The sequence below is a fragment of the Rousettus aegyptiacus genome, unplaced genomic scaffold (genome assembly GCF_014176215.1).
Source record: "Rousettus aegyptiacus isolate mRouAeg1 unplaced genomic scaffold, mRouAeg1.p scaffold_m13_p_7, whole genome shotgun sequence".
In the NCBI taxonomy this organism is placed as follows: Eukaryota; Metazoa; Chordata; class Mammalia; order Chiroptera; family Pteropodidae; genus Rousettus; species Rousettus aegyptiacus.
Window position 1 is genome coordinate 109,485,747 of NW_023416310.1, and position 68,164 is coordinate 109,553,910.

The window sequence follows — 68,164 nt, forward strand, 5'->3', positions numbered from 1 at the left end:
ATTATCTCACACTTATTAGAATAGCTGTTATCAAAGAAATGGCAAGTGTTTGTGACTATATAGAGAAAATGAAGCCCTTGTGCTTGTTACTGAGATTGTAATCTGATGCACATACAATGGAAAACAGTATGAACATTTCTCAAAAAATTAAAAATAGAACTACCATATGATTAAGCATTTCTACCTCTAGGTATTTAGTTAAAGAAAATGAAAACACTAACTCAAAGAAATAAATTCACTCTCATGTTCAATTCATTATTATTTACAATATCCAAGACATGGAAGCACCCTAAGTGTCCATCGACGGTTGACTAGATAAAGAATAATGCATGTAATATAAATCTGCCATAAAAAGAAGGAAATCCTTGGGTGAATTTTGAGGGCATTATGATAAATGAAATAAGTTAGACAGAGAAAGACAAATACCGTATATTTTCACTTATATGTACAATCTTAAAAAACCCTCAGCTACAGAGAAGAGATTAGAAATTGTCAGAGCAGAGGTAGAGGATGGCAAAATGGGTGAAGATAGTCAAAAGTTATCAAATAAACAAGTCATGAGGATGTAATGTACAGTATGAAAACTGTAGTTAATAATAGTGTAATATATGTTTTAAAGGTGCTAAGACAGTAGATCTTAAAATTTTTTATCACAAAAAAAGTGTAAGTGTAGTGATGGACATTTACTAGATATATTGTGATTATTTCATAATATATACTTACATATTATAATTATATTATATACATGACACTACTATAATGTTACATGTCACTTATATGTCAATAAAATTAACTTTTTCTATTTGACTAAATTCACTTAGCACAATAATTCATGTTGTCGTAAATGGCAATATTTCATCTTTTTTATGGCTAAATATTATTTCACTGTATATATGTACCACATCTTCTTTATCCAATCATCTATTGAAGGATACTTCAGTTATTTTCATGTCTTGCCTACTGTGAATAAGGCTATAATGAACATTGAAGCAAAATAAGTCGGTCAGAAAAAGTTAAGAACCATGTGATTTTACTTATATGTGGAATATAAACCTGAAAACAATAAACGAACAAAAAACAAAAAGTCATAAATACAGACAACAGTTTAATGGTTACTAGAGAGAAAGGTGGGGAGGGAGAGATAGGTAAGAGTAGGTAAAGGGGGTCAAATATATGGTGATGAAAGGAAATTTGACTTGGGGTCAGATAATATATTATCGAATTGTATACTTGAAACCTATATAATTTTATTAACCAATGTCACTTCGATAAATTTAATAAAAAACACTATTCATTGTACAAAAGTACATAAAATATAAAAAAACTACAATTATACTATCAATAAACACTATTCACATTTTGAAAAATAAATGAAATTTAAAAAGGAAGAAAGAATCCTAACATGTTACTGAGTCCTAATAGATACAGAAGAACTGACTCTGGAGCATCAAGTGACATTGCATCTGGAACTGCCCATTATGACCTGGGTTCTGTCATGCCCACTAAGTCATACAGGTCCAGCAGCAGTTTCTCTTCTGATGGAAATGGTCATTGGGATGGGGCCAGAGATGGACCAGAATGACCTAAGGGAATACAGTCCCCAGACTTTAATTAACTTTTGTCTCAAACCATAATAGTGAGCCTTAGAAATTAGGTAAAATTGTAGAGCGCTTTCTTACACTATGTACAAGAATAAACTCAAAATGGATTGAAGACTTAAATGTGAGTTCCAAATTCATAAAATTCCTGGAAGAAAACAGCTAGTAAAGCCTCTGACATTGTTTTAGTAATTTTTTTTTTCTGATATATTTCTTTGGGCAAGCAAAATAAAAGAAAAAAAAATAAGCAAATGGGACTACATCAAACTGAAAAAGTTTTGTACAGCAAAGGAAACCATCAATAAAACAAAAAGACGACCTATTAACAAGAAGATACTTGCCAATGCTACATTGCTAAGGAGTTAATATCCAAAATTTATAAAAACTCATTCAACTCAATATTAAAAAAACATAAAAAAATGAAATAATTAAAAATGGGCAAACAATGTGAATAGTGTTTTCTCCAAAGAGGACATATAGATGGCTATGTACAATAGCCAAGACATAGAAACAATCAAAGTGTCCTTCAGTGGGTGACTGGATGAAGAAGATGTGGTACATGTAAATAATGGAATATTACTGAGCCATAAAAGGATGAAATACTGCCATTTGCAACAACATGAGTGGATCTTTTTTTTCTATTGATTGATTGATTGGCATTGGTTAACGAAATCCAGTAAGTTTCAGTACAATTTAACAGTAAGGCATATATGTATATTGCAGTGTGTTCACCTTCCATAGTTAGATTTCTTTCTGTCCCACATATTTGACCCTTTTACTCCATCTATTACCCTCCTCCTCCTACTCCCTACCCTCTGATAACCACTAATTTATTGTCTATGTCCATGAGTCTCTGTTTGTTTGTCATGTTCATTTGTTGCTTTTAGGTTTATATTCCACATATAAGCAATATCATGTGGTTTTCAGCTTTTCCTGTCTGGCTTATTTTGCTTAGCATGATTATCTCAATGTCCATGGCAATATTTCATCTCTTTTTATGGCTGAGTAATATTCCATTGTATATATGAACCACAGCTTCTTTATCCAATCATTTATCATAGGACGCTTCTATTGTTTCCATGTCCTGGCCACTGTGTATAATGCTGCCATGAACATTGGTGTGCAAATATCTTTTCAAATATGAGTTTTCAAGTCTTTGAGGTAAATACCCAGTAGAAGGATTGCTGGATCATATGGTAGATCAACTCTCAGTTGTTTTAGGAACCTCCATATGGTTTTTCATAGCGGCTGTACCAATTTGCAGCCCCACCAGCAATGTATGAGGGTACCTTTTTCTCCCCATCCTCTCCAACAATTGCAATTACTTGTCCTGTTGATAACAGCTATTCTAACAGGTATGAGATGGTATCTCATTATGGTTTTGATTTGCATTTCCCTAATAGCTAGCAATGTTGAATACCTTTTCAAATATTTGTTGGCCATTTGTATGTCCTCTAGGAAGAAGTGTATGTTCAAGTCCACTGCCCATTTTTTGATTGGATTATTTGATTTTTTGTTGTTATTGAGTTGTGTGAGTTCTTTGTATATTTTGGATATTAAGCCCTTATCCGAGGCATTGCTTGCAAATATATTTTCTCATTCAGATGGTCGTTTCTTTACCTTGTTGACAGTTTCTTTTGCTGTGCAGAAGCTTTTACTTTGATGTAGTTTCATTCATTTATTTTTGCTTTTACTCTCTTTGCTTTTGAGGTCAAATTCATAAAATCCTCTTTAAGTCCAAGGTCCTTGAGTTTAGTTCCTATGTTTTCTTCTACGTATTTTATTGTTTCAGGTCTTATAATCAGGTCCTTAATCCATTTTGAGTTAATTTTGGTGTGTGGTGATAGACAATAGTCTAGTTTCATTCTTTTGTAGGTGGCTTTCCAGTTTTTCCAGCACCGTTTATTGAAGAGGCATTCCTTTCTCCACTGTATGTTTTGGGATTTTTTGTTGAAATTTATTTGTCCATATAAATATGGGTTTACTTCCGGACTCTCAATTCTGTTCCACTGGCCCATGTATTTGTTTTGCTGCCAATACCATGCCATTTTGATTACTGTCACTTTGTATTATAATTTGAAGTTGGGCAGAGCGATGCCTAAAGCCTTGTTCTTTTTTCTCAGGATGGCTTTGGCAATTCAGGTTCTTTGTGCTTCCATACAAATCTGATGATTTTTGGTTCTATTTCTTTAAAAAGTGACAATGGGATTCTGATGGGGATTGCATTAAATCTGTATAATGACTTAGGTAATATGGTCATTTTAACTATGTAGATTTTTCCAGTCCAAGAGCACAGAATATCTTTCCATTTCTTTGTATCGTCTTAGATTTCTTTTAATAGGATCTTGTAGTTTTCATTATATAGGTCCTTCATATGTTTTGTTAGATTTATTCCTAGGTATTTTATTCTTTCTGTTGCAATTGCAAAAGGAATTATTTTTTTTTCACTTCTTTTTTTGATACTTTATGAATAGAGTATAGGAAAGCTATGGATTTTTGAACATTGATTTTGTATCCAGAAACTTTACTGTATTTGCTTATTGTTTCTAGTAGTGTTCTTGTGGCCTTTTTAGAGTTTTCTATATAGAGAATCATGTCATCTGCAAATAGGACAGTTTGATTTCTTTGATTCCTATTTGGATGCCTTTTATATCTTTCTCTTGTCTTATTGCACTTGCGATGACCTCTAATGTTATATTGAATAACAGTAGCGATAGTGGACAGCCTTGCCTTGTTCCTGATCTTAGAGGGAAGGATTTTAGTTTTTCGCCATTAAGTATGATGTTGGCTGAGGGTTTGTCAAATATGGCCTTTATTATGTTAAGGTACTTTTCTTCTGTACTGATTTTGTTAAGTGTTTTGATCATAAATGGATGAAGGCTTTTTCTGCATCTATTGATATGATCATGATTCTTATTTTTTAATTTGTTTATGCGGTATATCACATTAACCGATTTGTGTATGTTGAACATCCCTGTGCCCCGGGAATGAAGCCCACATAATCATGGTATATAATCTTCTTTATATGTTTCTGTATTCAGTTCACTAGTATCTTATTTAGGAGGATTTTTGCATCTATGTGCAGGAGAGATATTGGTCTGTAGTTTTCTTTTTTTCATGTTATCTTTACCAGGTTTTGGCATCAGGGAAATATATTGGCTTCATAAAATGAGTTCGGAAGTCTTGACTCCTCTTCGATTTTTTGGAAGAGTGTGAGGAGAATAGGTATTAAATCTTCTTTGAATGTTTGGTAGAATTTAGTGGTGAATCCATCTGGTCCTGGACTTTTACTTTTTGGTAGGTTTTTGATGATTGTTTCAATTTCCATTACTGCTGATTGGTCTGTTTAGATTTTCTAGTTCTTCTTGATTCAGTCTAGGAAGGTTATATTTTTCTAAGTACTGGTCCATTTTTTCTACGTTATTAATTTTGGTGTTATATATTTTTTTGTAGTATTCTGTATGATCCTTTGTATTTCTGTGGTGTCTCTTTTATTTTCCCCTTTCATCCCTGATTTTGTTTATTTGTGTCCTTTCTCTTTTTTCTTTAGTGAGTCTTCCAGGGGGTTGTCAAATTTATTAACCTTTTCAAAGAACCAGATCTTTGTTGCATTTATTTTTTCTATTTTTTTTGTTTTGTTTTCAATTTCATTTATTTCTGCTGTAATTTGGATTATTTCTTTCCTTCTGCTGACTTTAGGTCTTATTTGTTCTTTCTTTTCTAGTTTTTTTTTTTTTGAGACGAAGTGTTAGGTTGTTTATTTGGGCTTGTTCTTGTTTTTGGATGTAGGTCTGTAATGATATGAAGTTTCCTCTTATTACCGCTTTTGCTGTGTCTCAAAAGTTTTGATATGTTACAATTATCATTTGTTTCTATGAGTCTCTTGATCTCTCTTTTTGTTTCTTCTCTGACGCAGTAGTATGTTGTTTAATCTCTATGTATTTGTGGTTCTTCCCACTTTCTTTTTACAATTGATCTCTAGCTTCAAAATATTATGATCAGATAATATGGTTGGTATGATTTTAACCTTCTTATGTTTTTGAGCCTATCTCTGTGTCCCAGTATTATCATGGTGTACACTCTTTTTAATGTGATGTTGTATTCATTTTGCTAGGATCTTATTTAGAATTTTTGCATCTGTGTTCATGAGTGATGTTGGTCTGTAATTTTCTTATTTTGTGTTATCTTTACCAGGTTATAGTATCAGGGTGATGTTAGCCTCATAAAATGAGTTAGGAAGTATTGCTTCCTTTTTGATTTTTTTTGAAGAATTTGAAAAGGATAGGTATTAAATCTTTGAATATTTGGTAGATCTCCCTGGTGGAGTCATCTGGTCCTGGAATTTTACTTTTAGGGTGGCTTTTGATGATTATTTCAATTTCCATGCTGCTGATCGGTCCAGTTAGATTTTCTAGTTCTTCATAATTCAGTCTATGAAGGTTGTATATTTCTAAGAACTTGTCTATTTCTTCTAGGTTATTAAATTTGACTGCATATAAGTTTTTATAATATTTTTCTATAATTGGTGGTATCTGTTGTAACTTCTCTTTCATTTCTGATTTTGTTTGTGTTTTTTTCTCTTTTTACCTTAGTGAGTCTACCCAGGGGTTCATCAATTTTATTAATCTTCTCAAAGAACCAGCTCTTGTTGCATATATTTTTTCTATTGTCTTTTAGTTCTGAATTTCTTTAATTCTGCTCTAATTTTGATTATTTCTTTCTTTCTGCTTCATTTCTTCTTTTTCTAGTTTTTTAAGATCAAGCATTAGGTTGTTTATTTGGGCTTATTTTTTTTTTTGTGATAGGCCTGTAATAATATGAACTTTCCTGTTAATACTGCTTTTGCTGTGTCCCAAAAGTTTTGATATGTTGTACTGTCATTATCATTCATTTCTATGTATGTCTTGATCTATCTTTTTATTTCTTCTATAATTCAGTCATTCTTTAGTAGTATGTTGTTTAGTCTCTATGTATTTGTGGTTCTTCCCGTTTTCTCTTCACAGTTGATCTCCAGCTTCAAAGCATTATGATCAGAGAATATCCTTAGTATGATATCAATCTTCTTATATTTGTTGAGGCTAGTTTTATGTCTCAGCATGTGGTTTATCCTTGAGAATATTCCATGTGCACTAGAGAGGAATGTATAAACAGCTGTTTTTGGATAAAATGCTCTGTAAATGTCGATCACATCCAATTGGTCTAATGTGTTGTTTAAAGATGTTATTTCCTTACTGATTTCCTGTTTGAATGATCTATCAATATCCAACATTGGAGTATTTAGGTCCCCTACTATGTAATGTTTTGGTCAATTTCTCCCTTTTGTTCTGTTAGTAATTGCTTTACATATTTTGGGGTTCCCTGATTGGGAGCATAGATATTAATAAGTGTTATGTCTTCTTGGTGCATGATTCCCTTTATCATTATGAAGTGACCCTCAATATCTCTCTTAACTTTTTTTTATCTCGAAGTCTAATTCATCAGATACAAGTACAGCTACACCCACTTTTCTCTGTATGCCATTTGATGGAATATCATTTTCTACCCTTTCACTTTGAGTCTATATTTGCAGCTGAGATCTGTTTCTTGAAGGCAGTATACAATAGGGTTTTGTTTTTTGATCCAATCTGCAACTCTGTGTCTTTTTATTGGTGAGTTTAGTCCATTTACATGTAAGGTGATTATTGAAATATGAGGTTTTTCTATAGCCATTTTATCTTTTGTTTTCTGGCAGCTCAGTGTTTCCATGGTTTCTTTGTCCTTGTGTTTCTGTTTATTTTAGTTTAGTGTAGTTTTGTGGATTTCTCTCTGATCCCTTTGTTTTATGTTATGTATGTCAGTTCTGGATTTTGGGTGTGTGGTTACCATTAAGATTATGTAAAGGATAGTTATATATATTCATATATATATGTGTGTATATACATGTATACAGTAGTTCATTGTTTCTGCATGTAGCTTTTCTCAATTCCTCTTTGTGAATTTGGATCTTTACTCCCTCCACTTTTCTGTTTTTGTTGTCTCTAATTGTCCCTATGTATGCTGAACATTCATTTCTAACATGCAGTAGCAATTATCTTCTTAATGTTTAAGTTTATAATACCCTTTTCTTAATAAGGATTCACTATCCTGCTTCTGTCTGCCTGTTAGTAGTCTTACTCATAGTTATGTTTTCTTTTTGTCCTTTTGTTTCAGGTGGAATGACCCCCTTCAGTATTTCCTGTAATGTAGGCATTATAGCAGAGAATTCTCTCAACTTTTGTATGTCTGTAAGGACTTTTTTTCTCTTTCACATCTAAAGGAGATCTTTGCTGGATACATTGTTTTTGATTGGTAATTCCTTTCACTTAATAGTTTGAATATTTGGTTCCACTCCTTTCTTGCTTGTAAGGTTTGTGCTGAGAAGTCCAAAGATAGCCTGATTTTTTTTTTATTCGTTACTGTCATCCCTGGCTGCCTTGAGAATTCTTTCTTTGCCATTAATTTTTGATAATTTTAATGTAATGTGTCTTGGAGAAGGCTTCTTTGGATTGAGAAAATTGGATGTTCTATTTGCATCTTGAATTTGAAGATCCAGCTCATTCCTTAGATTTGGGAAATTCTTGTCAACTGTTTGAATATGCTCTCCATTCCCTTTCCTTTCTCTTCCCCTTCTGGTATACCCATTATTATGTTGCTTTTCCTGAGGGTGTCAGATAGTTCTTGTATAGTTCTTTCTTTCTTTCTTTCTTTCTTTCTTTCTTTCTTTCTTTCTTTCTTTCTTTCTTTCTTTCTTTCTTTCTTTCCTTCCTTCCTTCCTTCCTTTCCTTCCTTCCTTCCTTCCTTCCTTCTTCTTCTTCTTCTTCTTTTCTCTTCTTCTTTCTTTTCTTTCTTTCTTTCTTTCTTTCTTTCTTTCTTTCTTTCTTTCTTTCTTTCTTTCTTTCTTTCTTCTTTCTTCTTTTCAGAAAAGGTGTCTCTCCACTTCCTTCTTAGTCATTTCCAGATTTCAAGTCTTTGATATCACTGATTCTTTTCTCCATCTGGTCAGTTCTGATCCCTAAACTTATTATTTCATTCTTCATTTCTTTTAATGTGTCCTTAATCTCCAGAAGTTAAGTTAGTTAGTTAGCTAGTTAGTTAGCTAGTTAGTTAGTTTGCTTATATTTATCTATCTATCTATCTATCTATCTATCTATCTATCTATTTCTTTATTTATTTTTAGGGTTTCTTTATCCTTGTTAAAAAAACAAGCTTATTTTGTTAGTCTATTTTGATCCTAAGTTCTTAGAATTGTTGATCACATTTTTCTTACCGCTCATTGAGTTCTTTTCTAGAAAAATTCTCTGTCATTTAAATCGCATATTTCTATGTCTTTAAGCTTATTTCCTAGAGATTTTTCTCTTTCTTTTTGAGCTGCCTTATCACCTTAGTTGTTCATGATGTCTGATAAACTATATCTCTGCCTGGGCATTATTGGCAGCGTACTACCATTTCTTTTTCAAAAAGAAAACTTACATGGGAGTCTCTCTTTAGTTGGTTGGTAAGAAGGCGTTTTTCTTTTGATTTCCAGTAGGTGGCATCCATGCCTTTTGGCTTGCTTTTTTTTCTCTTTGTCTGACATGCTGTATATTCAGTCCTTGATCAGGTCCCCTTGGTCCCAGTGCCAGCTATGGTTTACGTTTCAGTACTGACTGCACGAATTTCCCTGGGGCTCTGTGGTGCTAGGTATGGAAGAATATGGGGTTGGGAGGGCATGCTCTGGGTTGGTGGCGGGGGAGTACTGCCAAGCTCCATGTCTCAGCCTTTCACCTAGCAATGGTGGCTGCTAAGATGGACTGTTTCCTCTCTACATTTAGTTCCCATTCTGTTCTCTGCCCCAATCTCTGGGCTCCACTGTGTGCACTTCTGGCAGGGCTGTTTGGGGGAAACTGGCTGCTAATTCTCCCCTCCCCTTCTTTCTGCAGGGAGCTCTGTCTGCAAATGGCAGTTACTTTTTGTTTCCCAATTACCTAGACTTGTGCAGTTCCAACCTTTTGAAGCTCTGATGCACAGATCTCTCAGATGTGCTCGTGTGTAGGTTGGGTGTTATTTGTTGAGTTTTAGATGTTCATCTTATTGTTATTTCAAGGGGAGAGATCTGGGGAGATTCCTCACTCTGCCATGCTTCTTCAGTCATAATATTCTTAACGTGTTCTTCATTTTTGTTATTGTATTCATCATCTCTGATCGGTTCTTTATTTTAATTTCTAAATCTTTGTAGAAACTCTCAGAGTCTTCATGTTTGTTGAACATCCTATAGCTATTTCTTTAAATTCTTAATCAGACAAATTACTTATGGCTATTTTATTAAAATGTTTCTCTTTCTTCTGGGGCTTCTTCATATTCCTTCATTTGGGGCACATTCTTCTTTCTCTCTATTTTGTTTAACTTTGTTTGTGCCTGTAGTTTAGAAGAAATGTCTATCTCTCCCAGTCTTGAAAAAGGGTCTCTATATAGACTGAGTGTGAATGGTTTTTGCAGTCCTGTTGTAGTCAGGGCGGGTGCTTCTTGGTGTGCTGCCTGGCTAGAAGGAGTGGATTCCGGGCTGGGGAGCCTGTTGTATGCATGGTTCCTTTCCTTTTTGATATGAGTGGTGCTTCTTGGTATGTGCACAACACATCCTGTTACATTAGTTGTTTGTTTCTTGAGCCAGGTCTGGGAAGGATTGTTCTGAGTGCACATGTCACATTGTCCTACAAATTCCACACTTTATCCAGACAGAACATCCCTGTGTGTGTGTGTGTGCACTGCAGTATTTTGCTAGTTCTACACTTTCTCCAGGAGGGGCAGCCCTATGCACAAGCAGAATAGTGTCTCACTATCTCTGCACTTTCTCTGGGCATCCCTGTGTGGTCTGACTTGTGTATGTAGAACCCAGTGAGTGCACATAGCAATGCTCTGCTGTACCCACTAGATCAATCTCTGAGTGGAGAGTCCTATGTATACATGTTATGGTGTTATCCTGTTCCTGCTAGATCTATCTTTGAGAGGAGTGGCTGGGGACATGCTATAGTGGGACTGCAGCTTGGCCAGAGAACTTGGATACAGCTCTTGTTCACTATACAAGTGCAGGAGAAATGTAAAAAATGGTGCTCTCCAGATATTCTTATCCTGGAGCATTCTCTCTGCCTCTGGAATACTCTCAAAATGCCCCAGGCTTCTCTATGCAATGCCTCTTGTTTGTTGTGCAAAAGCTGTTCAATTGCTCCTCAGGTAGAATTGCTCTAAATATAGGTGTACATTTGATGTGTTCTCAAGAGGAGGCAAGCTCAGCTTTCTACTAAGCTGTCATCTTTGAGATAACATATATTTAATGTTATTCTCCCTTTCACAGATAAGTGGACAAGATATCCAAATGTGATATCTTTTGTTGAAAGAACCACAACATTGAGTATTGATGTGTAGCCATTAATCTGTTAAAACTGTTCTTTTTAATCCCCATCAATAAAAAAGATTAAAAACTAACTATTATATGGGAAATGCATAGAAGTGCATATTCACATTCTTGCTGCAAAGCAATGTAACAATCCAACAAATTAAGTGATGCTATAATTGAGAGATTAATATATAAACAGATAAAAGCTAGATTATATATAAAACAGAGCTCAGCCATAACTTGCAGTAACCAGTCCGAGAAATCAGCCTACTGTCTGTACTAACCTACACAGGAAATTAATCAATAACCCTATAGCTATTGGCCCAAATAGCAAAGACTTGATTAATATATCAATTTCCTTAATTTTGTCCCTACTTCCAACCTCGAACTAACTAGAGAAATCCAAATATCCTCTCCTAGTCAATTACATAGGACATCTTGTTTTTAGTTACCTGCCTGTAGCTTCCCCAAGTCAATAGACTCCAATAGAGCATACCTGAAGCTTTCTCTTTTTTTCACTATAAATCTTTCCCATTCTCTGCCTGCCTTTGTGTCACAGCCAATATACTTGTGGGGAAGGGTCTCTGCCAAACACATGATGGTAGGTGGTGCCTTTGCTATATAAACTCTGAATAAATATTCTTTGCTTTCTCTCATTTGTAGTATCTTTATTTCCATCGAGGTAAATGAAAATGCTGTGCAGACTTTCAGAAAATGTATAAGGGAGAGTCACAATTTAGACCACTAAGTTTTTAAAGCTGTTGAAGCCTTCTACAGAAAGGAATGGTTTATTATTTGAAAAAAAAAAAACAGCCCCTGGTAGAAACTAAATACCTGGTTATAGGATATCAAGTGTCACGCAACTGGAGTTGCCTATTATAAAATATATATTTTTATATTGATCAAATAATGTGGCCAATCAGGTGCAATGACAGTCTAACATGATGAAAATAATAGATTTGGAATTGACTTAAGCAGATTCAGAGGTCATAAGTACTGTCTATGAACAGTAGCCCAGTTAGTGTTGAATGACATGTACTTTTCTTGAGCCAATTCCTCTTCCTAAGTTCAGATCTTTCTTTTCATATAAGATCAAATTATGGAAGAGGCAAAAATGTGAACCTAGTTCACTGATGCATTGGTTGAGTATGTTGGTTTAAGGCCAAAAAGGGGGGATTGTTGCTGTACTTTGACCTCAGTTTTAGAAGACCCTGAAAGAAAGTAGTACAGGAAAATCTTTCCACAGGACAGAGGTTTAACTATTTACTCTGTATAGAGGGAGAAGCGGACTGAGGTAAAGACATACGTGGACTAATAATTGTGTTTAATGGTTTGGATATTTAGTGGCCTGGAGAAGCATATTTGGAAGAACAGAAACAAGAAAATCTATGCAAGGGGTACAGAGCATAGATGGACTAATAGGGATAGGAATAAAGTGAGCAGAACTTTATACCTCATATCAGCGCCACCATAGAATGCCCACCATTGAATGAATGCTGAACAAAATGGTAGACAGAATGACCAATCTAGTAGAGGTCAGGTATCCTTTGTTAGTGGCCAACTCAGTGCTTCTGAAACAAGACCATGAATGGAGAGATTACAAATGCAAGGAAGCAAGTTATGCATAGGCCTGATAGCATGGGTACCTTTGAATCAAACTTATCTATTACTGATTATTTAAGCTCATAACAGTATATACCAATGATGAACTTTCAAATGACCAATCAAATACTTTGTGGCAAATTGATACATCAGATGATACTTCTCTAGAGTGGCAAACAATGTCTCTTTTTATTTTATTTTAATTTTTTATATTAGTTTCAAATATACAGTACAATGCCTAGACATTTATATAATTTATGAAGTGAAACCCTGATTACTCTGTCACCCATCTGGCACTACATACAGCCATTATAATAATATTGACTATATTCCTCTACATCTCCATGACTATTTTGTAACTACTAATTTGTTCTTCTTCGTCCCTTCACATTTTTCACTGAGCCCCTAAACCCCCTTCCCCTCTGGCAGTCACCAGTTTGTTCTCTGTATCTGTGAGTGTTTTTGTTTAATTTGTTCATTTCTTTTGTTCCTTAGATCCTTCATAGAAGTGAAATCATACAGTATTTATCTTTCTCTGTCTGATTTATTTCACTCAGCATAATATCTCTAAGTCCATCCATGTCATTGCAAATGGTAAGATTTCATTTTTTAATGAGTGAGTAATATTCCATTGTATGTATGCACTATAACTTCTTCATCCAATCAGATACTGATAGGGACTTAGATTGCTTCCATATCCTGGCTATTGTGAATAGTGTTTCCATGAATAAAAGAGTAAATAGATCTTTACAAACTAGTTTTTTTTTTTTTTTTAAAAATAAATACCCAGAAGTGCAATTGCTTGGTCAAAAGGTAGTTCTATTTTTAATTTTTTGAGGAACCTTCAAACTGTTTTCCATAGTGGCTGTACCAATTTGTAATCCCACCAACAAAGGTTCTCTTTTCTCCACATCCTCACCAACACTCGTTTTTTGATTTATTGATGATAGCCAATCTGACAGCTGTGAGGTGATATTTCATCGTGATTTTGATTTGCATTTCTCTGATGATTAGTGACCTTTTCCTATGTCTATCGATCATTTGTATTTCCTCTTTGGAGTAATACCTATTTAGGTCTTCTCATTTTTTTAATTGGATTTTTTATTGTTGTTGTTGAGTTGTATGAGTTCTTTATAAATTTTGGTTATTAACCGCTTGTCAGATGTATCATAGGCAAATATCTTATTCGGTAGGTTGTCTTTTTGTTTCATTGATGGTTTCCTCTCTTGTGCAAAAACCTTTGATATGGTTCCATTTGTTTATTTTGTTGTTTCCCTTGTCCGAGTTGCTATATCAGAAAAAAAAAAACCCAAAAGCAATATCAGAGAGTTTACTGCCTATGTTTTCTTCTAGAAATATTATGGTCTCTGGTCTTACATTTAAGTCTTTAATCCATTTTGAGATTATTCTTGTATATGGTGTAAGAAGGTGGTCCAGTTTTATTTTTTTTTTATGTATCTGTCCAGTTTTCTCAATGCCATTTGTTGAAGAAACTATCTTTTCCCATTGTGTTTATTTCTGGGCTCTCTATTCTGTTTCATTGATCTACGTGTCTGTTTTTTTTTCTTTCTTCTTCTTTTTTTTAATGCCAGCACCATGCTGTTTTAATTACTCTAGTCTTGTAGTCTAGTTTGATATCAGGTAGTATGATACTTCCAACTTTGCTCTTCCTTCTCAAGATTGCTGTGGCTATTTGGGATCTTTTATTGTTCCATATAAATTTTTGGATTATTTGTTTTAGTTCCCTGAAAAATGCCATTGGTATTTTGATAGAGATTGCATTGAATTTATAGATTGCTTTGGGTAGTATGGACATTTTAACAATGTTAATTCTTCCTACCCATGAGCACAGTATATGCTTCCATTTATTTATATCTTCTTCAATTTCTTTTTTCAATGACTTATAATTTTCCAAAGACAAGTCTTCTACCTCCTCGGTTAATTTTATTTCTAGGTATTTTGTTGTTCTTGATGCAATTGTAAATGGGATTGTTTTCTTAATTTCTCTTTCTGATAGTTCATCATTAGTGTATAAAAATGCAACTGACTCCTGAATGTTAATTTTGTATTCTGCTGCTTGACAGAATTCATTTATTAGTTTAAAAAGTTTTGGGGCAGAATCTTTAGGGTTCTCTCTATATAATATCATGTCATCTGAAAATAATGACAGTTCTACTTCTTCCTTTCCAATGTGAATGCCTTTTATTTGTCTTTCTTGTCTGATTTCTGTAGCTGGAACTTCCAATGCTATGTTGAATAGAAGTAGTGAAAGTGAGCATCCTTGTTTTGTTCTTGATCTTAAGAAAACACTTTCAGCCTTCCCTCATTGAGGATAATGTTAGCTGTAGGTTTGTCATATGTGGACTTTATTATGTTGAGGTATGTTCCCTCTATTCCCACTTTGCTGAGAGTTTTTTTTTAAATCATAAATGGATGCTGGATTTTGTTAAATGTTTTTTTCTGTATCTCTTGATATATTCATATATTTTTTAATTTAAATTATGGAGGTAATGTTGATTAAAAAAATCAAATAAGTTTCAAGTGCACAATTCAACAATGTTCTTTATATATTTCATTGTGCATTCATCACCCAAAGTTAGATTTCCTTCTGTCACTGAACATTTGACCTCTTTTGTCCCTATCTACCTCTCCCTCCCCTTTCCCTCTGGTAACCACTAATCCACAGCCTGTTTCCATGAGTTTCTGTTTGTTTATCATATTTGTTTGTTGCTTTCAGTTTTATATTCCACATATGAGTGAAATCATATTGTTTTCAACTTTTTCTCTCTGACTTATTTTCCTTAGCATGATTATTCAAGATCCATCCATGCTGTTGCAAATATCCATATTTCATCTTTTCTTATGACTGGGTAATATTCCATTGTATTTTTAATTTCAATTTGTTTATGTGGTATATTGCATTAATGGATTTGCAGATATTAAACCAAATTTGAATCCTAAAAATAAATCCAACTTGATCATGGTGTATGATATTTTTAACGTATTGCCAAACTCAGTTTGCTAATATTTTTTTGAGGATTTTTGCATCAATGTTCATCAGGGATATCGGCCTATAGTTTTTTTTTTTCTTACTATCTTTGTCTGATTTTTGAATCAGAGATATGGTGGCCTTATGAAAAGTTAGAAAGCCTTCCTTTTTAAAAAAAATTTTTTTTTGGACTAGTTTGAGGATAGGTGTTAGTTCTTGTTTGAATATTTGGTAAAATTCACCCATGAAGCCATCCAGTCCAGGAATTTTCTTTTTTGAAGTTTTTTGATTACTGATTTGATTTTGTTGGTGGTAATTGGTAAGTTCAGATTTTCCGTTTCTTCTTGACTTGAACTTGGGAGATTGTATGTTTCTAGGAATGTGTTTATTTCTTCCAGATTGTCCAATCTGTTGGCATATAATTGCTCACAGTATTTTCTTATAATCCTTTGTAGAATCTGTAGTTACTTCTTCTCTTTCATTTCTAATTTTATTTGAGTCCTTTTTTTTTTCTGGTTAAAGGATTATAATTTCTTTTTATCTTTTCAAAGAACCAGCTCTTGGTTTCATTGATCCTTTGTGTTGTTTTTCTAGACTCTATTTATTTCCAATCTGATCTTTATTATTTTCTTCCTTCTACTCACTGTAGGTTTTGTTTGATGTTCTTTTTGCAGTTTTTTTTTAAAGTCTAAGGTTAAATTGTTTATTTGAGATTTTTCTTGTTTCTTGAGGTAGGCCTATATTGCTATGAATTTCCATCCTACAACCACTTTCACTATGTACCATAGATTATGAGTCATGCTTTCATTTTTATTTGTCTCTAGGTATTTTTTTCCTTCTTTGACCTCGTTATTAACCCATTTGTTGTTAGTCACATGTTGTTTAACCTCCATGTATTTGTGAATGTTCTAGTTTTTTTCTTGTGGTTGATTTGTAGTTTCATCCTATTGTGGTTTGATTTGATATGATTTCAATCTTTTAAAATTTACTGAGACTTATTTTCTGGTCTAACATGTGGTCTATTTTGAAAAATGTCACATGTGTACTAGAGAAGAATGTATATTATGCTGCTTTGGGGTGACACACTCTGAAAATATCTATTAAATCCATCGGGTCTAGTGTGTCATTTAAAGTTATTGTTTTCTTGTTGATTTTCTGTCTGGATGATCTGCCCATTGTGTCAATGGGGTGTTAAAGTCTCCTACTAGGAGTGCATTACTAACAATGCCTCTTTTATGGAATCGACATCTATAGCTATATATTTCATATTTTTTTTCTTCAGTGCCTCTTCTAAGTGCCTGCACTTGAGACCTTGTTCAGTAATTGACTTAGACATTCTGAATCTTACATTAATGTTGTCTCAGGCAAGGGTACCTATTATATGTTGATGGACATGTGGCAATAGGCACATATCAACATGATCCACTCATCTTATAATATGAGATTTCACCTTGAAGTTGATGACATGATAGGACAGCATAATGCTATTTAAATTTGTATCTAAGATATCAGCTCATGAGAAATGTGGTGGGGTGTTGGACTCAAGGATGTGATATATGTGCTGAATCAGGGGTTGCTGCATGGTGCTATGACACATTAGATGAAATATATCAGTCCAGAGTCCAAAGAGGTAATGGTTCCCTGCTCCCATCACTCCATTACTTGTGGAATTTATGCTTTCTATATCCTCAAAATTAGGTTCTATTGGATTATGAGTCCTGAATTTGGGTTGTAACTTTGAAAGTTACTCCTAGGAATAATCATTGATCAAAGGCAGTTGGGACTAGTAGGAAAGCTATTATTTTTACTGACTTTTGGTTAGAGAATTTGGGGGTGGGGGGCACATTTTGTATGTTTATTGGCATACCAGAAACAGAACCCCTGTTACATACTGCAACAACCTTGATATAAAAATTCTATTTTGGCTCTTCTCCATTATCTACATCATTCTCCTTACTCCACTACTCTTGTTTCCTGAAACCATCTTCCAAGTCACTGTATCAGGCTCTGCTTTCAGAAGTACTGAAGGCAATAAATTCTTCAAACCTATTTCCCACCACTTACTTTCTCACCTACAAGTTGCAATTACAAAGGCCTTTATTGAAGTCTGTAATACTCTAAACCTCTTCCAACTTTTAGAATCCTCTGTATTTTAATTTCTATACTGATATATACTTTTCCTCAAACTCGATTTGGCTACTCTCTATTTTTCAGGTTCAAGCATAAATAAAACTTCCTCACAGAAGTATTCAATGACTCTAATATATATTAAACTTGTAAGTCTTCACATCCTAACATAAAAAATATATATCATATGTCTTTTAATGGATTTTTGGTTATAAAACTTTAGCACAGTTCCTGGTACATAACATGAAATGATATAAAATAGTCAATCTGAGTGAATGGTTCTGATGTCAGTAGTGTAGAGTCATGAGAGGTGCCCCTGGTCTCTCTTCTTGAAGTTACAAGTTGAATAGCTATAACTCAGAAAATTTCCTGCTAAACGCACAAACATTTCTGAATGATCTGTGCATTGAAACATCTGAAAGTGGGTGAATTGGAGGGAAAAAGGAAGGAGGAAAGGGAGAAGAGCTGAGAAAGGTGCCACAGACACAACCTGGAACTCAGAGGGTCTCAGGAGATGGGAAGAATCAGAATGCAGCATGCACTCTCCGCAGCCCTGAGTAACAGAGAGGAAGACTAACCACTTCTGACTGAGTTGTTGGGACATACCGTAGCTGAATCCAGTGACTGGGGCAGAGATAAAACACAAATTTGTGGCAGCTATGATATAGCAGCTGCCATTGCCAGGCAGAAAACAAAGCCATAAAACTTGGCTACTTCCCTCCACCCTCCTAGAGCTAGCAGTGGGCCCCAGGAAAAACTGTAGCAGTTAGTGTTGGGTCATTGAGCATGATATCTGCATCCATGAGAATTGGAGAATCAGAAGCATTTTCCCTCAGTGATAGATGCATGCTGTGGCTAATCCCAGTGATGAGTGGAGATACAGAGGTGAGGCAGCTGCCATTACTGGAAAGAGAACAAAATTGCCAATGCACATGCCAGCCTCTCTCAGCTAACTCCACTCAACCCATCCAGGCTGATATTGTTGGGGTCACCTGGGACACCTCAGGCAGCACAGTTGCAGGAGGTAGAATTGGCTCAGACCTCATTATCCACCGCATTCTTCCACAGGTATGGTGCCTTAAGACTTTGTCCCAAAGAGATCCCAGAAGCCACAGCAGTGCAAGACAAAAAAAACACTGTGCTCTAGTGCTACTATGGGAAAACTAAAGCAAAACTTCTTATCAATCTGCTAAAGACATATCACTCTTCAAAAGAAAGCATATTCCATTCTCATAAATGCTTAGGCAGAGAAATAATCCATAAAATACCATGAATAACCAAGATAACAAGGCAGTTCAAAAAGAAAATTGAAAATCTCCATTAAATACTTAGAAACATGTAATTTAAATGACAGATAATTCAAGATTTCATTTCTGAAAATAGTGAAATACAAGGTAACTTATATAGGCAGTTTAAAGAACTTAAAAATAAAATCAATGAACAAAATTAGTACTTTAACAAAGAGATTGGAACTTTAGAAAAGAATCAATGCTGAAGCTGAAAAACTCAATAAAAGAGATAGATAATGAACTGATGAGCTTAGGAAATAGAGCTGACCAGATGGGGAAACAATTAGTAATATTAAAGATATAAATATAGAATGAAACAAATGGAAGAAGAAAGATATTTGAGAGTAAAAATAACTTTATAAGAACTATTTGACACCACCAGAAAGAATAACAAGTATGATTGAAGGAGAAGAGAGAGAAAAGGGAACAATTTTTAAAATAAATAGCTAATGAGAACTTCTCAAATCTATGGAAAGAGCGCAATACTCGAATTCAAGGAGTAAACAGAATGCCCAATTATATGAGTCCAAAAAGTCCTGCTCCAAGGCACATTATATTATAACTGTCAAAAATCAAAGAAAAAAAAGAATTATCAAAGCAGCCAGGGGAAAAAGATGATAATGTGTAAAGGAAATCCTAATTTTTATCATCAGATTTTTAGGCAGACATCTTACCAACTTTGAGAAAGTTGGCTTAAATATACAAATTATTGAAGGAGAAAAATTACCAGCCAAGAATAATATACCCAGCAAAGTTATAATTTAGGTATGTAGGAGAAATAAGATCTTTCCCAGACATTCAGACACTGAGGGAATTTACCACCACATGACCTGCATTTCAGAAAATACTAGGGTGATTATTATATCTGAAACAAAAATACAAAAGATACAAAACTATGAGTAAGATGACTAACAGAGATAGAAGCAAGAAATTGCAACCCTTATACAGAATTGGCTATTATATACTTAAATACAACATAAAGGTGAAAACAAGTAAAACATTAAAAAGGAGAAGACAATAACTACTGTAATTTGGAAATAAACTCATAACATAAAAACGATTAATTGATGAAAGCAAGGACATAAAAGGGGAGATGGTTAAGGACTGAACTTGCACAGGTGAATGGAGATAAGGTGCAATCAGAAGAAAAATGACTTCTGTGTATATAAAACTTTCTTTTGCAAAAACCTAATGGTAAACACACACAGAAAAATCTAAAACTGGGGCACATAACTTAAAAAAAGGAAACAGAGAAAAAAATAACAGAATACCACCAGAATACAAAAATACCATAGAATACAAAAATAACAAAGGAACCCAAATGAAAAGATATAACAGAGACACAGAGCAAAACAAAAGATAATAATGGCTATAGGAAATCCTCATATATCAATAATCAGCCTAAATGCAAATGAATTGAACGCACTGATAAAAAGGCACAGAATAGCAGATTGGATTAAAACATAAAACCCAACTATATTCTGCCTTCAGAAGACACATCTCAGCTGCAAGGAAAACTATAGACTCAACATAAAAGGGTAGAAAGTGATACTCCAAGCAAATGGCATCCTGAGAAAAATAGTATTAACTATACTTATGTCAGTCAAAATTGATTTAAACATAAAAAGAAACATGAGATAAAGATAGGAATTTTATAATAAAAACAGACTCATCAAGATGACATAACACTTATCAGTTTATATGCACCAGTATGGGACTACCAAAATATATAAGGCAGCTACTAACAAAACTAAAGGGGGAAATGACAAATATACAATTATAGCAGAGTACCTAAATATCATATTGACAGCTATAAATATATTATCCAAACAGAAAATCAGTATGCCTTAAATGACACATTAGACTAAATAAATATAATCAATATTTACAAAACTTTTCATTCCAGAACACTAGAAATACATTCTTCTCAGGCACACATGGAACATTCGCAAGAATAGACCATACATTGTAACACAAAACTAGCCTCAACGAATTTAAAAATATGAAATTATATCAAGCATATTCTTTGACCACAATTCTCTAAAATTGGAAGTCAACTGCAAAAGGAAACTGGAAAATACACAAATACATAGAGATTAAACAATAGGCTACCAAGAACAACTTAGTCAAGAAAGAAATAAAAGGAGAGCTTAAGAGACACATAGAAATAAATTAGAATTAAAATACAACATATCAAAACTTCTGGTAATAAAAATAAAGTTTATATCATTAAGAGCTATCTAAGAAACAAAGAAAATCTCAAATAAGCAACCTAATATTTCACCTTTGAAAACTAGAAAAATAAGAACAAACAAAACAGTTTGTTCTACAGTTAGCAGAAAAAAAATAAAAAACTATGTGTAATTAAATGAAGCAGTGAAATAAAGAAATAGAAAAATATAATGCAAAAAAATCTGGTTCTTGGTAAATATAAAAAAAATTGACAAACCTCTGGATAGACTCGAATAAGAAAAAAAAATAAACAAAATCAGATAAAAGAGAAGTTATGATGAACAAAACAAATAAAAAGTATCATACAAGAATACTATGAAAGACTATATGCCATCAAATAATAACCTGGAAGAAATGGCCAAGCTATTGGAAATATATATAGCCTTCCTATACTGAATTAAGAAAAATTGGGAAATCTTAATAGACCAATCAACAGTAAGAAAATTGAAATAATCATTAAAAACTTCACAAAAGTAAAAGTCCAGGACCAGATAACTTCACTTGTGAATTATACTAAACATTAAAAGATGATTTAATGTCTGTTCTTCTCAAACTCTTTCAAAAAATTAAAGAGACAATACTTTCTAACTCATTTTACAAGGCCAACATTACCTTGATACTACAACCTGGAAAGGATAACACAAAAAAAGAAAACTACAGACCAATATCTCTGATGAATACAGATGCAACAACTCTAAATAAAAAACATTCCCAGACAAACAAAAGCAGAGGGAGTCCATCACCAATAGATTTGCCTTAAATGAGATTCTAAAGGGATTTCTCCAAGTGGGAACAGAAAAACACTATAGGAACATAAAGGAACTGAAAGAAAAATTAATAAAAGGAAATACATACTTAAATTCAAAATATTCCAATACTGTAATTGTGATATATAAAACTCTTTAACTTTAGTACTAAAGTTAAAAGAAAAATGTGTTTAAAATAACTATAGCAAAATATATAGTAAATGACAACACCATATAAACAGATAAAAAGTGTGACATCAATAGCATAAAATATGGAGGAAGAAAGTTAATTGGTAGGGTTTCTATATGTCAATAAATTTAAGCTGTTATCAGCCTAAAATAGACTGTTAAACTATATAATGTTTTAAGTAATCCTCAGGTTACTGGAAAGAAATAAACATCTAGTAGATCCACAAAAGAAGAATAAAAGAAGTCAAAGTATAACATTACCAAGACTATCATCATATAACAAAGACAGACAGTAAGAGAGGAAAAAAAAACAACTATAAAACTGCCAGTAAAAAATTTAAAACAGCATTAGTCTTTACCTATTTATAATTATTCTAAATGCAAATCAATTAAATCCTTCAATACAAAGACACATTGAAACAGAATGGATAAAAAATTTAACAATATTTCAATTATAAGAGATGTACTATAAATTTAAGGGCATGCATAAGCTAATACTGAAGGGATGAAAAAAATGAATGGGATGGAAAAAGAGATGACTTCATAAGTAAATTTTACTAAACATTTAAAGAAGAATTAATGCCAATCCTTCTTATTATTAAAAAATTGGGGAGGAGGAATTAGTTCCAAATTTTATGAGGCCAGAATTGTACTGATAGCAAAGCCAGATGAAGACGCTACAAGACAAAAATTACAAGAGAATACCTTAGATGAGCATAGGTGTAATAATCATCAACAATATACCAGGAAATAAAATTCATCAGCATATTATTAAAAGAAGCATACAACATTGTCAAGTGGAATTTATTCATGAGATACAAGGATGGTTCATCATGTGCAAATCAATAAAAATAGTACATCTTACTAACAGATTGAAGGATAAAAAATATATAATCACCTCATTAGATACATAAAAGCATTTGTAAAATTCAACAGCTTTTTTTTTTTTGGTAAAAATATTCTCAATAAATTAGATATACAAAACATATAACTCAATACATGTATGTGCCATATATAACTAAATGAAAGCTAAAAATGATGAATTATTTAAAGCTTTTTCTCTGTGATGAGAAAAAAATTGAAGGGTAGCTATTTTCTCTACTTCTACTTAACATAGTGCTGAATTTTTATTCAGGGTAATAAGGCAAGAAAAAAAATGAAAAACATTCAGATTAGAAAGAAGAAATAAAATTTTCTCTGTTGGCAAATGACATAATTTTGTATATAGAAAACCCTAAATACTCCAGCAAATAAAATGAGAAATAATCAGCGAATACAGTAAAGTTTCAGGATACAAAATCAATATACAAAATATTTGTTCTTATACTCTAAAAATAAACTATTTACAAATGTTGTGAAAATAGTCTCACTTCCAATAGCATCAATAAAAATAAAATACTTGGGAATAAACTTAAGAATGGAGATAAAAGATTTGTACAATAAAAACTGTAAGACATTGAAGAAGACACAAATAAATGGAAATATATCCCATGTTCATGTATCATCAGAAACAATAATTTTAATAGACCCAAAACAATCTAAAATTCAGATTCAAAGTAATTCCTATCAAAATTCCAATGGCATTTTTCACAGACATAAAAAAGCAATTCTAAAATTCACGTGGTACCAAAAAATAGCCAAATAAATCTTGAGAAATCTGAAATAGACAAATCTTGAGAAATAATAAAGTTGGGGAATCACAATTTCTTATTTCAAACTATAATAAAATCTATAGTATTTAAAACAGCATGGCACCGGAATAAAAACAGACACATGTTTTATTAACAATAGAGTGCCAGAAATAAGCCCACATATGTATAGTAAACTAATTTTGACAAGTGTGCCAAAAAATATACAGTTGGGAAAAGATAATCTCTTTGATAATGGTGTTGGGAAAACTGGGTATCTGCATGTAAAACAGAAGTGAAGTTGGACCCTTATCTTGCACCACATACTAATATTAGCTCTAAATGGATTTAAAGACCTAAATGTACGACCTGGAAATATAGAACTCCTTGGAGAAAAGCAACTTAACATTAGTTTTTGGAGTAATTATTTGGTTATAACACCTGACAGCCAAAACAAAAACAAAAAAAACCCCAAAAAACAAAAAAAACACAGAAGTTAAAAAATGGGACAACATCAAACTAAAAAGCTCTGCACAACAAAGGAAATTATAAACAAATTTAAAAGACAACATTTTGAATGGGAGAAATTATTTACACACCGTAATTTTAATAAGCAATTTAATATTCAAAACACATAAGGAACACATACAATTAAATAAAAGTAAAACCAGTCACTTGAATAAAAGATGAGCAAAGGACCTGAATAGCCATTTCTTTGAAGATAAATACAAATGGCAACAAGTGTATAAAATGATGCACAACATCATTAGTCATGTCATCATGAAGATGCAAACCATATGAGTTAGATATCACTTCACACATTATAGAATAACTATTATTTTTAAAAAAGAGAGATTAGAAGTATTGGTGAGTGTGTAGAAAAATGGGAACCCCTGTGCACTGTGGGAATGTAAATTGGTACAACCATTATGGAAAACAGTGTAATGTTTTCTCAAAAAAAAAATAAAGAATTAGGACTATCTTATGATCCAGTAATCCCAGCAATACATACTTGAATATTCAGGCGGCCAAACTATATTTCTTATGTGGCTTCTGGCAAACAGCTCCCCAAACTCTGGAGTTTCCTGAGCTATAAGAAAAATAGGAGCATCTTTTGTTATAATATTTGGTCTTTTGTCCTCAGTTCCGAAAATTTCTTCAGAGCCATAAAGGTGAAGTGGGTTATGAATAACAAGCTCTTTCTTATCACCACTGGGTTTATGTTAATGATGTGATTTTTAAAGAGCACCTAAGGATGGGGGCTGGATGCCAGAAACCCAACCGTGAATAGAAGGATGGGAACTTCATTTGAGTTCCCGATGTCTGGGAAAAGGAGAGGTGCTAGAGGCTGAATTAGTCAGCATGGCCACTGAATTACTCAATCATGTTTATGTAATGGATCCTCCATAAAAACTCCAAACAATGGAATTCAGAGAGCCTCTGGCTTGGTGAACACGTGGAGGTGCTGGGTTAGTGGCTAGGACATAAAACTTTACATTTTCCCCCATTCCTTGCCTACACATCTCTTCCATCTGTCTGTCCTTCACTTATATTCTTTTATAATAAATTGATAATCTAGTAAGTAAAATGTTTCTCTGAGTTCTGTGAACTACTCTAGCAAATGAGTCAAACCCATGAACAGGATCATTGGAACATCCAGTCTATAGCCAGTCAGTCAGAAACAAAAGTGATAATGTAGGCTTGCAAATGGTATCTGAATTGGGTGGTAGTTCTTACAGATCCAAACCATTAACCTGTGGAATCTGATGCTATCTCTGGGTAGATAGTGTCAGAATTAAGTTCAATTTCAGGTTACTCAACTGATGTTGGAGCATTGTTCACTGGCCAAGAAAACCCTGCCCCACATTGGAATTAGTTGGAATCAAAATAACCTTTAAATTCCAAAGAAAATGTCATCAGGATATAAAAATATCTGTATCCTCATGGAATCAATCAAAGTATTCATTAACAGATAAATAGATAAAGAAAATGTGAGATGCACAAACACACAGAAAAGGAGAAAATCCTGCTATTCATGAAAACATAGATGAACTTAGAGGATATGATGCTTGGTATAATAATCCAGACCCGAAAGACTGATATGATGTAATCCCATAGGTAATCAAAAAAAGTCAAATTTGGTAAAAGGCAGAGTGAAATCAACATCATGGCAGCATAAGACATCCCTCCTTTTAGTCCTCCCTTTTAACAGATAAAATTAAGCATCTATCCAAGCAAAAAGTGCCTTTGTGGGATTTGTGGAATACAGCACTATATACCAGGAAGCCTGGGGGAGTCACACCCATCTATGCATTGAGTGATAGGCAGACAGACCTCAGTACAAGCTGTGGAGTCAGAAGAAGCCTGTGAATGGGACTTAGTCTTTTCTTGCCACAGTCATGGAACACTTGGAAAGCACAAAATTGGGCAGACACTCATGAATGAGAGATGCTTTGTAGAAGTACAAGTTTACTGAGGAGAGGTTTCAGAAATATGTTGGAGCAAAATTTAAAACATAAGTTTGGACACACTGGAAAGGATAAGACAAACTTTGCCAGCATTGCCCCTCCCACAGGATGGCACAACATGAGGCTGAACTAGACAGTGAAAACTTTTTCATTGGGGAAGAGGGAGCAGTATGTGAGTGCCTAACTTAATCAGCTGTGTGGAACACTGCTGGAAAAACCCCTTTTTCTCACAGAGTATTGAAATAAGACTTCCATGGCTAGGGGGAGGAAGGTAATCAAGAAAGAGGCAAATAAAAATATCAAAGAACATTGAAGGGAAGTTCCTGGTGACTGTGCTATGGACTCCAACAGGAAGCCTGTCCATGAGCTAATGGGAGATCTTCATGCAAGGATCTATCTACCTGGCCTATCACCCTACTCTGTGAGAGGTACCTTCTGCACATTCCCCAGTGCAGCATGGAGAGTAAGTGCTGCTAAAAAGGGAATGTGCTGAGAAAATCAGACCATATCCTCTAAACAATAGAGGAACCATTAACTTGAGCTATAGTGTTACTTCTGAAAAATAAAAGAGTGGTTTCCAGTAACAACCTGGTGAGTTGTAAGAACCAGAGAAGTAATACAACCTTAAGAATTATGCCACATGAGAAAGTAAGATGTATGGAGGAAGTAAAACAATACAAGGTTGGAGAAAATCTCGGATAAGGACAAACAAAAAAATATTTTCCATGAGAAGACATCTAGTAAAGATTTGATGAGGTGTCTGATAATTCAAATGCAAATGTAGAATAATAATTAAAAATAACCCCTTTTAATGTGGATTTCTAGTCAAGATGGTGAAGTAGGTAAATGGCTGTGTTCGTTTCCTTCCACAAATACATCAAAATTACAACTAGACTACAGAACAACCATCATTGACAATCACTTGAAGTTTAGATGAATAAAAGTACTATAAGAATATACAAAAGAATCCATGTAAAGACAAGTAGGAATGGCAGAAATGCAGAAAGGGCTGGTCCCACACTTGCATGTGGTAGTTAAAAATTGGGGGAGATATTTTGACTGCAGAGGTCTCCCCTGAACGAAGAGGGGCTCTGGCTCCACACCAGCCTCCACAGCCAAGGGTACCACCTGGAAGAAAAGTCCTCATAACTTCTGGCTGTGAAAACCATTGGAGATTGTGGTAGAGTGAGATGAAATGTGACTGGAATCCCCAGCATTCCTCTTAAAGTGCCCATGTATAAACTTACTGGCTGAAGGACTCACTCACTCTGAGCTCCAGCATTGGGGCAGCAGCTTGAAAGGCACCAAGGACATATGAGAGAAACTAAATTGCTTGGCTTTGAAGCAAGAGGTGAAGGGGCCATCTTCTCATAGATAGAGTGCTGGCAGAGGCCATTGTTTCTTTGTTGAATCCTCCCTCCTCCCAGTGTGCATAGTTAAGTAAGTGCCATACCTGAGTCTCCATTAATCTGGCTGACATTGTTTACCCTGTCCTGATGATTTGAGATACCAGCCCCCCAACATTTGGACCCACAGAAACCACTTTCACTGTGCCTCATGTTTCAAATTTTCCTAAAATCTCTCAAAGGTTAACAAACCCCAAACAAATGGAATTTGTCCTTGTTAAACTCGTACTTGATAAACCCTGTATCACTTGCTGAGCAATTCCAAGCATGACATTTGTGGCAGCCAGACTCAGACCTAGTTTGAGGCTAAGCTTCTGCCATGTACCTCCAAACTAAGCATGTGTGGCGGCCATCTGCAGATTGCTTTGTGGCTTATGCCAGGTGGCCTTGGGCAGGGCACAGGCTGCAGCTGAGCTTCACTCATGGTAGGGCACCTTTCAAGAGTCCTTTAGGCCAGAAAACCCAGTGGCTGACTTTGGATTCAGACTGAGCACCTCCCACTCAAACTGCCTCCTTGGATGACACACCCAAAGGGAAGACTGAGCTGGCATGAGAGTTCAACTACAGTGAATCCTGCTTCATAGGGTCAACCCATGAACAACTGCTCCTCCACTGTGGTCAAGGACAGTCTTCACAATCAATCAGTCCAAGGGTCAATAACTCCCATTATTATGCAAATAGCAATCATGACTCATCTACAACAAGAGAGCACACAATGAGTCACACAATGGGCACACCTGGAGCCCTTGGAGTGGGCAACCAGGGAGACTGCACCACTGAACCCCGCAAGACACCTATTACACGAGGTCACTCTACTAAGACTGGGAGACATAGAAGCTCTACCTAACACATAGAAACAAACATGGAGAGGCAGCCAAAATGGAGAGACAAAAAATATGACCCAAATGAAAGAATAAAACAAAGTTACATTAAAAAAAACTAAACGAAATATAGACAAGCAATGTATCAGACATAGAGTTTAAAACATGGGTTATATAAGGATGCTCTATGATGTCATTGAGAATTTCAGCAAAGAGACGACGTAAAAATGAAGATAATAAACATTAAAAAGAATGTCAAAAATGAAAAATAAAATAACTAAAATAAAAATATAGCAGATTAGATGAAACAGAAGATAAAATCGGCTATTTAGAAGATAATGTAGCAAAACATACCCAATCAGGACAACAAAAAGAAAAAAGAATTTAAAAAATGAGGATAGTTTAAGTAACCTCTAGGACATCAAGTATAACAATATTGCATCACAGAGTATGAGAAAAAGAATATAGAAAATCAGGGATTGAGAACCTATTTGAAGAAATAATGATATTAAACTTCCCTAATATGGCAAAGGCAATAGACATACAAATCAAGAAAGCACCAAGAGTATCAAAAATAATTAAACCAAAGAGGCTCACATTAAACCACATCATAATTAAAATGCTAAAGTTTAAAGACAAAGAGAGAATCTTAAAAGCAGCAAGTGAAAAGCAGTTACTTACCTACAAGGATGATCCCATAAGACTGACAGCTGATTCCAAAACAGAAACTTTACAGGCCCTCAGGTATTGGTATAAAATATTCAAACTGATTCAAAGCAAGGACCTACAGCCAAAACTACTATGCCCAGTGAGGCTATTATTTAGACTCAGAGGACAGATAAAGAGCTTCTTAGACAAAACAAACAAACAAAAAAACAAACAAAAAATCCACTAAACTAAAGGAGTTTATCATCTCTATACCAGTATTACAAGAAATATTAAAGAGACTTCTTTAAAGGGGAAGGGGACAAAATACAAATTACAAAAGGACAATAATTACGTACCTATCAGTAACCACTTTAAATGCAAAGGATTAAATGCTCCAATCGAAACAAATAGGGTAGCACTATTGAATAAGAAAAAAAGACCCATAGGTATGCTACCTAAAAGAGATCTACTTCTGATTGAAAGATAAACAGACTAAGTAAAGTGATGGAAAAAATATTTCAAGTGACTAGAAATGAAAGGAAAAAAAAAAAAGCCTGGGGTAGCATTATAACACAAAGTAGACTTTAAAGCAAAGGTTATAATAAAAGATAAAAAAAAAGACATTACATACTAATAAAGGTATCAACCCAACAAGAGGATACAACTCTTGTAAACATGTATGGTTCCAATATAGGATAACTAAATATATAAAGCAAATATTGACTGACATAAAAGAGATTGAAAGTAAGAGAGTCATAGTAGGGGACTTTAACGACCCATTAACACCATGAACATATCTTCCACACAAAAAATCAAAAAAGACTTTGCATACTTAAATAACACATTATGCAAGAAAAATTTAATTGATATTTTTAGAGCATCTCATCCAAAAGTAGCAGAATAAACATTCTTTCCAACCACACAGAAAACATTTTCCAAGATAGACCACATGTTAGGCCACAAAACAATTTCAAAAGATTAAAATAATATCAAGTGTCTTTTCTGAACACAATCATATAAAATTAAAATCAAGCAAGAAAAGATAACTGAAAAATATACAAAACATGGAGGCTAAATAACATGCTACTAAACAATAAAGATATTAGTAATAAGATTAAAGAAGACCAGGAGACTTAGGAGCGTTGCTTAGTACATAGAAACAGACATAGAAAGGCAGCCACAATGGAAAGACAAAGAAACAGAAACCACATGACAACAAAACAGAGATCCAGGAATAACGGAGTCAAACAATCTAACAGATGCAGAGTTCAAAACACTGGTTATAAAGATGCTCAGTGAACTTAGGGGAAGAGTAGATGAATTTAGCGAGAACTTTAACAAAGAAATAAAAATCCTAAAAATGGAAATGGAAATTATAAAAGGGAATCAGTCAGAAATGAAGAACTCATTACCTGAGATGAAGAGGACATTCGAGGGAATCAACAGAGTGGATATGAAGAGGACTAAGCCATCAATATAGAGGATGGGGAAGGCCAAGGACACTCAATCAGACTAGCAAGAAAAAATAAGCTAAGATTATAATTATAATTTAAGGAGACTATGGGACACTATTAAATATAAAAATATTTATATCATAGGGGTATTGGAAAGAAAACATGATGTTGAAGAGCTATTTGAAGAAATAATGATGGAAAACTTCCTTAACTTGGTAAGGGTAATAGATATACAACCCCAGGAAGCTCACAGAGTCCCAAGAAAGAGGAACCCAAAGAGGCCCACACTAAGACACATGATAATTAAAATGCCCAAGGTTACATACAAAGAGAGAATCTTAAAAGTAGCAAGAGAAAAATACTTATTTACCCATAAGACTGGCAGCTGCTTTCTCAAAAGAAGCTATGTAGGACAGAAAAGCTTGGCACAAAATATTTGACATGATGAAAACCCAGGATCTACAACCAAGGATACTTTATCCAGCAAAGCTATCATTTAGAGTTGAAGGACAAATTCAAGAGCTTCCCAGACAAAAATAAGCTAAAGGAATTTATCATCACCAAGCCAATATTACAGGAAATGTTGGAGGGACTTCTTTAAGAAGAAAAAGCATGTATCAAAAAGAATAAAGAATGGTAATAACTACATTTCTATCAATCAGTATTTCAAATGGCAAAGAATTAAGTGCCCCAACATAAAGGTAGAGTGGCTGAATGGATAAGAAAACAAGACCCCTACATATGTTGCCTCCAAAAGGCTTACTTCAGATTAAAAGACACACACAGACTAAAAGGAAGGAGATGGAGATAGATATTGCCTTGATAGATCTAGAGGGTATTGCACTGAATGAAATAAGTCAGATAGAGAAAGACAAATACCACATGATTTCACGTACATGTGGAATCTAAAGAACAAAATAAATAACAACAAAAATGGAAATAAACTTATAGATATGGAGACTATTTTGAGGGGTACTAGATAGGAGGGATTTGAGGGAGATGACAAAAAAGCACAAAGAGATTAAGAACTACAAATGGATAGTTATAAAATAGACATGGAAATATAAAGTGTAGCATAAGGAAAATAGTTAATAATGTTGTAACAAATATGTAAGCGAAGAGAGGGTTACTAGATTTTGTCGGCGTGATCGCTTTGTGAGTTATATAGATCTCTAATCACTATGCTGTACAACTATAATTGAAAAACTAATTGAATTGTACAATGTAAATATGAGCAATTAATTGTATATTATATTTCAATATAGCCAGGAAAAAATTGAAAGTTAAAAAAGGTATTTGATGCCTCTTCATAAGGCTTGTGGCTTCTTTTGGGGGATGGCAAGTCAAAATATGATTGGTTTTGTCAAAATATAAAATCCTTGAGTCTTTACTGATATAAATAAATTAGTTAAAAAGGAAGAAGAAAAGAAATAAAGGAAGCAAGGAAATAAGGGAGAAAGTTGGGAAGGGTGAGGAGGAGGGAGGAAGGAGTGATCAAGTTCCTATATGAGAGAATTTCAAATACTTCATGGTGATACTCTACCCCTCAAGAAGGTAGAGCTGCAACTTCCTCCTGCCTTGAGTATGGGCAGTACTAAGTGACTTGTCACTGAAGAGATGGGTATGGAACAGGGGGGATATAATTCTATAACAGAGATATCTGACAAACACCTCCTCAGCTGAGTGGCTGAGATTAACATCATCAGCAACAAGTCATGTAGACATCATGTACCCCTAACATGACATGATAATTAGGAAACTTACCTCTGCAGTGCTCCTCTTCCAAACCTGTAACATTAGTCTAACCATGAAAAAAAGCAGACAAATACAAATTTAGGGATATTATACAAAATACCTGATCAGTACTCCTCAACTCTGTCAAGGCCAAGTAAAACAAAATCTGAAAAACTTTTAGAGCCCAGAGGAGCCTAAAAAGACATGCTGACAAATATGACATAATTTCCTGAAAGAAAAAAATAACATTAGGGGGAAATAAGTAGAATCTGAATATAGTTCAGAATTTAGTTAATATTAATGTACAACTATGGATTCCTTAGTTGTACTAAAAACCAGTGATGGTTTCATAGTAATGAAACATGTTAACAAGAGGGAAAATGGGGAGAGAGGTCTGTGGGGAGCATCTGTGCTGCCTTTGCAGCTTAGCTATAAATCTAGAACTCTTCAAAAATTAAACATTTATTTTAAATATCACTGATCTTTTAGTATCTTGTGTGAGACCAGGTCAATTTTCTGTGGAAAGTGGATTAACCCTCTCCATATGCAAGAAGTTCTCACATATCCTTTAATTCTTCAAGGCCCTTACTGAGTTGGGCTTTTCCAGTGTGGTCAGTTTAATATGGTACTTACTCTAATACCTTTCCTGTATTTCATAATGTTCATTGATCATAGAAGCTTTGTCCATAGGTGCAGTAATTCAGTGGCCAGATTATACTCCACTCTCTTAAGCTGGGTGTATATCATGGGTCTCATTTTGTCCATGTTTCAACACATTCTCGATCTATCCACTGAGCTTCCATACACAGCAAATATTATGGATGACTAACATTTTTTTCATAAAACCCATGTTTGTACCTCTGCTTTGACCTCATACACAGCTTCTCATGCTCAAATTTTCCTCATTCCTTATTTTCATTCCTTCTTAATCATCTTTTAAGACAAAACTCAAATGATATTAGTTCCATGAAATCATTCGATCATCCATCAAATTAGAATATAGACAAATTAACCCTACTTTCACATGCAGCTGTAGCAATGTCTACATATTTTATTGCTGTGTTATTATTTTTTTTAGGTGAGGCAACCCTTGGTTGATTTCACAGATTGCAATGACCTTGTCAGCTTACAATACCTAATTTTTTATTTTTTATGCCTGCAGCACTTGGTCTTCCTTGGTGGTTTCCCATCCAGGCCTGACCCTGCTTAGCATCTGAGATCAGACGGGATCGGGCTTGTGCTGTGCTATTTTTAAATAAGATTTCCTTGTTTTACTAGCCTTTGGTGCATTTATTTTTTTCTCCATTTTGGATTTCCTACACATGGTACAGCATTTATTGATTTTAATCAAATTTACTTTAATTAATAGTGTTAAATTAGTGCCTACTAAGAATGGACAGTCTACCGTGTTAGGGAACAAAAGAAGGATTGAGACAAAACCCTATGCTTTTATAGTTTAAAATACCATCATTAACTGTGTGAATGGTAAAAAAAAAAAATCCTAACATTAGAATGTAGGTATAATAAGCCAAAGAGAGAGATATCATAATTAACTAAATAAAAATATGTTGATGTTCACTGTGGAAATATAAGAAACTTCACTAGGAAGGCAATACCTAAATCTGACTCTGATGAAAAGGGAGAATTTAGCTAAGTATGGGATAAAGGAGATAATTCTTAACTCAGAAAATCAATCTATAGTGAGTCCTGGGGATAGAAAGGAAGGAGAAAATATGAGAACAATTAATAACTTGCCTAATCATTATATGAGATTAATGATTAAAAGCCAAATAAAATTCTCAGTTGGATCTCTGGGGAAATGATGGTGATGCTGACCAAAAAAAACAAAAGAAAAAATCAGAGTATGCAGGTAGCTCATTTTGAAAACCTCTAATTATATCCTGGGGAGAATATTCCTCTAGGATACCACACTTGGGTGCCTCAGCCTTTAAGGGGAAGCTAGCAGGGTTGACCCATTGGGCAGCATCACTCAAGCTAACTGGTCACTCACCTTGACCTACAGCACTGGGAATTAGGGTAATCCCTGCCCTGCTCACAAGCCTATAGGCTAAGGCAGAACAGCCGAGTGAGACCTACCTAGTTATGCCCTTCCTACTCAAATGATCTATTCATTCTTCCTTAATAGCATACCCAGTACCGATGGTCAGAAGGAATTTTAAATATTTTACACTTTCTAAGAAATTATAATGACCGAACACAAATTACAAGGTAAGCATCTTATTAGGGAAGTCATCCAACTTTTCCAAATTGTGAAAATCCATTTATAATACTAACTCTTTAGTTATTTTTCAGTAGTGTTTGTGAACTCAGTCTTGGTAAAGAGGGTCTTTACTCAGGAGTTGGAAAGCGTTATTTATCTATGTGCCCTGGCAGGTTGTGTGCACTTTTTCAGATATAATTTTCCAAGTGGACATCATCATGTTCAGCCTCCTCCCATAAACCCCAATAACATAAAGTGCTGAAAAGTGCTTTGAAGCCAGTAAGAAGCCATTGGAAAAAATACAGTAATGCCTTTGGGAAGGAAAATGATTTCTGTGCTAAAAGCATTTAGTTTGGTCCAAGCACGAACCCCAGAGTCAAAAGACTTGGGTTCTAGCCCTAAGCTTATTGTGTGTTTAATTCATTTTGACTGAAGGCAATGTGCTAGATCGAGAGAGAAAATGTGGAACTCAGCAAACATGGATTTACTCCATTATTGTAAATCATATGGTATGAAAAGTGAGACATGCTAACACATACTAGCACAAAAAAAATTAGTTTCAATATGTGCTGTGATGAATACATTTGGAATGAGAGTTTATAAGAACAGAACCTTGCCAAGTCTGGGAATGAACAAAAGCCTCAGGAATCAGCACTTGAGCCAAAAGTGCAGGGCTGTGGAACGTAGCACTTAAATCACAGAGCCCCGATTTTTTTCTATGCAAAGCTGGATTTCCAAAAATCTTGCCATTCTGAAATCTTGGTTTTCACCATCTAATGACACAGAAACAAACCCACTGACTGTACCGAGACTCACTTTAAGGAGGGAGACAGTAAGGTGTGTGCTGGCATATTTTGCTATTAATATTGTGTTTTTATTTTATCTTAAACTATCTCCATCTCTAAAATCAGGCTAACTCATCAAGTCAATCAAACATCCAGTGACATTAGGCAAGGTCTAATTGGTATTTGATCTACTGGTTTGAAGGTAATCAGCATGGACCGATTAGATAAAAGCTGAATATGTAGGTAAATGCCTATTACTGGCCATGCCAACACACACAGGTCTTACAGTTCTTCACGAAGAGTTTGAGGCTCCTAGTAGATGAGCAAAGAGAGAACGGACTTAGGTTGTTTTTTGGTTTTTATCACAATACCTTCATTCCAAGCAAATCACTATTTTTGGTGAAAAAAATCTAAGGCTCTGGATGGAAGCACTGAGTTGAAATTAAATTGTATGGGTATTAGAAAAGTAATCAATGACCTAGTATTGGAACCAACTCATTCTAAAAACAGGGTACTGGATGGCAGGGCAACTGATTCTTTCAGACTTTTCTGTAAAAAGCCAAAAAAAAAAGAGAAACCTTGGATCTTTCTGTTTATGTTAACATATCTACACACACATCACAGAGGGGTGAGGACAGCCTAACAATTTTAAAATAATATTTTCAATAATTTTACTAACAAGTGATTGTCAAAGATGGTCAAAAAGGTATAAGAATAGGATATAGAGTATTTTGTTCTACTAGTTTGTTAAGATGGTTTTAAAATCAGGATTTAGTGATTAATTTTTTTCTTTAATCTGTTGTAATGTTTATAAATTGTTTGCTCTAACTTTAATAACATTCTAGTGTCAATCTTGCCTTACATTTAATTCAAATAATTATGATTTTTTATACACTATTAGAGTATATGTGCTCTTTTTAAAGAATTTTAGAAACTCTTCATGATTACAATTTGCTTACAATTGCCCTTTTCATACTCTTTCTCGGGTATTTTTAAATGAGGACATATGAGTCTTGGAAGGAGATGAGTGTGTTCCCTCTTGTAAGCTCAGCAAGAGTTTATGTAGATGTTTACATGGTTGATTTTATACAGCAAAAAAAAAAAAAAAAAAAAAAAAAAAAAAAAACAAAAAAGGAAAATGTTGTAAATCTGAGGGAAAGAAGTCTAATGTTTTCCCTGTGCCCATGATGCACTTAACTGCTGTAACTGGTGATTAAAAACAGTATAAATTTTGCAGGAGCAGGAACCTACAAGGTCACATGGAATGAAAACATTTACCCTTATAGATATTTAATCTGAATTTACTAAAGACCATATAAATACAAAGATTTTTTTTTTTTTTGCCTAGATGGAATAGGACCTATTAGATCAAAAACATAACCATAAATGTGTATAACACAAAACACATCCCTAATGATCAATTTCTTCTTTAATTATGATGCCAGAAGGTTTGGATAAAGTAGGAGCACTTTTTAAAAATTTTTATTTTTCAATTAGAGTTGACATACAATATTACTTTATATTAATCTCAGGTGTACAGTTTAATGGTTAGAAATTTATATATTTTATGAAGTAATCCCCCAATTAGTCTAGTGCCCACCTGGCAGTATTCTTAGTTGATACAATCCCCATCACTATTTTGTAATAACAAATTTGTACTTAATCCTTTCACTTTTTTTTTGTTTTTGTTTTCTTATACACCTCATTTTTAAATTTTTATTTTATTATTAATTTTAAGTATATTGTACATTGGTTAGACATTCATATAGTTTATGAAATAATCCCTCTGATTATTCTTTCTCTCTACTGGCTCTACACCTAGCCATTACATTACTGCTGACTGCATCACCTATCCCCACAAAGCTCCTTCAATCTGGCAATGATCAGTTTCTTCTCTGTATCTGAGCCTGTTTCCATGTTTTTGTTTGCTTATTCTTTTCTTTAGATTCTATGTAAAAGTGAAATCATATGGTATTCGTCCTCTGTTTGACCTATTTCATTTAGCATAATACTCTCTAAGTCCATTAATATTGTTGTAAATGATACTACTTTATTCATTTTTTTTATGGCTGAGTAATATCGCATTGCACACACGTACCACCTCTTTTTTATTCAGTCATCTATTGATGAGCAATTGAGTTGTTTCTGTTTCTTGGCTATTGTAAATAATGCTGCAATGAGCATAAAGATACACATATCTTTTTGAATTAGTGTTTTGGATTTCTTCAGATAAATACCCAGAAGTGGACTTGTTGGATCATAAGATAGTTCTCTTTTATTTTTTATTTTTTTTAGGAATTGTCATACTGTTTTCTGTAGTGGCTATGGCAATTTATAATCCTACAAAATGTGCACAAGAATCCTCTTTCTCCAATGGTATCTTCATAATACCATTGTCTATTGATTTATTGTCCATAGTCATTCTGACAGGTGTAAGGTGATAACTCATTTTTTTTTACAGTGAAAAATTTTTATATTTAGAACTAGCCAGCTAGACTCAGTTTATATGATCCCAATTTTGTCAGCAGCATTCAAAGCATCATAGTTGAGAGCCGGTTGAACATATGCCTTTTTCTCTCCATCAGGCCTGATCAGGGTGTGGACTTTGGCTACGTCATTGTCATAGAGCTACTTCACAGCCTATCTGGTTTGGTGCCTGTTGGAGTTAACATCTACGATGAACACAAGTGTACTATTGTTTTCTGTCTTCTTTATGGCTGACTCAGTAGTTGGGGGAACATGATGACGACATAGTGGTCTAGCTTGTTTCTTCTGGGGGACTCTTCCAAGGATATTTTGGCTGCCTTTGGAGCCGCAGTATTTTGGGCCATTGGAAGGTGGGTGAGTTCATATAGTTTTTTTTTGTGTGTGTATGTGGCTATGGATGCCTGTTAGCACTGCTTTCTTTGCCTTCGAAGCCTTTGCTTTGGCTTTAGCTTTAGGAAGGGGAGGGGCTTCCTTCTTCACTTTCAGTGCCATCTTCGTGAAAAGGCTCATTATGGTTTTAATTTGCAATTCTCTGATGATTGGTGACACTGAGCATCTTTTAGCTTTTAATTTTGATATTTAAAATTATTTTATATTGGTTTCAGATATACAGTACAATGGTTATGCATTTGTATAATTTATGAAGTGATCTTTCTGATTATTTTAGCACCCATCTATCTCTGCACATAGCCCTTACAATAATATTGATTATATTCCCTAAGCTGTGTTCTACGTCCCCATGACTGTTTTATAACTACTAATTTGTACTTCATCCTTTCACTTTTTTCCCCAGCTCCCCAATCTCCCTCCACTCTGGCAATCACCAGTTTGTTCTCTGTATCTGTGAGTCTCTTCATTTGCTGTGTTCCTTAGATTCTACATGTAAGTGAAATCATATATGTATCTTTCTCTGTCTTATTTCACTCAGCATAATATCCTCTAGGTCAATCCATATCATTGTAAATGATAAGATTTAATTTTTCATGTCTGAGTGATATTTCATTGTAGAAATGTACCATAATTTCTTCATCCAATTGTTATTGATAGGCACCTAGTTTGCTTCCATATCTTGGCTATTGTGAATAGTGTTGCGGTGAACACAGAAGAGTATAGATCGTTATGAATTAATGTTTTGGTTTTCTTTGGATAACTACCTAGAAGTGCAATTGATGGGTCAAAAGGTAGTTCTATATTTAATGTTTTAAGGAACCTCCAAACTATTTTCTGTAGTGGCTGTACCAATTTGCAATCCTACCAATAGTGAACGAGGGACTTCTTTTCTCCACATCTTTGTTGTGTTTTGATTTATTGATGATAGTCATTCTGACAGCTATGAAGTGATATCTCATTGTGGTTTTAATTTATATTTCTCCGATTCGTGATTTTGAGCACCTTTTCATATGTGCATTGGCTATCCGCATGTCCTCACTGGAGAAATGCCTATTCAGTATTCGGATTCTCTGTCCATTTTTTAAATTAGATTTTTTTTGGTGTTTAGTTGTATGAATTCTTTATAAAATTTGGATATTAATCCCTTATTCGATGTATCATTAGTTGATATCTTCTCTGATTCAGTATGTTGCCTTTTTACATTGTTGATGGTTTCCTTTACTGTGCAAAACCTTTTTAGGTTCATGTAGTTCCATTTGTTGATTTTTCCTTTTGTTTTGCTTGCCTAAGGAGCTACATCATAAAAAAAATATTAGTAACAGCAATGTCAGAGAGTTTACAGCCTATATTTTCTTCTAGGAATTTATTGATTTCCAGTCTTACTTTTAAGTCCTTTATCCATTTTGAGTTCATGCCTGTATATGGTGTAAGAAGATAATCCAGTTTCATTTTTTTTTGCATGTATTTGTTCTGTTTTATTAACACCATTTTTTGAAGAAGCCATCTTTGTATATTGTATATTCTTGCCTACTTTGACATAGATTAAATAACCATATAGGCATGGATTTATTTCTGGGCTCTCCATTCTGTTTCATTGATCTATGTCTCTTTTCATAGCAGTACCATGCTGTTTTCATTACTATACCCTTATAGTTTAGTTTGATATCAGGTAGCATATCTCCAATTTTGTACTTTCTCAAGATTGCATGACTATTTGAGGTCTTTTATGGTTCCATATAAATTTTGAATTATTCATTCTAGTACTGTGAAAAATGCTATTGGTATTTTGATATGGTTTGTACTGAATCTATAGATTGCTTTGGGTAGTATAGTCATTTTAATGAGGTTGATTCTTCCTACCCATGAACACAGTTTATGCTTCCAGTTGTTTTTATCTTTATTTATTTTTTATCCATGTCATATTTTTTGAGTACAAGTCTTTTACCTTCTTTGTTAAATTTATTTCTATTTTTTTGACACAATCATAAATGGGATTGTTTTCTTAATTTCTCTTTCTCATAGTTCATTATTGTTGTATAAAAATGCAACCAATTTATGAATATTAATTTTGTATTCTGCTACTTTACTAAATATATCAGTCCTAACAGTTTTTTTGTGGGCTCCTTAGAATTTTTTTTTTTTATATAATAACATGTTGTCTGCAAATAATGATAGATTTACTTCATCCTTTTAAATTTGTATGCCTTTTATTTCTTTTTCCTGTCAGGTTGCTGAGGCTATGACTTTGATACTTCTTTTATTTCCTATTTTATTTAATTGGGTCTTCTTTTTGTATGAGTTTGGTTACAAGTTTATCAATTTTGCTTATCTTTTCAAAGAACCAGCTCTTGATTTTATCGATCTTTTCTATTTTTTAAAGACTTTATTTCATTTTTTTCTGCATTGATCTTTATTATTTTCTTTCTTCTACTAACAGTGGTTTTTGTTTGCTGGATTTTTTAATAGGTTTTTTTTTTTTAAGTCTAAGGTTAGATTGATTATTTGAGATTTTTCTTGTTTTTTTTTTTTTTTTTTTTTTTTTTTTTTGAGGTAGGCCTGTATTCCTACGAATTTCCCTCTTAGGACTGCTTTTGCTGTGTTCCATTAATTTTGATCATTGTTTTTCACTTTCATTTGTCTCAAGGTATCTTTTGATTTCTTTCTTGATCTCATTGTTAACCCATTTATTGTTTAGTAGCATGTTATTTAGTCCTAGGGTGTTTCTGTATTTTTTAGTTTTTTTTCCTTCTAATTCATTTCCAGTCTCACACCATTGTGGTATGATATTTCAGTCTTCTTAAATTTATTGAGACTTGTTTTGTGGCTTAACATGTAATTTATCTGGAAAAAATGTTCCACGTGTACTTGAAAAAAAATATGTATTCTGCTGCTTTGGGGTGAAATACTCTAAAATATCAGTTAAATTAATCAGATCTTGTGTTTCATTTAAGACTACTGTTTCCTTTTTTATTTTATGTCCCTTGGAGTCAATAGGAGGTCACGTTTCCCTACTATGACTATACTGCTATCGATTTCAACTTTTATTTCAGTCAATATTTGCTTTATATATTTAGGTGCTCCTATGTTGGGTGTATAAATGCTTACTAGGGTTCTGTCCTCTTTTTGGATTAATTCATTATCATTATGTAATGTTCTCCTTTGTCTCTTATTTTAGTCTTTGTTTTATTAAAAATTTATTTATTTTAATTAGTTTCAAGTACACAATACATTGGTTAGATCTATATAGTTTATAAAATGATCCCCCCAGTTATTCCTCCCTCCTTTGATCCTCCACCTAGCCAACATATTAATGCTAACTGCATTTTCTATGCCATGCTCCTCATCCCTGTGACAATTCATCAGTACTAATTACTACTTCTTTAACCCTTCACTCCATTCTCCTAGCCTCAAAAGTCCCCCCTCTGTCCATCACTAAATTGTCCACTATATTTGTGAGTCTGTTTTTGATTAGTTTGTTTTTTTTTTTTTATTCCTTAGATTTCGCATATAGGTGAAACATATAGTATCCATTTTTCTCTGTCTGACTTAAATACCTTCTAGGTCCATCAAAGCAATATCTTTTTCCAACCCCTACCTTTTAGTCTGTGTGTGTCTTTTAATCTGAAGTGAGTCTTTTGTATTTTTTCTTCTTAAAGAAGTCCCTCCAACATTTCCTGTAATACTGACTTGGTGGTGATAAATTCCTTTAGCTTATTTTTGTCTGGGAGCTCTTTATCTGTCATTCAATTCTAAATGATAGCTTCGCTGGATAAAGTATCCTTGGTTGTAGATCCTGGGTCTTCATCTTGTTGAATATTTTTTTTTTGTTGCTGAGTCCTTCTGTCCTGCATAATTCCTTTTGAGAAATCAGCTGCCAGTCTCATGGGTGCCCTCTTGTAGGTAACTAATTGCTTTTCTCTTGCTGCTTTTAAGATTCTCTCTTTTTATGTAACCTTTGGCATTTTAATTATGATGTGTCTTGGTGTGGGCCTCTTTGGGTTCCTGGTTTTGGAGATTCTCTGAGCTTCCTGGGGTTGTATGTTTATTTCCTTCATCAGATTAGGAAAGTTTTCCATTATTATTTCTTCAAATAGCTCTTCAACATCTTGCTTTCTTTCTAATACCCCTATGACACAAATAGTTTTACATTGAATAGTGTCTCATATGCTCCTTAAATTATTTATATAGTCTTGGTATCTCATCTCTTGCTATTCTGCTTGCATGTCATTGGCTTTCCCATCCTCTAGATAGGGCATTTGATCCTTTTCTTTATTTACTTTGTTTATTCCATTTAATATACTTCTCATCTCAGATAATGTGTTCTTCATTTCTGACTGGTTCCCTTTTATAATTTCTACTTCCATTTTATGGTTTTTTAAATCTCTTTGTTGAAGTTCTCACTGAATTTATGAAGTTCATTGAACATTTTTATAACCAATGTTTTGAACACTGCATCTGTTAGATTGCTGACTCCATTATATTTGGATCTCTGTTCTATTCTCTCATATGGTTTCTGCTTCTTTGTCTTCCCTTTTGGCTGCTTTCCCATGTCTGTTTCTATGTACTAAGCAAAGCTCCTAAGTCTCCCAGTCTTATTAGTGTAGATTTGTGAAGTAGGTGTCCAGTGCCACAATCCTGAGAGGGGTTTAGCTGTAGGCCAAACTTAGTACAAGCCTCTACCCCTTTGGGGCCACTTGTTAAGATTCAGCAAACAATCCATAGATGCTGTGCTGATAGTTGCCTCAAAAGGCCACACCAGAAACCAAGGCCAGCTGCCTTCAATGTGAGTCTAGGCATTGCTCAGCAAAGAGCATCTGACTCACTGCCACTATACCTGGATATGGCTCGGGTAGGGCTGTGAGTTGGGGGAGGAGGGGTTTCAGGGAATCCTCTGGGCAGAGTGACCTCTGTTATCCAGTTTGATGACTTCATGGCTATGGTTGCGCTCTGTCTGCACACTGGGAAGGGGAGGGTTCAACAGTGAACAATGGATACTGCTGGCACTTCTGTACAGAGCGAGTCTCACTAGTGTCCTCACTCCAAGAGTTTCTTCCTGTAAGTCCCTGGTGCCCACTGCATGCAGCAGAATCATCACTGGTGCTCACAACGAGCAAGTCCGGCATCGTAAAAATCCACTTGTGGATGCAGCCCCTTTAAGAGGCTTCTTCCACTACCACTGCCTCAGCTTCTGTCTCACTCAGCTGCTCGAGACCAGGGAGCCCTGGGTCCTCGCCCCGTCCTACCTTTTGCCATTGCAGGGTGATTTCTTGTATTTCTCCCTATTTTTGTGGCTTATTCATTTAGATACCAGGAAATTTTTCCTTGTTGCTGCTCCTTGTTTCCATCACAACTTTGATTTGGTCGCCAGATGGATGAACAGAGCCTCTCTCATCTACACCATTATATTTTCGGTCTCCTAGCCTTTGTCTAAAAGTCTATTTTGTCTGATTTAAGTTTTGCTTCCCTAGTTTTTTTCATTTCTATTTATGTGAAATATTATTTTTTATCTCTTTACTTTCAGTCTGTGTGTGTCTTTCCATCTGACATTAGTCTCTTTTAGACAGCGTATGTATGGGTCTTATTTCCTTATCCATTCAGCTACCCAATGCCTTTTTATTGAATCATTTAACCCATTTACATTTAAAGTGATTATTGATAAGTACATAGTTATTGCCATTTTATTCACGTATGTTTCTTTGTGTTTCCCCCTCTTTTTTTTTTTTTTTTTTTTTTTACATAAAAGAGGACCCTTTAACATATCTTGCAATACTAGCTTAGTGGTGATAAATTTAACTTTTTCCTGTCTGGAAAGCTCTTAATATCACTTTCAATTTTAATTGATAGCCTTGCTGGGTAGGTAGGTCCTTGTTTTCATCACTTTGAATATTTCATGCCAGTTTCTTCTGGCCTACAAATTTTCAGTTGAGAAATCAGCAGACAGTCTTATGGGAGCTCTCTTGTAAATAACTAGCTGCCTTTTGCTAGCTGCTTTTATGATTTCCTTTTTGTCTTTAACCTTGGCATTTTAATTACGATGTATCTTGGTGTGGACCTCTTTTGGTTCATCCTGTTTGGCACTCTATGTACTTTCTGAAATTTTATGTCCATCGTTTTTTTCATCAGGATAGGAAAGTTTTCCATCATTATTTCTTCAAATAGGTTTTCAATCCCTTGCTCTTTCTCTTCTCCTTCTGGTATTTTTATGATATAAATTTAATTATTCTTGATTTTTGTCCCAGAGGCCCCTTAATCTATCCTCATTTTTAATTAGTTTCAGGTATACGGCACAACGATTAAGCATTTATCTAATTTATGAAGTGATCCTCCTGACTAGTACCCATCTGGCACTACACATTTATTTTTCTTTTCGCTGATCAGATTAGGTGTTTACTGTTACCTTGTTTTCCAAATTGCTGATTTAATCCTCTGCTTCATCTCATCTATTGTTGTTTATCCTAGGGTATTCTTCATTTAAGTTATTATATTCTTTATTTCAGAATGGTACTTTTTATGGTTTCTATGTCTTTTTTTTCCTTACTATTTTTTTGTAGAAGTTCTCACTGAGGTCATCTACTCCTCTCTTAAGTTTATTAAGCATCCTTAAAACCAGTGTTTTGAACTATATATCTGGTACGTTTCTCTCTTTCACTTAATTTAGTTCTTTTTCTGGAGTTTTCTCCTGTCCTTTCATTTGAGTAATGTTTCTTTGTTTTCTTATTTTGGCTGTCTCTCTGTGTTTGTATCATTGAACTAGGTAGGTCTGCTGTGTCTTTCAGTGTTGGTCTGGTGGCTTTAATGTATAGGTGCCCTGGAATGCCCAGTGGTGCAGTCTCTGTGATCACCTGTACTAGGTACTCCAGTAGTGTCCCTTGCATGGATTGTATGTGCCCTCCTTTGTAGTTTAGCCTCAATTGTTGTTGGCATATCAGTAGGTAAAATTGACTCACTGGCTGACTGGCTATGAGGACTGGCCATGCCTACAGCAATGAGCTGCTGTGTGGATGCTAAACTTTTGGAGTGGGACTTGTCCCAGCGCACTTGTGTGCCTGTTCAGACCAACCTTTGTCTATGCCGCTTGTATAGCTAATCAATTGGTGCTCTGCTGTGTCTAACGACAGGCTTCAGGTGTGTTGTTTCTGGGGCCTCTGGGAGAGGCTGTCATGCAAATCAAGGTCAGCCACTACTTGTGACTGGTTCAGTGTTACCTGGTAGAATCTACAAAGTTATCTGCAGTTGGTTACTTCCTGTGTTGGATCCGGAGGCATGTGGGAGAGGCCATACTGTGAACTGATGCCGACTGCCACAGGTACTGGGCCTAGAGAAGGTCATCAAAAGGCCTAGGACATCTCAAGACCTGAGACTCCCTGCCAGCTGCCTTTTAGGCTCAGCATCTAAAAGAGTCTTATGTAGCATGCAAATTAGATGGGACGAGATCTGAAGGAGTCACCAGGGTTGGGCAAGTTGTGTTCTCCAGGTTATTACAGATTCAGATTTCATGCCAGTGGTAGCCTGTGGGTACCCACAAGAGTCTCAGATAATGCCAAGGCTAACTGATACCCGCCCTAGGCCTGCAGACCCCTGAAATTTGTTGAAGAAGTAATGAAGCTCGGGCTAGGATTTTTTGCCTGCCACTGAAAGTGACTCCAGTGGTGTCTGAGCCAAGGCCTGTTGATTGCTTCTGAAGGATCCTTCTGAGAGCTCCAGGTGGGGCTGGTTGCCTATCCACAAACAGGCCTTCGGCAATGTTGGAGTTGGGTGGGGTAGAATCTTAGGGAGTCACCAGGATGGAACCAATTGATTTCACTAGGCCGATGCAGTCACATTTGGTTATATGGATGGAGGGCTCAATGCAGGCAAGATGGTGCTTCACCTGTAGGCTGCACAGGACAGGGACTCAACAAAAAGACGATGGGAGTTGTCCCTCTAGCTTTGGCCCCGAAGTGACACAACTCAGTCTTTCCTTGTATGTCTCTGGCACCTCCTTAGCTGCTGTCCCTTTACTAGAGCCCAGGGTCAGTGCCTGGAAGTGAGTGGGTCTGTATGCAAGCACATTAAGGGAATGTCTGGGTTTCCAGCTGCCTTTCCTCTCACCTGGACATTTAAAATCGCTGCTGATTTTTACAACCAGATATTGTGGGAGCTCCTTTTCCTGGCACTAAAATTCTTGGCTAAGGAACCCTGGTGTTGGGCTGTAGCCCTTCACCTTCTTGGAGAGATCTCCACAGCTCAGATATCCCTCCCAGTTCTCAACCACCACATGTGGTTGTGGAGCCAGCTTATTTTGCATCTCCATCTCTCCTATAAGTCTCTATGTGGCCTCCTCTTTACATCCTTAATTACAGTATTTCTCTTCAGCTAGTCTTCAAATGGTTCTCCAGGTTGGCTGTTTTATAATTTATTTGTAATTTTAATGCAGTCATGGGAGGAGGCAAATGCAGTGTTTACCTACTCTGCCATCTCGACCAGATCCTGTAAACCAGGAACATTTTAAAATTTGAAAAATCTTTTTTATATGTTATATTAGCAATGGTTTCCCATGGCCAGAATGAAGTCTATAATCTTTGACCTGGAAATATGCATAAATTCAGTGTTAATATATGCAAATGTCTTTCATGCAGTAAAGTTACTGGAATGCATTATAATATGTACAACTGGTTTCCTACATATACTAGAGCATGAACAAATAATATAAAAAATATTACAAATTGATTCAAGTGGTCAAGGATAAATTTTTAAAATCCTTTTAAATCAAATTTATTGGGGAAGATATTGATTAATAAACTTATATAGGTTTCAAGTGTACAATCTAATAATATATCATCTACATATTCAATTGTGTGTTCATCACCCAAAGTCAAATTTCCTTCTGTTACCATTTATTTGACCCTCTTTACTATAATTCAGCTCTTTCCATTTTCCTTTTCCTCTGGTAACCACTAAACTGTCATCTATGTCCATGAGTGTTTGTCTTCAATTGTTGCTTTCAGTTTTATATAACACATATGAGTTAAATCACATTATTCTCAAGAGTTTTCTGTCTGACTTAATTCACTTAGCATGATCATGTTAAGATCCATACATGTTGTCACAAATAACAGTATTTTATCTTTTCTTACGGTTGAGTAATATTCCATTGTATATATGTACCACACCTTCTTTATCCAATTATCTATTGAAGGGCACTTCAATTGTTTTCACATCTTGGTCACCATGAATAATGCTACAGTAAACATCGAGTGCATATATCTTAACAGATAAATGTTTTTCGATTTTTTGATGGATGCACAGAAAAGGGAATATTGGTCATATGGTAAATTTTATTCTTAGTTTTTTGGGAAAACTCCATACCATTTTTCATAGTGGCTGTGTCAATTTACATTCCTACTAGCAGTGTATGATTGGCTATTCCCAACAAGACAAGTGATATGATTGAATATTTTTATGTTTGCCATTGTTATTATAATTTTGTGTTTTTACAAACTTTAACAAGAAACTGCTTTACTACTATGACAATTTTTACAAATCTCTTCTCTGTCTGTTGTCACCACTGTCATGTGGAGAAGGAATGACACAAAACTCATGGATTTTACCCTCCTGGGCTTCTTTCCAGAATTTAGAAACATCACAGCAATGGTTTTCATCATTCTCCTGATCTACATGGCCAGCTTTACTGGCAATGCTCTGCTGATCCTCCTCATTTGGTTGGATTCCAAGCTCCATACCCCCATGTACTTCCTGCTTAGTCAGCTGTCCGTAATGGATTTGACTTTGACCTCTAGCATTGTCCCCAAGATGGCAGCCAACTTCTTCTCTGGACAGCAAGGCATCTCATTCCTGGCTTGTGGGACTCAAGTATTCTTCTCCCTGACTGTGGGCATTGCAGAATGCATCCTTATAACTGTCATGTGCTTTGATCGCTATGTGGCCATCTGTAATCCCCTCCGGTACTCAGTCATCATCAGTCCTAGGGTTTGCTTGAGGCTGATTGCCATGTCTTGGGCTGGAGGGGCACTGACTTCCTTGGGCCATACTGCTTTCACCTTGCATTTTCACATCTGCAGCTCTAGAGAGATCCCTCATTTCTTTTGTGAAGTCATGGCTGTCCTTAGGATTGTCTGTGAGGACATCTCGGCCTATGAGAAGGCAGTGGTTGTGACAAGCATCCTTGTTTTGCTGCTGCCCTTATCTCTCATCTTGTCCTCCTATGTTTACATCTTCCTTGCTGTATTCCGAATGAACTCTCCAGAAGGCAGGAACAAGGCTCTGGCCACCTGTTCCTCTCACATCTGTGTGGTGGGTCTCTATTTTGGTCCATTTATGTGCATATACATGAGACCTGGCTCTGCTGAGACTCCAAAGTTAAATCAGGGTCTCTTTCTGTTTGGAACTGTCCTCACCCCTCTCCTGAACCCTCTTGTCTACAGTCTCAGAAACAAGGAAGTTGTAAGTGCCCTAAAAAAGTTGATGGAGAAGTGTCCATCCTCTAGGTAGAGGACAGAAATCCCACTATCAGATATAAGCAACTCAGAGATGTACTAGCAAAGGGGTATTTTGTGAGTTAAAACATACCTCCTATAGTAATTTGGAAGAGTCAACTAATCTTACTGAGTTGCAACTTTTTTTGCATGTGCAGAAATTAAAAAAAATGTTTAAAGTCTTTTCCTGTCTTTATCTTAGACTTTCTGTCCAATTTTCCTAGACAATATGCTGCTACAGGACAATGGACTATGCCCATCCCTCCTCTACACTATTTCTATTTGATGACCATGTGGACTCTAACATTTTCTAAACTTCCTGTTAGTTCCATGGGAGAAAGGTCAGTGTCTGTACTCATAGAATGAAGAACATACCCTGGCACACAGGTGATACCTCAGAAGCATTCGCTGGTTAAATTAATGGGCACGATGATAGATTATTGAGAATTGATTAAATTTTTCAGTGTTGCTTTGTTCTACTTAAAAAGACTATGAATTTCCCTTGATCCTATACAAGTGAAAAGTCTTCAAATTTATGTCAGTGCTTCCAATAAGTGGCTCTCTGATCACTTGTGTTAGTGGCTTGCCTTCCTCATTATTCATATCCACAAAGTAGCTCTGTGCTCATTTTAGCCCAACAGAATTAGAACCTGTTGTATGAAGCTCAGGAATCTGACTGGCAGCATTTTAAGTGATTCTCAATTACCAGAGGATGGGGACCACTCATTTATTTACTGATATAGTTACTTTTCTAGACCAGCTTTGCAAAATAATTTATTTGGCTTAAATTTACTCATCTTTTTATAATGTATCTATAGGATGGATTAATGTAGCTGGAAGAAATTAATGCTATTTTAGAAATTGATAGAGAATAAACTTTTCTTTATAATTTTAAAGTTCTGAACACACAGATGTGAGAAGATAAAATAGTAAAAAGAGATAGTTTGTGTGATAAAATATGACTAACAAAATATTTATGACATAGAATAAAATTTTAATCAAGATGCATTATAGGTGTTTCCAAAATGTTTTGTAGGTCAAAAATGGAACATATTCAATATAAATGGCGAGAACACTAGGAACTAATTACAAGTATTTTTTAATGATAAATGTCATAGAGAAAAAAACCCAGTTTTTCAGTGAATAAGAAACACTCAAAAAGTACTAATTTTTTTTATAGTTAAAAAGTTAATTACAGTTGGCATACAATGTTATATTTGGTGCAGGTGTACAAGACAATTAGATATTTATATGTTTTATAAAGTGAAGTGATCACTCCAATAAATCTAGTACCAATCTGACACCATACATAGTTATTACAGTGTTATTGACTATATTTTTTATGCTGTACTTTACATTTCCATGACTACTTTGTAACTACCAATTTGTACTTCGTAATCCTTTTTCCTTTTTCATCCAGCCTCCCAATGGCCCTCCAAACTGGCAACCATAAATATATTCTCTGTATCTATGCGTTTGGTTTTGGTTTGTTTATTTGTTTTGTTCTTTAGATTTCACATATAAATTAAATTATATGGCGTTTGTCTTTCTCTGTGTGACACTCAATTCAGCATAATACCCTCTAGGTGCTCTATGTTGTTGCAAATGACAAGACTTCATTCTTTTTATGGCTGAAAAATATTCCATTGTATACATGTACCACCTCTTCTTATCCATTTACCTAATAATAGACACCCAGGTTGCCTCCATATCATGGCTGTTTTAAATAATGCTGCAATGAACATATGGATTCATATGTTTTGGGTTTGTTCAGATAAATACCCAGAAGTTCTATTACTGGGGACTTCTTTGTTTCTTATTTTACCTTTCGTTTTAAAATCTATTTTGTCTGGTATAAGCATTGCTTATCTAGCTTTTTAAAATATCCATTTTGATAAAATATCCTTTTCTATTTCTTTACTTTCAGTCTGTGTGTCTTTCAATCTGAAATGAGTTTCTTGTAGGCAGCATACATAAACGTCTTGTTTTTTTTTTTATTCATTCACCCACCCTGTCTGTTGATTGGAACATTTGATCTGTTTACATTTAAAGTAGTTGTTGATAGATATGTAATTATTCTTATTTTATTTTTCATATTTTTAACGTATTTTTTTTTTCTTCTTCCCCTTAAAGAAGTCCCTCTAACATTTCTTGTAATATTAGTTTGGTGTTGATAAACTCCTCTAACTTTTTCTTATCTGGGAAGTTTCTTATCTGTCCTACTATTTTAAATGATAGCTTTGCTGGGTAAAGTAATCTCGGTTGTAGGTTCTTGCTTTTCATCACTTTGAATGTTCCCTGCCAATCCCTTCTGGCCTGTAAAGTTTCTGTTGAGAAATCAGCTGACAGTCTAATGGGAGCTTCCTTGTCCGAGCCTCTCTCTTGCTGCTTTAAAATTTTTTTTTTGTCTTTGACCTTTGATATTTTAATTATAATATGTCTTGGCATGTGCCTTTTTGGTTTCATCTTCTTTGGGACTCTCTGCACTTCCTGAGCTTGTACATCTATTTCCTTCACCAGATTAGGGAAGTTTTAATCATTATTTTTTCTAAGAGGTTTTTGATTCCTTGTTGTCTCTCTTCTCCTCTGGTACCCCTATGATATGAATGTTGTTATGCTTGATGTTGTTCCAGAGGCCTCTTAAACTATCCTAATTTTTGAGTTATTTATTCTTGTTGCTGTTTTGATTGGGTGTTTTTTACTACCCTATCTTCTATATCAAATGATTCTATTCTCTGCTTCATCTAACTACTGTCAATTCCCTCTAATGTATTTTTTTATTTCAGCTACTGTGTTTTTCATTTCTGACTGGTTCTGTTTTATGTTTTTTTTTTTATCTCTATCTTTATGTTTTCTATCTCTTTGTTAAATTTCTCACTGAAGTTATCTACTCTTCTCCTAAGTTCATTGAGCATCCTTATAACCAGTATTTTCACTTCTGCATCTGGTAGATTGCTTGTCTCCATTTTAGTGAATTATTTTTCTTGAGCTTTGTTTTGTTCTTTCATTTGAGATATGTTTCTTTGTCTCCCCATTTTGGCTACCTCCCTGGGTTTGTTTCTATGTATTAGGTAGGATTGCTGTGTCAACTGGTTTTACTAGAGTGGGCTTATGTAGTAGATGTCCTCTGGGGTTCAGACGCACATTCTTTTCTAGTCACTTGAGCCAGGTGCTCTAGGTGTGTCCCTTGTAGGGGTTGTGTGTGCCTTCCTGTTGTAGTGGAGCCTTGGTTGCTGTATGCATATCAATAGGCGAGATGGATCCTAGGTCCGATTGGTTGTGAGAACCAGCCAGTGAGGGGCTGAGCCAATGGATCAAGATTTGCTGTGACAGAAGTCTGGTGACTGCCAAGTCTGTCCTTTGGGTGCATCGTCTTTGTATGCAGTCCCATGTGGTATTATGGGTTGGGCCTAAGATGAGATGGTCTTTGCCACAGGCTAAGTTTAGCCACAGCCTATCCCCTTCCCAGTGGGCACCAAGCAAGACTCACCAAGCAATCTGAAGATATCTTCCTTCCATGATGAGCTTGGCAGTGCTTCAAAGAGGCCAATCCGTGAATCAAGGCTGGCTGCCGCTAGTGCTGTACTTGAGTTGCTCAACAAGAGGTATGGGGTATGCCAAGGCCAGAAGCTGCTTGGGTTTTGCCAATCTTTGAAAGATTTTAGAAAAGTCTGCAGTAAGAGCCAAGATGGGTCCCTTGTACAGAAAAGCCACTGGAAATGGGTTGTGTGGACCTGCAAGTGTGATGGGGTGGGGATAAGAGGGAATCATTAGGAAAAAGCAAAAAGTGCTAGACAGGTTGATAGAAACTCAGGTCTGGTGGCCCCCTATATCTACATGCCAGCAGAGGGGGTGGGATTAATGCTATAATAATACACACCTTCCCTCAAGAATGAAAATGATGTTAGCCATCTTGAGTAAGGGGAGGGTGTCATGTAATGGATACTCTAATGGGGCTGTTGCCACCCACTCTTGGACTACAAGGAGGGTACACAGATAAGGTTATGTTTGGAACACGACATTGAGAAGGAAGGAAGAAATAATGAGGAAGGATAGTTCTAGATGAAGTGTACAATTTAAAAATATGTATTAATAAAGCATGCTACTTATGTTTGGAAGTTTTAATTGTTCTATTTTTTAAATTTAATTTTATTAGTTTTGAGTATACAGTATATTGGTTAGACATTTACATAATTTATAAAACAATCTCCTTAATTTCTCTTTCTCTCATCTGGCTCCCTACCTAGCCATTACATAATTTATATGGAAGTCATAAGCATTTTAACCATGTAAAGTTCACAGCAAATAGTTTTCCAGATGGATCACAGGGAAAGCACTTGTCTTGGACTTTGGATATGTTTTTGTGACCCACTATTTCTAGAGGAGTATTTTTGTATGAAATGACTTAATCCTCTAAGGAGGAATAATTGAATAAAAATAGTTAGGTATGCAGTCATTCAAGAAAATCCTGATTTCATTTGAATTAAATCATAATTCTTTATTTCTTCCCATTATCTTATTCATGATTTTTAATTTTCTTTCTCTAATTTAACAATTCTCTTATGTGCTTTTTTTTTGTTGTAGAACAACTCAAATCTTTTTAATAGATAGTTATATAAAATTAACCACATTAATAAATACAAAATGAAAAGAAAATTTTGTAAGTAAATAAATAATATTTGAAACTGAAAACTAGAATGTGTGAATATGATATAGAAAAATTTGGTTTTTATGAAAAGGAATGCAGAGTAACTGGCATTTCTAGAGCTCAGAGATACTAAAAATAAAAGAGGGATGTTGAATTGAGGCAGGCAGGAGATAGGAGGTAGTGGAAGACAAATTCCTCTAGTTTTCAAATGCTTCTCTAACTCCAGACACAACTGGATATAAGGATAATTATCTCACCTCAAGTAATTAGTTGAGACATTATTGGCAATTCAGAAAGTTGAAATCATAATCACCAATTCTATAACTTACATATTTAAAGTTAAAACCATATAAATCTACATGGGAAAGATTCCTACAGAACATGAGTGGTTAGTCAAGGTCTTGCTTCTTGCAATGATTTATGAACATGCCTTCCAGTAGTTAAGTTTCAGGTTTAAGAAGAGAAAATCAGGTTAGAATAAAGTGGTATTGTGGTGGCAACTAAATGTTTTCTTATTGAGCTATGAGTAGGCATCAGCATACCCCAAGCTCCAGCTCCTGGTCTCTCTGGTCAGAACTGCATTCTCCCAGCTACATTTCAGTCTAAGAAAGGTCTCTAACATGTTCAAAAAGATATGACGGGAGAGACTGCTGTTTGCTTAATCATTCAAGAAATATATTGAAAGCCTCCTATGGCAGACACTGGTTTAGGCACTGGGTCTAGAGCAGTGAAGAAAGGAAAAGCATCTCCTCATGGAGCTTACATGATAGCTGAAGACATGGGATAAAAGTAAATATTCAATATGTCACATACTGATAAGTGCTCTTAAGAAAAACAGGGAAGAAATGTGGAGAGGGATGGTGCTACTCCATGTAGTCGATCAGGGAGGGCATCTCTGATTAAGGAACATTTGAGCAGAGACTGTAATGAGTACAGGAGGAGCACCACATTTCAGAGAAAAGTTGTTCCATCAAAAGAATAGTAAAAGAAAAGACTTGGGTAGAAGTGGGCATGGATATTGAAGGGATAGTGATGGGGCTATTATGGTTAATAGCAGTGATAGGAGACAGTTAGTGACCAGTGTGGGCAAGTTATCCAGAGCCAGTGAGAATGGAAGTACATTCAACGTAGGAGGCAGAGGAAGTCTGAGTTGAATGAAAGCACATTAGCTGAGGAAAGGAGCTCAATTCTGGACATGTTTCCAGAATGTCTGAGAGAAGAGAGAGAAGGAGGAGACCAGGTAGCTCTGAGACTCTGGCATGCACAGCTTGGAGAAGAGCCATGTTAAATGTTCAGGTCCAGACATCTGCTTCACAGTCCATCACAGATCTATGACAGTGGTCTTGGGACAAGAAGCATCTAGATGCTAAGAGTCACTGCCACCAGAGTCTGTTTGACCCTGCCTTTTCCTGCTGTGTGGTCTTATCTTCAGACTGCATCACCCCAACTCCCTTGTCTCTGTCTTCCTGTTGAATTGGGCCAGTGAAAGGCACCAGGAGGTCAGAAGTAAGAGGGAAAAAAGCTGTTTTCACCAAGCTGGGTTTGGAGAGTAACTGCAATCTCCATCAAGGGCCACCACTCTGTACGCAATGCTTCTAGTTCTGTTCACACTCTCTTTCCTCAGTACCAGGCTGGCAATATTCCTGACACTGCTAGCCACTGGCCACTCTGATCTTCCTGTGATATTACTTGCCTGCTCCTATCTCTTCACATCACACCTCACTGAAACTGACTCACTGCTGAAGGGTACTCTCTTTCTTGCTGGAACAGTAAACAGCAAGGAGCAGTCTCTAACATTGCAGGATTACATCACTTTCTCCCAAATATAACTTTCCCAATACAATATATAGTTTTTGCCTTGTTTAGTGGAGGTAAGTGGAATAAGAAGTATTTCAGTAGTACTGATGCCTCCAGGCTTTGTTCATCCCCTTTTGTGAGCTCTCAGCATCTTTGGGCTGTAGCATGCCCGATGATTGCTAAAGCCTCAGGTATTACTAGCTATTGTGTAACCCAAAATGTGGCTTTAACTCTTGACAATGTAACTCACTGACAGATTAGACAGTTGCCAAAACAATAGAATTCTTATCCACCAAACAGAAAAGAGGAAATTCTTGGAAAAAGGATGTTGTGTACTACTTGGGTCACATCATTGAGTGGGTAAAGCAATCAGAGAACATCTGCTGTCTCAGATCAGAGGATAGCACTGAGATATCCTAATAAGGTCCATAGAGAGCAACCACAGTATTTAAGCCCCAAAGGAAGACCATACACTTGGTGAAAATAAAAACCTCCTCAAGCCTTTTCTTCGTGATGAGAGACACAATTAATTTCAGAGAACTCAATATTCTGTTTTAACTATTGGCACATTTTCTTCTAGATTTTGGTTTCTGTGCTTGTTTATTGCTTAGAACTAACAGGTTAAAGAAGGTATGAAGCTATCCAGGTTCCCTGTAAATCACATCTAGTGTATCATACATGTAAAAATGAACACTGGCAAATCATTAAATTTTTACTGACTCTCAGCTGTGAAAAATAGCTATGTAATTTGATGAAGTGATGAAAAAGAAATGAGAGAAGGGTCGATGAAAGCTTATTTCAAGCCCTGAAACATGATAAGTTTTCTGTATGTATCAGAGCCCTTCACTTCTCCTACTTGAGGTGGAGACTCTCAAGAGTTCCTACTCTAGTTTTGGAGAAAATAGATGAATATATAAAACAACACAAGGGATATATCATAAAGTAAGGTGTGAGATGAGTAAAAATTAGATAGTTTGCTGAGATGAACGAATGTTCTAATCTGTCTACATCTTCTTTCCCCTGCTTTTGAAAAAAAGAGAAATAGTCATTTACTTATGTAAACATATACACAATTTATCAACATTCTAGCATGGCCTTGTTATATAAACAACTGCTTCTAATATTTGTTATTAAAATAGTGATTTAATATCAAGTGCCCCAAAAGAACTGTAATTGTGAGTGCATACATACATGTGCATATAGGTAGATGTGTTTGTAGTGGTCAAAACATTTAGTCACCCAGAAATATACTTGCCAAATGGTCTAGAGTGACATCAGAAGCATGGCAGAGTGAGAGATATCCCAAGATCTCTCCCCTTGAAATAACAATAAGCCGAATATCTAAAACTCAACAAATAACACTAATCTACACAGAAGCATGTTATCGTAAATGGTCTACAAATAGGGTCTACCACAGGTCGGAGCTGTGGAAGTTGAGTTGTAGACTGGGAGAAACAAAGAAGCTGCCTCTTGCAGTTGGAACTCCTTGCAGGAAAAGAGGGAAGGGAAAAGATGCAGTGGGTTCCTTGAACAACCTTGCCTAGGAGAGCTGTGAGCTCCATGCAGCAGCAGTGCCCAGGGGTCAGGGCATAAAGCAAAGCAAGTGGGGAAGGTAGAGAAACAACAACTTATTATTACCCGCTGCAGCTGCAAAATGCAGGGCCAAACCACAGCCCCCATCTTCCAACCCAATATCCTCCAAGGCACCCCCTCTCCTAATATCCTCCAAGACTGAAGAACACTTCGGGGCCCCAGGGGAATTTAAGCAAATGCTACCGAAACTGTCGCTGACCCTGACAGAGACTGAGACTGAAGGTGGCAATTGTGACTGAATATTTATAAGAAATAAGAAGGCATTATTGAGGTTTTATGTAAAGCAGGAATCCAAGAGGCTTAGATGTCACCTACTGGAAACCAAAAGAAAAATGCCTTCATAGTAATAGGCTAAAGAGAGGCCTTTATAGAAGTCAAAATGACATAGATGATAGAGGATGTGTCATTTGCTCTTATGGCCACATCAAAGTTGTAATGGGAACATGGAACAAACAGCAAACAGAGTCACCTGGGGTCTAGATGAACAAGTCCTACAACTAAGAGAGAAATAAGAAATTGCCCTAAAATGGGAGGAGGTAGGACTGGGCAAGGTGCAAGCCTGCCTAGTCTTAAGCAGCTGAGTATAACAGAGGTTATGGCAGAGGCAGCAGGCAGCTGCAGATTCCTCTTAAGGAGGTCCTGTCCGCGACCGGATTTCTGCACTGATCAACTCACTCGCTCTGAACATCAGCACATGGTCAGCTGCTTGGGGGACACCAGGAATTTACAGGGAGATACTGCGTTGTTGGAGTGAGGGCTGGAGGTGAGGGTTTCTCCAGGCAGAAGCACTGGTAGTACTCATTGTTCCTCTGTGGAGCCCACCCATCTTCCAGTGTGCATACTAAGTGCAGCCATAGCTGAGATGTCATCGAACTAGATAATGGAGGTTGTTCCACCTGTAGGATTCCCCGAAACTCCATCTCCCCCAACTCACAGCCCTATCTAAGCCGTATTCAGCTGTGTCCTTGGTGAGTCCTGTGCAATTTGCAGAGCAAGCTCCATGACCCACATTAGTGGCAACTGACCTCAATTTCTGTTGTGGTTTCTGAGACTACCATAAGCATGGCATCTGTAATTCCTTGCTGAATCTTAACAGATGGCCCTGGAGGGACATAGGCTGGGATGAAATTTGGCCCACTGCTGAACCCCTTTCAGGACTGTGCCTCTGAACACTACATAAAGCCATGCTAATAAGACTGAGAGACTTAGGAGCTTAACACATAGAAACAGACAAAGAAAAGCAGCCAAAATAGGAAGACAAAGAAACATAAACCATATGAGAGAACAAAACAGAGATCCGGAAATAACAGAATCAAGGAATCTAACAGATGCAGAGTTCAAAACACTGCTTATAAATATGCTCAATGAACTTAGGGTAAGAGTAGATGAACTTAGTGAGAACTTTAACAAAGAGACAAAAAATCATAAAAACGGAAATGGAAATTATGAAAAGGAACCGGTCATAAATGAAGAACACATTATCTGAGATGAAGAGCATATTAGAGGGAATTAAAAGAGTGGATGAAAAATAGGATCAAACCACCAGTATAAAGGGTGAGGAAGCCAAGGGCACCCAAACAGAATGGCAAGAAAAAAAAAGAAGCCAAAAATATAATAATAATTTAAAGAGTCTTTGGGACAAAATTAAGAGTAAAACATCCATGTAATAGGGGTACCTGAAGGAGGGGAAGGAGAACAAGAAGTTGAAAAGCTATTTGAGAAATAATGATTGAAAACTTCCCTAACCTCGTGAAAGAAATAGGCATACAGCCCCAAGAAAGAGGAACCCAAAGAGGCCAACACCAAGACACATTATAATTAAAATATCAAAGATTAAGCACAAAGAGAGAATCTTAAAAGCAGCAAGAGAAAAGCAATTAGTTTCTAACAAGGGAGCACCTATAAGACTGGTAGCTGATTTCTCAAAAGAAACTATGCAAGACAGAAGGGCTTGGCATGAAATATTCAACATGATGAAAACCCAGGACCTACAACCAAGAGTGCTTTATCCAACAAAGATATCATTTAGAGTTGAAGGACAGATAAAAAGCTTCCCAGACAAAAGTAAACTAAAGGAATTCATTAGTACTATGCCACTATTACAGAAAATTTTGGAGGGAATTCTTTAAGAATAAAAATAAAGTATCAAAATCATGAATAAAAAATGGTAATAACTACATATCTATAAATGACTGCCTCAAATGGAAAAGAATTAAGTGCCCCAACCAAAGGATAAGGTGGCTGAATGGATAAGAATACAAGACCCCTACATATATTGCCTACAAGAGATTCAGTTCAGATTAAAAAATCACACACACAACTAACTCAAAGGGAAGAGATTAAAAAAGATATTGCCTTGATGAACCTAGAGAGTATTGTCCTAATGAAGTATGTCATATAAATACAAATACTATTTCATTTTACATACTTATAAAATCTAAAGAACAAAATAAACAACAACAACAAAAATGGAAACAAACTCATAGATACAGAGAATATTTTGAGGGCTACTAGAGAGGAAGGCTTTTTGGGGTATGTTGATGAAATTAAGAAATACAGATGGGTAGTTCCAAAATAGTCATGGAGATATGTATAGCATAAAGAAAATAGTCAACAATATTGTAATAAATATATAAGAAAGAAGAGGGGTACTAGATTTAGTGGGGTGATCACTTAAGGTCTAATCACTATGCTGTACAACTGAAACTAATATATTATTGTATGCCAACAGTAATTGAAAAAACTCTGAATTGTACAATGAAAATATGGGCAACTAATTGTCTATTATATTTACATAAAATGTGTGGGGGGGAGAGATCTTTCTAAAACAAACAAACAAAAGCAGAATACACTTTTGTTAATGCCCAGGTGGAGAAATAGTTCATTAAACACCTTGAACAACCAAGGTGACAAGGCAGAAAGAAAGAGGAAAATCTCCAGAAAATAAACTTGAAGACCTAGAAATATGTGACTTAAATGACAGAGAATTCAGGATGGTTCTTCTGAAAAAACTTAATGACATCCAAAATAATTTATATCAACAACTCCAGGAATTTAAGAAAAAACTAAATCAGCAGAATGAATTTTTTAGCAAGGAGATTGAAATCCTAAAAGAGAACCAAATAGAATGTCAGGTGATGACGAACACACTAAGAGATGAAGAATGAAATAACAAGCTTGGGAAATAGAGTTGACAAAATGTGATATCGAAGACAGAAATCTAAAAATAAATCAGAAGGAAGAAGAGAGAGACTGAAGAATAAAAAATAATGAAAGAGAAATTCAAGAACTAGCTGATACCCTCAGGAAAGAAAACATAAGAATAATGGGTATTCCCGATGGAGAGGAAAAGGTGCAGGGATCAGAAAACAATTATAGACAAACAAGCTACGAGAATTTCCCAAATCTAAGGAATGAACTGGGACTTGTAAATGAAGCAGTCAACAGAACACCAAAATATCTCAATTTGAAAAAGCCTTCACTGACACATTATATTAAAATTATCAAAAATTAATGACAAATAAAGAATTCTCAAGGCAGCCGGGGACAAGAAGACCAAAACCTATAAAGGATAACCCATTAAATTATCATCGGACTTCTCAGCACAAACTTTACAAGCCAGAAAGGAGTGGAATCAAATATTCAAACTATTAAATGAAGGGAACTACTAGCCAAGAATAATGTATACAACAAAGATCTCCTTTAGATATGAAGGAGAAATAGACCTTTCCAGATATACAAAAATTGATGGAATTTTCCACTATGAGACCTGCATTACAGGAAATATTGAAAGGGGTCAACTTACCTAAAACTAAATAACAACAAAAAGAAAAGCATAACTATGAGAACAAGGACTAACAGGAAGATAGAAGCAGAGTAGTGGAACCATTATTAAGAACAGTGTATTATAAGCTTAAACAATAAGAAGGGATTTGCTACAGCAAGATAGTAATGAAGGTTTAGCATATGTAGGGACAAATCGAGACAATAACAGAAAAGAACAGGATTCAAAGATCCAAAATCACAAAGAGAAATAGAGATAAGTCACAAACATAAGAAAATGGACTACTTTATATATATAACTATCCTGTTACATATTTGTAATGGTAACTACATACCAAAGTTTCAGAAATGAAGTACATAACATAAAACGAGAAGAACTAGAAGGAAAATCCTGAAAACCTGACCAAAACAAACAAACAGAAAAACAAACAAAAAAACCTCAGAAACACAAGGACAAGGAAGCAATGGAAACACCGAGCCACCAGAAAGCAAAAGATAAAAAGTCGACAGGAACACCTCATATTTCAATAATCATCCTATATGAAAATGGACTGAGCTCACCAATGAAAATGCACAGACTTGCAGATTGGATCAATAAATGAAACCCAACCATATGCTGCCTCCAGGAGACCCATCTCAGTTCCAAAGTGAAAGGGTGTAAAGTGATATGTCAAGCAAATGGCATTCAGAGAAAAGTGTAACTAGTGGTACTAATATGGCATGAAATAGACTTCAGAATGATAAAGGTAAAGAAAGATACCGAGGGACACTTCATAATGATAAAGGGAATCATGCACCAAGAAGACATAACACTTATTAATATCTATGCTCCCAATCAGGGAATCCTGAAATATATAAAGCAATCACTAACAGAACTAAAAGCAGAAAGAGACCAAACCATTATCAGAATATGGGAACGAAATACCTTGCTGTCGGAAATGGATAGATAATCCAAACAGAAAATCAATAAGAAAATAACAACCTTCAATGACACATTAGACCATCTGAGCATAATTGACATTTACAGAGCCTTTCATCCTAAAACAGCTGCTTATGCATTCTTCTCTAGTGAACATGAAATATTCTCAAGGACTCACCACATACTGGAACAGAGAGATAACCTCAACAAGTATAAGAGGCTTGAAATCATACTAACCATATTCTCTGATCATAATGCTTTGAAGCTGGAGATAGACTGTAAAAAGAAAGCGGAAGAACCAAACATACCTGGAGATTAAACAACATGCTCCTGAAGAATGACTGGGTCAGAAAAAAATAAAAAAGCGAGATCAAGATATACACAGAAAAGAATGATAATGATATTACAACATGTCAAAACTTTTGGGATATGCAAAAGTGGTAATAAGAGGAAAGTTTATATCATTACAGGTCTATAAAACAACCAATCAAACAAAACAAAACAAGAAATAGAGAACGAGTCCAAATAAACAACCTAATGCTTCATCTCAAAAAAACTAGAAAAGGAAGAACAAATGAAGCCTTAAATCAGCAGGAGGAAAGAAATATTCAAAATTAGAGCAGAATTAAATGAAATTGAAAATAAAACAAACAAACAATAAAAAAGTAAATGCAACAAAGAGCTGGTTCTTTGAGAAGGCTAATAAAATTAACAACCCCCTGGCTAGACTCGCTAAAGAAAAAAGAGAAAGGACACAAGTAAACAAAATCAGGGATGAAATAGGAGAAATTACAACAGACACCACAGAAATACAAAGGATCACACAAGAATATTATGAAAAAGTATATAACAACAAATTTAATGACCTAGAAGAAATGGACAAACTGTTAGAAAGATACAACTTTTGTAAACCGAATCAAGAAGAACAGGGAAATCTAAATAGAACAATCAGCAGTATGGAAATTGAAACGATCATTAAAAACTTACCAAAAGTAAAAGAACCAGATGGCTTCACCAGTGAATTCTACCAAACATTCAAAGAAGATACCTATTCTCCTCAAACTCTTCCAAAAAATCAGAGGAGGCAAGACTTCCTAACTCATTTTATGAGGACAAGGTTACCCTGATACCAAAACCTGGTAAAGATAACACACACACACACACACACACACACACACACACACACACACACAAAACTGCAGACCAATATGTCTCATGAACACGAATGTAAAAATCCTAAATTAGATACTAGTGAACTGAATACAGGAACATATTAAAAAGATTATACACCACAGTCAAGTGAGCTTCATCTCAGGGGACAAGGAATGGTTCAACATATGCAAAGCAATTAATGTGACACACTACATAAACAAATTAAAAAATAAAAATCATATGATTATATTAATAGATGCAGAAAAATCCTTAGACATAATACAAAATCCATTTATGATCAAAACACTTAACCTAATTGGTAAAGAAGGAAAGTACCATATATGACAAACCCTCAGTCAGCATTGTGCTTCATGGTGAAAAACTAAAAACCTTCCCTCTAAGATCAGAGCAAGGCAAGGCCATCTTCTATTGCCATTGTTATTCAAAACAATATTGGAAGTCCTAGCAAGTGCAATCAGACAAGAGAAAGATGTAAAAGACATCCAAATAGTAAATGAAGAAATCAAACTGTCCTATTTGCAGATGACATAATTTTCCATATAGAAAGCCCCAAAACTCCACAAGAACACTACTAGAAACAATAAACAGATACAGTAAAGTTTTTGGATACAAAATCAATGTTCAAAAATTCATAACATTCCTATACTCTAGTAACGAAGTGTCAGAAAAAGAAGTGGGAAAAAGAATTCCTTTTGCATTTGCAACAGAAAGAATAAAATACCTAGGAATAAATCTAACAAAACATGTGAAGGACCTATGAGACATTATTTAAAAAATTGAAGACAATACAAAGAAATGGAAAGATATTCCATGTTTTTGGATTGGAAGAATCAACATAGTTAAAATGACCTTATAACCTAAGGCATTATACAGGCTTAATGCAATTCCCATCAAAATCCCATCAACATTTTTTAAAGAAATAGAACACAATGTCATCAGATGTGTATGGAAGCACAAAAGACCCCAAGTTGTCAAAGCCATCCTAAGCAAAAAGGACAAGGCTGGAGGTATTACTCTGCTCAACTTCAAATTATACTACAAAGCTACAATAATTAAAGTGACATAGTATTGGAAGAAAAACTGACACACAGACAGTGGAATAGAATCTAGATTCCAGAAGAAAACCCATGTTTATATGGGCAAATAATTTTTGATGAAAGAGCCAAAAACATACAATGGAGAAAGGAAAGCCTCTTCGTAAATGGTGCTGGGAAAACTGGAAGGCCACCTGCAAAAGTGTGAAACTAGATTGTTGCGTATCACCATCCCTCAAAATTAACTCAAAATGAATTAAGGACCTCAATATAAGATCTGAAACAATAAATTTCATAGTAGAAAATATAGGAACTAAACTCGAGGATCTTGGACTTAAGAAGGATGTTATGAATTTGATCTCACAGGCAAGGGAAGTAAAAGCAAAAATAAATGAATGGGACTAAATCAAACTAAAAATCTTCTGCTTATCATTAGAAATTGTCAACAAGGTAAAGAGACAACCATCCAAATGGGAAAATATATTTGCAAACAATGCCTCCGACAAGGGCCTCACATCCAAAATATATAAAGAACTCATACAACTCAATAACAACAAAAAGACAAACAATTCAATTAAAAAATGGGCAAAGGACCTGAACAGATACTTCTCCCAAGACATATAAATGGCCAACAAACATGAAAAGATGCTTAACATCACTAGATAGTAGGGAAATACAAATCAAAACCACAATTAGATAGCATCTTATACCTGTTAGAATAGCTATTATCAATAGGACAAATAATAACAAGTGTTGGAGAGGATGTGGACAAAAAAGTACCTTCATACACTGACTGCAAATTGATACTACCACTATGGAAAACAGTATGGAGTTTCCTCAGAAAACTAAGAATTGATCTACCATATGATCCAGCAATCGATCCGTCTACTGGGTATTTGTTTGAAAGTCTTGAAAACCCATATCTGAAGAGATATTTACACACCAATATTCATAGCAGCATTGTACATAGTGGCCAGGACATGGAAGCAAGTAAAGTGTCCCATGATAGATGATTGGACAAAGAAGCAGTGGTAAATATATGCAATGGAATATTACTCAACCATAAGAAGAAATGAAATACTGCCATTCATGATAACATGAATGGATCTGGAGATAATTATGCTAAGCATAATAAGCCAGACAGAAAAAGTTGAAAACCACATGATATTGCTTATATGTGAGGTATAAACCTAAAAGCAGCAAATGAACAGGACAAACAAGCAGAAGCTCATGGACATAGACAATAGACTGGTGGTTACCAGAGGGGAAAGGGCAGTGGGGAAGTGAGAGGTGGATGGGTAGATGGGGTAAAAGCAGTAAAAAATGTGTTGACAAAGAAATCTAACTGTGGAATGTGAACACACAATGCCGTGTATATATATCTTACTGTTGAATTGTGTACCTGAAATTTACTGGATTTTGTTAACCAATGTCACCATGATAAAAATAAATGAAAAATAATAATTAAAAAATTGTAATTATTTAAAAAAAATTTAACAGAAAAATAAACAGGAAAATAAACATATTCCTAATACAGAAATAATAACTTTACTAGAATACATATTTCTTTTTAAATATAATTCTCATTTTATAGGTATTAAAAATATTTTATAGAAATTATCTCTGTTTCTTATATGATGCTTTGGAAGACTTTCCAAATGTAGCCTTAATCTATTAATTTTATTGTGAATTATGAATTATATAGGGATTCCATTATTAGTGTGGAATGAGAAGACATGAAAGATAAATATATGTATATTATTTTGTTATCAATATTTTTATCTGAATTTTATTTATATATTTTATTAACACTTCACACAGATATCTTCAGTCCTCAAATTGGTCTCTGACTATATTAAAGTACACTTTATTTTTGCTACCAATATGTAATGATAGCTATAGTAATATATTGCAGTAATTATTGTTATTATTATTTAAATATATATATGTATATATATGTATGTGCATATACATATATATATACATATATAGGCATTATTATATGAGTTATGGTGACTAAGTATAAATTAGAGTCTAATTGGAGTAATGTAATTCCATAATAAATATATTATGAGAAAAGTTTGTTTGAATTCAGCAATTTTTTTTTTCAATTTTCAGGTATTCAGTATAAGGAAGAAAATGAATATTTCACTTTTAGCTCAATAGTAGTCCTATATATTTTTACAGGTTGAAAATAGTTTTTATGTAATTGCTGATAGGGGTAAGTACAGGCATTAAACAATGGGTATCAAAAGTTCATGATGAAGCCCTGGATTGGGATTTGGGGGATGTTTCCAATGGTACGTAAAGAAAACACATTTAATGGCAGTTGACACACTTATGCTTCTGCCATGTCTGTATTGCTAACACTCCTCCAGTCCACGCTGGTTTTCAGGTACCAGCACTAGATGGATAAGTGGGACATGGACCTGACTGGGCAGATCCAAATATTTTACAACCTTAGTGAGATTGATCTCTATGAAGAGTGGACAAGAAAAATTTATACCAGGCCAGTCAGAGTCCTCCCAGGAAATGAGAGGGAAAAAAATTAAAGCTGGAAGACTTTGGCCTCATGCAGTAAACAAACAGAAATAAGTCTGAAGCCATCATAGCCAATTTTACTGACATCATGAAGAAACCCATTATCCATGGGAGAGAATAAACCCTGAAAGACACACAGAGAAGAGTCCTAGTGGGTTCCTGTTTTTTTTAGGTGAGGATGTGCTGATAGTTATACTGATCCTAAAGATTTCCCTTTGATTCAGTGACCCACTACAGCATTTCCCAACATATCTTTTTTTTTAATCATACATTAAATATTGTTTCTGTCACTTGCAACTTAAAAAGTCCTGACTGATAATTGTATCTTCTTCAATACCATTGTTTAATAGACATTTTTGTGATGAAAAAAAAAATGTTTTATAGCTACACCGTTCAATGTGGTAGCATATGTGACTATGGATTTCTAGAAGCTAAACTAAAAACATAATTTTCACATATTCAAATTTTTTTAATTTGTTAAAATTAAATAATCACATATCATAAATTGGACAGCATAGCTCTAAAATGTCCTTTAAATCTCATTACACGAAGATTCATCATTTGCTTAGTAAATCAAGCGGGCACTTTTAGTTTTCTCTTTCATTCTGGAAAAATGTTGTTAATGCTGTCTCTGAGACATCATATGAGAGAGTGGGACACACAAGGTATTTCTGAAGTGGGGTGGGAAGACCTCCCATATACAAAACCTTTGTGAAACATTACCTAGAATTCTACTCTTGGAGATTTAATGCCAGTTAAACTCTTAAACGTCCCAAACTGTCTTCAAAGGGTAGGGTAGCATGTTGTGGTCCTTCGTTTTGTGATTTAAAGTAAGACAACCCTGGATTTGGGTCTGGTTGTATCATGTCAAAGTTTGTAAAACTGAGAGACTTATACTCACCAGTTTCCCCTTTTATTCAATCACATGTGATCCAAAAGGTATATGGGAGTAATCACTGCTGCCTTGGCCTGCTGCTTCAGTTGGGACTGATGGGAATGGGCATGGAGAGAAAATTTTCCATAAATTATGTCATGTATACCTACGATTGTGTTATTAATATATTTATAAGATGTCAAGTAATGAATCAAAGTATACTGGGCCATTTCTTTAGGATTTAGTCCCATATTTTATCTAAAATTATCCACAATTTATGATTGTTATTAGGTGTCCAGAAAGTAAATAAGTATGTCTAATCCCCTAGTAAAAAAGGTTTCTAAAATAGCTTATATAGCTTTCATAAATCTGTCATTTAAGTAACTTCATAAAATGAGGCTATACAATCTGTGCATCAAAATTTGTAATGATGCTAAATTAGCTGTTTCATAATATGACCCATTCCATGGTTGAGCAACTAACTGTTAGAAAGCTCTTCACCATACTGAGTTGAATCTAGCCTTCTTCAAATTCATCCATTCGTTATCTTTTCTGTTTGTCAACATGGAAAATAAATCTAAAATAGTCATTAATATCTTTTAAGATGTGTTTATGCTCTTCTGAATTGTCTCTTTTTCCAGGTCAAGCATTGTCTATTTTAAAAAAGTAAATTATGTTAATTATTAAGTTATTTAAAGATCAGAAGTAGCAAAATAAAATTTCAAAGGCCATTTTATTTCATATGCAAGATGTTTAATATATAGTGAATTCTTGCTAATTTTGAGCCAGCATTAGTGAAATTAATCAGAATAAGGATAAAGTGTATAAGAGTATAGACAGAGGCATACCACCTCATACAGGTGACAACAGCAGAAATAGACAGGAAGCATCAGGCATAAAAAGAGAAGTTGCCAATGTAGGAGCAGGTTCTCCTGAATTGCTTCAAGAACAGCCATGCCAAAAGGCAAAAGCCCAGAAGAGGTGAGACTTGATTTTATTTGTCCAAAAATTAAGTGATGTGTCTTAATCATTTTAAGAAATAGTGTCAGGGATTGATAAATTGTGGCGTTATTAGCAGTGCAGATTTTGAGTCAGAAGGAATCTTATGGGTCACAGTGACATTGA

The 68,164-nt window shown here is 35.1% G+C and overlaps 1 protein-coding gene and 1 pseudogene across 1 annotated transcript; one reads left to right on the top strand and one right to left on the bottom strand.

Annotated features, from left to right (window-relative positions):
• Nucleotides 1–37,827: 37,827 nt before the first annotated feature.
• Nucleotides 37,828–38,304, bottom strand: LOC118605346 (annotated as a pseudogene).
• A 9,450-nt stretch (nt 38,305–47,754) lies between these two features.
• On the top strand, nt 47,755–48,693 carry LOC107501878 (olfactory receptor 2M5-like). The gene has a single exon (XM_016128453.2). The coding sequence runs from the start codon at nt 47,755–47,757 to the stop codon at nt 48,691–48,693; it is 939 nt and encodes a 312-aa protein (XP_015983939.2).
• Nucleotides 48,694–68,164: the final 19,471 nt, after the last annotated feature.

What these genes read in the sequence shown, in the direction of transcription:
- LOC107501878 (XM_016128453.2), top strand. Translation starts at nt 47,755, where the DNA reads ATGTGGAGAAGGAATGACACAAAACTCATGGATTTTACCCTCCTGGGC.